Source organism: Lupinus angustifolius, unplaced genomic scaffold (assembly GCF_001865875.1).
Source record: "Lupinus angustifolius cultivar Tanjil unplaced genomic scaffold, LupAngTanjil_v1.0 Scaffold_134_24, whole genome shotgun sequence".
NCBI classification, from domain to species: Eukaryota; Viridiplantae; Streptophyta; class Magnoliopsida; order Fabales; family Fabaceae; genus Lupinus; species Lupinus angustifolius.
In genome coordinates this window covers 1-51,447 of record NW_017725411.1, presented here as the reverse complement: position 1 = coordinate 51,447, position 51,447 = coordinate 1, and the positions used below count along the sequence as shown (strand labels likewise).

Here is a 51,447-nt window from a genome sequence, read left to right as displayed (position 1 = left end):
AAACCTTCAGGTTGTTCCATATAGATTTCTTCTTCCAAATCACCATTTAAAAAGGCAGTCTTAACATCCATTTGATGTGTCGAAGAAATTTACATTTTCTCTTTGCTTGAAACCCTTAGCTACAAGACGCCTTATATTTATCCACTGTGCCATCAGATTTCAGTTTCTTTTTCAATATCCACTTACAACCAATAGGTTTGCAGCGAAGAGGCAAGTCAGCTAAATGCTAGGTTTTGTTAGGCTCTAGAGAATCCATCTCAACATTTATGGCTTCTTGCCACAAATCATCATCTAGAGAAGTCAAAGCTTCTTCAAGTGTTGATGGATCCTCTTCCGATGTATAGACCATATAATCAGGTCCATACTCTCTAGCAGTCCTTGCTCTCATACTTCTTCTAGGTTCTATTTCTAACCCATCGTTATTATCATTATTGCTAATCACATGTATGTACTAATTATTGTGCCCCCACTATTTCCCAATTTTAAAGGGAATTTTATTTCATTGAAGTCAACATCGTTAGACTCAATGATCACTTTTGCATTAAGGTCATAAAACTTGTATGCCTTGTTGTTTACATTATATCCAATGTATACACATTCATAGGCTCTACTTGTGAGTTTAACTCTCTTGGGGTATGGTATCCAAACATATGTCAGACAACCCCAAGTTCTCAAATAAGAAAAGTTTGGTTGTCTATTCTTAATAATTTCATAGGGGGAAATTTTGCTTTTAGCCTTGTCTATTCAGAATGAAGTTCTTACATAAGTAATCACTTTCATTCCAGAAGGCTATTTCAATAGCTAGTTTATCCCTTTCTTCTTTTTTAGCCTCATCCGACACCACTGGGATGTCGGTTTTCAGAATGTTGGCAATCTTTCTCATAGTGAAGAGAAATTCCATCTTATATTGCCAACGTTTGAAATTTGTCCCGTCAAACCGAAATGGCTTGTTCAGGTCATAGCTGTTCGGTCCGGTAATATTATCTACGAATGACATTGCAGTTGAAACGCCTTAAATTGTTGTTTGAGTCACGACCAGATCGCTCTCTTTAAGACGTTTCGTAGTACTGCTAAAATTGTGCAAACAAACTATCAACCACGTCGTCCCTAGGATAAAACAACTCAGTTCTGTGTTATACGATTTCTTATTGCACTGTAAGAATCGTTCTCGAATACACCCACGATACTGACTACCAGTGTCAGTTCTCGAATTCCCACAGTATGGCTACCTGTGTCAATTATTTACCCACAATACTGACTATCGGTGTCAGTTCTCGAAATCTCACTTTGGCTACCTGTGTCAATTCTTAAGTGTCACAAAAAGAATGGGGGAGAAGATTGTCAGAAATGTGTCAAAAAATAAATAAATGTTTATTTAAAAATAATGTTGGGCCCAAGCCCGATCCGACTGGGCGGCGGCGGTGCGCACGTGTGCCATAAAACTTCCCTTGGGGCACACACACACCCTAATGATGAAACTTAAGGCTTATAAAGCCTTCAAACTTCCATCTTCCAAAGAATGTGGGACTAGTGAGTTTTTTCATTTCACAAACTCAAAAGTTATCATAAATGACCTCATTAATGTGCATTAAAACCACTTCAAAAACTTATCATTTTTAACAAATTCCAACAAGGTGTCAATGCTTTATAAGGAAGAAGTGGCACAATTGAAAGCTTTATGGAAGGAGAAAAAAGTTTAAGGGGTTTTCTGTTTTGATTATAGTTTTTTTTTTTGTTGAATGTATTTTTCTTACACATCTTGACGAATTTTGTAGGATCATTGTTTTTTTCTTTTCAAATTACAGTGAGCAAACCCAGCAACATTAATCCATCAATCACATTGTTCTGCATCTCAATATCTCTCAATACCAAAACAGCAACATCATAGAAACAAACAATTAAACCTTAAACTCACTCCAAAAAAAACAGAGAAAATTAAAAACATGAAGTTTCGCTATGCAATGGTGTGTTCATCGAACCAGAATCGAAGCATGGAGGCTCACTTCCTCCTCAAGAAGCAAGGCTTGGATATCTCTTCTTATGGCACAGGTGCACATGTTAAACTCCCTGGTCCTTCTCTCAGAGAACCCAATGTCTACGATTTTGGTACACCCTATAAGCACATGTTTGATGACCTTCGCAGAAAAGACCCTGAACTGTATCCTTTTTTTCCTCACCAGTTTCTTACACCCGTTTTCTCCTTTAGCTCAAAATCAACACCACAAATTGTGGGTTTGCTTCAATTGAAAAAAGTTGTGATCTTTTTCCCGTGTTACTTGGCTGAGATTGATTGATTTTCAGGGAGAGAGTTGTTCGCAGTGCTGCACACACAAGTACTTGGTATTTCATACCTTTAGCTCTTAACTTTATTTATTTTTATCTTTGGCTTAAATGATGGTTTTATTGAACTCCACCGAAGCTGTCAAGTTATTTTCATAGTCCTTCTCTAGATATTGTTGTAAAAATCTATCTAGTCATCTACCAATTAGACACTTTAATATAGATATGTGCAATGAAGATTAAGTTGAGTCCAATGCCTCTTTATTTGAATCTATGTTTGACAGCTATCTAATAACTTCAACAAAATGTAGATCTCCACAACAGAAATCATGTCCTAATGAAAACTGTGCTGATAATCAACTTGGAGGTGAAGGATAACCATGATGAAGCAGCTATAGGAGCAAGGATTACAGCATATCTATGTCAGGAGGTTTGTCTCATGTGTTACATTATTTTGTTGTATTCTAGTATATGGACACTATTTGTTGACTTAGAAGCTTGGCATGACAAAACTCACTACCTTTTTTTTAATGTATCCATGTTTCATAGCTTACTATGAATATATTTTGTGCATAGATTGAAGCTGTTGAATCATGGGAGGAATCAATTGATGACATTGTTGCTGGTTTTGAGAAACAGCATCGGCAGAAACTTTTTGAATGCTGGAGTTGTCTAGTGAATCATTGAAGATAGAGTGCATAAGTGCATTGATGCTCCATAAATTTTGATCATTGAGTTGCTAATAAAATATATCAACTCTTGAGATTAAAACTCATAATTTTAAGCATTTATAGTTTTGTCCTTAACATTCTGCACTCTATCCTCACCATTCACAACCTCCATTCTCACTCAATCAAATGCCACACTTTTTGCATCCATTGTTGTTGCATAATAAACAAGGAATCGTGGTGGTCGAGGTGGGTTTTGTGGTGGAGTGGTGGTTAGGGTACTGATATAGAAGTTCTTTCTTGTCTTCAACTATGATAGTGAGGGTGATGTTTAAGCATAAGAGTTTTGGGGAACTTGAAGGTAGGAATACAAATAAATTAGAAGTTAGGAATGGCTCAAAATTGAAATGGAAACAGGTGTGTTAAATGCATTCATTTAAAAAAGTGATTATAACTATTACTAATAATTCATTTAATTTTTTTAAATTATTAACCTTTTAAAGTTTGAAAAGAAACAAGCAAACATATATTTTGTTTTTCTTTTACATTTTATTCAAACAGAAAACATTTACTCATAAAAATTACAAATAAACACACTCTTATTCAACCTTATTGCTCTATGTAAATTTATCTTTATCTTCTAATATCATACATTTGGACTTCGTACAAAGCAAATAAGAAAATCCTTCAAGCTATGAAGTATTCACTAGCTGTTTATTTTTGGCTATGGAACAATAATGGCAACAACAGAGAACAAAACAATGTATTTTGCTGGTAAGATTTTATCAGTGCTTGAATGAATAACATACATTTCATACATTTATCCATATCACTTACTGTAGCATCTTATCTATATTGGAATCAAATAACTAAATGAAATAATTACATGTTTTTCAAATATATGTAACCAATAGTTATTGTCATTATATAGAGTAATATGAGCTGAATCTCTAGTAAATTCTACTAATAAAATGGAATAACCACATGACATTTCAGAATATATGCACATCTTTTTTTTCTTTGGATAATTAAGGAATAATTATTAAAAGAAGTTTGGCTATATGGCATATGCATCTTTTTCTGGTACATTAAAAAAACAACTCATTTACGATGAATGCAGTCACGATGATGTCAATAATAGCGGAATCACTACCGTCACTTCGTACAGATAGAGTCCACCGTTAAGTAACTCCGTTTACTTTCTCCCAACTGCAGCATCTTTCAACATAACTCAAAACTCATTCGCTTTTAGTTTTATCTCTTTTTCTTATGAAAAGAAAATGAAGAAACCTTTTCACTTTCTCTGATTCTCTCTATCATTCTCACTCTTTTCTTTCCATTTTCTCTCACTTTCCAAACACCCTATTAGCGAAGAAGAAAAAACCTCCAATGGCGTCGGAGTCAACCGAAGAAGAAAAAACCTGGGAGAATATGCTCCGCCGTATGCTTCCCGCCGGAGCTCCATTACCTGACGAAGAGCACCTTGACTATTCCATCGCTGTTGAATATGCTGGGCCTCCGGTAACGTATGATGTTCCTAGGGTTGATCCACTTGAAATCGGTGGCGCCGGTGCTTCGATTCGAACTTCATCGATTGCTTCCTCCGGTGCGATTCCGGTCGCCATGCCGGTTCATAATCGGTTTTCTAGGTTTAGCCGAGTTCGCAATGGCGGTTTCAATCGTGAACCGCGAAGCCCGGTCGAGAGTCAAAGGTCGTCTTCGGTTTCGAGAACGCAGTTCGATTCGCGGAGCGGCGAGGTTGAACGCTCTGATTTCTCTGGTGAAGTGGCTGAAGGCGAAGTGACTGTTGATTTATTGGATTCAGCTGTGCCGGTGCCGAATTCGGCTCCTCTTCGGAGCGGTGGCAGGGTGGAAGGTAAGCGCCCTATTACTGTGACTTTCCATACTCCGAGGGATTCGGAAGATGATCATGATTATGATGGTTCCCTTTCGCCACGGTCGGTGGCAACTGAGCCGGTAGGATCACCGTTTGCTTCGGTGCTTTCACAACCGAAGAAGAGGTGGATTTGCAGCAGGTGTGGGAACGGGAATAGGTTGAAGGAGAAAGAGGCGTGTTTGGTTTGTGATTCAAGGTATTGCAGTAACTGTGTGTTGAAGGCGATGGGGTCAATGCCTGAGGGGAGAAAATGTGTGAGTTGTATTGGAATGCCTATAGATGAGTTAAAGAGGCCAACCTTAGGGAAGTGTTCTAGAATGTTGTCTAGAGTGTGTAGTCCTTTGGAAATTAAGCAGATAATGAGAGCTGAGAAAGAGTGTGCTGCAAATCAGCTTCGGCCGGAGCAGCTCATTGTTAATGGCAGGCAGTTGCGGCAAGAAGAATTGGGTGAGATTCTTGGTTGTCCTATCCCTCCACAGAAGTTGAAGCCCGGGAGGTATTGGTATGACAAGGATTCTGGACTTTGGGGCAAGGTGATTGAAAAATTGTGATTCTGGGGTATAATTTTTGGATTGCTTTGTTGTTTTCTTATATTATATACTTAATTTGAAGTTATGGATTCCAGGAGGGTGAGAAGCCTGATAAGATAATAAGTTCGAAGCTAAATATTGGTGGCAAACTTCAAATGGAAGCAAGCAATGGGAATACAAGAGTTTACATGAATGGCCGTGAAATAACAAAGGTTGAGCTTAGAGTGTTGAAGGTAATCCTGTTTCTGTGAGCTGTAAAACATTTAAATGCACTAGAAGGCTTGATATAATTTGTTTAGTTTCCATGTGTGAATTTTTTTATGCTCCAACTTCTACTATGGTTGTGTAAATTACCATATTATTATGTCTTCTCAAGTTCTCACCTGCTTTATGGTGCAAGAACCCTAGTGGCTGAATATTTCAAGTGGAATTAGTTATAAGCAATTTGTTGTCTAAGGAAAAATGCAAATAATAAACACCCATCTCCTCCTATAGTGAAATATGGCCGTTACTGTTTATAAGCGTAAAAGTTTAGGCTTGTTATAATCAAATTGTTACCAAATACCAAACACCATCAATGTTTTAAGTAGAAGGCATTAAATAAGCTACTATAGATATTGTTAAAGAAATAGATCATGTATGTTAAATCCTGAACAAGCATAATAATATGTTTAGACATATATCTTTCAAACATTTACTACGTGATTGCCAGTAGCTCTAGAAGTCTAGAACTCTATTCATCAAGTTAAATATCTCGTGGGCTTCTACTTGTTGACAATCAAGTTTTTGTCACAAATACATGTGCTGAATGCCTGAATCTCTGAGGTTTCATCTAGCGAATTCCTTCGTGGTTTTATTGCAGTCTATTGAAAATTTGTTGTTATCATTTACATAGAATGTGCATTAAAGTGTGTACTCTGACATAAGTTTTTTTCCTGCTCTTTATTTCTTTGATATCTGTTTCCTTTTTTTGGATTATCAAGTTTCTGTCACAAATTCAACTTCCAAGTCCCTTGGATCTGTTTAACGAATTCCTTCAGGGTTTTATATTATTGAAGTAAATTTTTTTGTTATTGTCTATATAGGATTTGCATTAGAAGTGCCTACTTTGACTTGAGTTTTTTTTCCTGCTCTATATTATTTTTTTAGGGTTTCTTTCCATTTCTAACATCTTTATGTAAAAAGGGCAGCCCAGTGTAGGCTCCCACCTTGTGGGGTCAGGGGTGGATGGATGTATGCAGCCTTACCCTCACAAGCGAAGAGGCTATTTCAAGGATTTGAGCACATGACTTCCGGGATTCTAACATCTTTATATCTTTGAACAAATAATCAACATTGCTTTTTTCCCAAAGCAATGTAAATGTTATATAGCTATATGAAACATGTCTTTGAAGAGAGACACACAGAACCTTTCCATGGTCGGTTCTGCTCCCATCTTTTACATGCCTTCAGATAATCCTAACTCTTAAGTAAAATAATTCTTGAATCTTATCTTTGTTGTTCCTCTAGATGTCATACTGCTCCAATTATATACCGTTAGGCTATTAGGTTCTACTTTTGGTCTTCAGACATCTAACTTCAATGGAAGTATGCAAATTGTGTGTTGTTTATGTTTGTAGTTTATTGTTATTATCATCATCAATTGATTTGTAACTTATTAGCTATCATTTCAGCTAGCAAATGTACAATGTCCACGAGATACCCATTTCTGGGTGAAAGCATTTGTCTTGATTTGGTATTTTTATACAACATGGTTTGGTTTATGGTAGGCAGGCGTCTACTCGTTTGATTTGTTCATTGTTCTCATTGCCTGTACCACCTAATAGTCCTTCCGAGGTCAAAGAAAATGCAACTAACTATTCGACAAGGTCTATGCCTGAGTATTTGGAGCACGGTACACTTCAGAAACTTTTGTTGTTTGGCTTGGAAGGATCTGGAACATCCACTCTCTTTAAACAGGCATGTCTTTCTGATCCTCTCTCACTTCTGCCTTCCCTCTCCCCTTTTTGTCCCAAACTTGCAAGTATGTGTGTCTTTCTGTGGGTGTTAACTTTGATTTGGCTGTTTTTGGATCACTATCTTGTGATTTCCTCTTTTCTGGACAAAGGGCTTCAGTGAATAGTCATATTTTACATGGTTGGTTCTTAGAGATGTGGATGCTGGTAGATGGCTAGTTATAGTAGTTCACTTTATATTGATGCAATAGACTATCTTTGAAGGATTTTAGATGTGTTATTATTGACTACGTTTGTTTATATATGCACACATGTGGATAGACAATCTCACACATTTTGAGTAACTATGTATTTGCTTAGTGATTGACCCCACCTAGTGGGATAAAACCTTGGTTGTTGTTGTTAATGTATTTGCTTAGGGCATAAAGGGTCAGTCTCAGAGTAACATTAAGGTTATTTGTCTTGTGACTTGGAGGTCATGGTTTCAAATCCTAAAAACAATCTCTTCACTTGAGAGAGTAAGGCTGCGTACATCTATCCTACCAAACTTCACTAGGTGGGAGCATCATGCACTAGACAACCTTTTTTTTATATGTTTTCTTAGTGCTTACACATGGATAATATGTATGTGTGCCTTACCTTTTTTACTCTTCTCTTTTGTTTGTTTATACATAATTTGTGAGTACTTGGTACTTAGCCCATTATGGTTGTTTTTCAGTATACATGTGGCAAGAGATTTTTTAGAAAGCTACATACCCACATGATTTCAGTTTACATGATCTTGACAAATGTACCTTTTTCACATATTACCGGGTTTTTTTTTTTCCTTTTTTTTTTTACTTTATGGTGACGCTACAGTACCAAACTACCAATATTTTTCATGGTTCTTATTTTACTTCCATTAATGAGAAAAGTTATTATTCTATCCCTGGAACAGGCCAAGTTTTTATATGGAAACAAGTTTTCTAATGAAGAGATGCAAGACATCAAGCTTGTGATTCAAAGCAATATGTACAAGTATCTCAGTATTCTACTTGAAGGCCGAGAGCAATTTGAAGAGGAAGCAGAGAAAGAATTTACTTTGCTAGATGGTGAAGGATCTGGATCAGGTATAATTTGATTTCTTTTCTTCCCTCCCTATGATGGTATTTCTGCTCCTCAAATTGAAATGTCACTGGTCATTGCTATTTCGTGACATATATTTATCCTCAAATCACTAAATAATGGTTGTTTAGAAGAGGAGAAAAATGAAAAAAATCTTACTGTTCACTTTTGGTTTGTATATTTTTTGAAGTTATACTTAATGGTAACCATTAATACTTTTCCTGATAGAATGGAAAGAAATTAAGTTTATTTTTTAGTGATGCATAATGCGCTGTAAATTCGGTATATTTAGAGGCTGAGCCTCAGCGCAACATTAAAGTTGTTTGTCTTGTGAGCTGGAGGTTATGAGTTCAAATCCTAGACACAGCCTCTTCACTTGCGAGGGTAAGACATCGTACATCTACCCTCCCCATACCCCACTAGGTGGGAGCCTCGTTCACTGGGCCGCCCTGTTATTTGCTATGTACATTCCTTACTCACTGTCTAAATTTGTATATAAATTTTTCTTCATGGCTTATCCCAAATTATTGTTCAATTGGATTTATTGCTGGAGGGGGAGGAAGAAAGGGTCCTACTAATTGTGTTATATGTGGCCATATTTGGCCAATAAAGGTCACTTTGGGATAAGAAACTAATGTCTTGTGTAATGATGTAATAAGTGCCCACCATATAGTCCAATACGAATTAAAAATGTTAAACTTAATCAAAGTTAACTTCAGTTGTCTCATTTTGTCTAACAATATTTAACATTTATGATAATGAAGACAATCTAATTTGATAATAGCTACAACCGCAAGGGTTAGACGCTAGATCACTAGGTGGGTCAACTATATCAATCAACTATGCCATTGTGCTCTATCAAAAACCAAGATTTCAATAAATTAAAGTAGGTTCTTTTTTTATGGTTATTTACTGTATTGGCAAGAGTTCTCTTTTTTGTTGTCCATTATTTTCTACAGGCAATAAACTATGTTATAACTTCTATATGGATCATTTGGCGTTTTAGGTATCAATTTTTGCAGTTTGCAATTATCATACTTATATTTTTCTTCATTGTGGATGGTGCAATTTGCAAACAAACTTTTTCTCAGTGTATTTGGAAAATCTGAGTTTTTTGGGTGAATCTATTTGTGCAATTTAGCAGAAACAGCAGTTGATGAAAACAAGCCAACCATTTACGCAATCAATCCAAGATTCAAGCATTTTTCTAATTGGTTATTGGATATTATGGCTACGGGAGATTTGGAGAATTTTTTTCCTGCTGCTACACGTGAGTATGCTCCTATGGTAGATGAGATCTGGAAAGACCCTGCTGTTCAGGAAGCATACAAGAGAAGAGAGGAATTGCATAATCTTCCTGATGTTGCTAAATATTTCTTAGATCGGGTATGTTATCACTGTTTCTTTTTTCTCATTTTTTGTTGAGAATATCTATTTCTTTTTGCTTAAAATTGGAATAGGTTTTTTAAGTCACCTTTTATCTTTCATGAAGTTTTAGTTTAGGGTTTAAGCTTGTTGAGCATGCGTTGCTACTAAGCTTGTTCTGAATATTCTGACAGCATTTTGTATTTTACTTAGAAGGAAAGTATCATGTGCGTTTCTTATAGATTAAAGTGATTCATTTGACAAGCAGGAGTAGACCACAAAAGGTCCATTTAAGGCTACAAAATGGTTTTTACTTGTATTTGAACTTTTAAGTTTAGTAAATCCACTTTCTTTAAAGAGGTATTCAATAGATATATAATCATGAATATCTATTTAACATTAAACTCCATAGGAAAAAGAAAGGTTGAAAACTATGATAACTTCCATATTAATCCTCAGAAGTTTAAATTATATATTTTGTAGAGATGCAAAAGCAATCATGAGCTTTCATCAAACAACTTTAGCTTTTAGGAGTGCTTGTCTGTGATCAACATGTCAAGTCTTTTTATCCTTGCCCATCCCCATTAAAAAAAGATAAAAATAATTTTTTTTTACCCAAGGTAGAGGGGCTCGTGCATTTTACAACCTTCAAGCCCAAAGGACCTGTGAATAGGCATGTTAGAGATATAAAACCAATCATGAGCCTTCGTCGAACAACTTAAGCTTTTAGGAGTGCTTGTCCTTGATAATATAAGTTGATTACGCTAAGTTATGTAAGATCAATATGAATGGGAATTTGTGTTATGACTTAAGCCAATGGGGACAACCAAGCCTAAAAGTCTTGTCCATTAAGTGGGATTTTCATGGCCAAGGAAGCACAAACACTTCACAATAGTCATCGTGTCTGTGTTGTGTCCATGTTGGATACATATTAGTACTATTATTTTTTGGACACTCCTAATCATATTCTATAAAATTTTATATTAATCGGATCCATGTCGTATTGTATCCGTATCCCGTGTTGTCTTTCTGCTTCCTTGCCATGACTTAAGTATTACATTGGGTTTCTTTGTTACTCAATATGGGACATAACACAATAGGAGTTCGTCCATAAGCTGCTAGTGAACTTTAGAAGGGCTTGTGCAAGTAAATAAGTAGGCAGAGTCAACTTCAATGGGTGCAAGTCTTCATTCCTTTTCTAATGCTCTAAAGAATGGCTTGCTACTCAATAAGAAATGTCTTTAGAATGGCTTGCTACCCTTTTTTGGATAGTAATTATGCATCTTCTTGTAACTTGAGATGAGTTACAAATCTACAATACATATAACAGGTGATTGTTCAAGATGTTTCTAACACATGTTTAAGGGTACTTGGCATGTTTCACCTCAAGGTAGTATTTAATGTTAAGATTCTTAGAGATCCTAAATCACCAGACAGTGGACAGAGCAACTGCAAACGAGATATAATGCGGACCGTAAAAGTTGTTATTTAGAATTGTCATAAACTATTTATGAACTGCTAGCCTAGCATTTCAGTATTTATTTGGCATTTGATTCAATCTCCCAGTCATTGAAATAACAGCCTACTAAAATGTCCAAAAGAAAAAAAGTTGAGTGCATTCCATTACATTATCAACGTGCAGCACATGTGTGTTCTCTAGTCTCTACTATGGCTGCTCTATAATATTGAAATTGCTTCTAAAGGACATGTTTCTGTGTCTAATTAATGCATTCTCAGTACTGCACTCACTAATTATTAGTGCATACTTTAATAAATCTTTCTTTCTTCTGAAAATGTTATTACCATCCTAGAAAGTCTAGAATTGTATATCCATCATTTTTGTGGTGTTTGGTAACTTTTGGGTGGATTGAAGATTAAGAACTTCTTTATCTCTCTAAAAGAATGTGTCAAGCACCTTGTAAGTATTGTAACGATGGTCTGCACAACTCCTACCATGTGGTCTAGCTAACTAAATTTTTGCATGTATGGAGTAATTAATATTTAATTCCTTTTTCTGATATAGTAATATGTGCACCTAGGTTAAATAGAATTGGAATTCTTTTCCGTTGTTTTTCTGTGTTCTGTTATCTCGATTTTAATCATGTCATATGTGATCCTGCACAGGCAATAGAAATATCAAGCAATGAGTATGAACCTTCTGAAAAGGATATATTATATGCTGAAGGAGTCACTCAAAGCAATGGTGTTGCCTTCATGGATTTCTCATTTGATGATAGGAGTCCTATGTCTGAGATATACAACGATAACCCACCTCCCTTAACTAAGTATATGCATTATCTTCTGTCTCCTTTTCTCATATTTTTTGTAGAAGCTTCAGGAAAATGTTATTAACACTTATCCTGTGATTGGCTCAGATATCAACTGATTTGCATAAATTCAAAGGGACTACGCGACGGCTGCAAATGGTTGGAAATGTTTGAGGATGTGAGGGTGGTTATATTTTGTGTTTCCCTGAGTGACTATGATCAGATGTGGCCTACTGGTACTGGTGAGCTTCGTAACAAAATGCTGGCAAGCAGAGATCTTTTCGAGAGTCTAGTGAGGCATCCCTGTTTTAAAAACACCCCTTTTGTGCTTCTGCTAAATAAGTATGATGCCTTTGAAGACAAGATAAACAAAGCTCCTCTGTCAACTTGTGAGTGGTTCGGGGACTTCTGTCCCGTGAGGCCCCATCACAATAATCACGCTCTAGCCCAACAAGCCTATTACTACATAGCTGTGAGATTCAAAGAGCTGTATTATATCATAACTGGCCAGAAGTTGTTTGTGGGGCAAACTCGAGCGAGGGATCGTGCCTCTGTTGATGAGGCATTCAAATACATAAGGGAGATCATTAAATGGGATGATGAGAAGGATGATGATATATATGAAATCAATCAGGAAGACTCATTTTACAGCACAGAAATGAGTTCTCCCTATAACGGACCCGAACAAATTCCAGACTAAACGATCTGATGCGAAATATCCAATGATGAGCACATGAGTGTCTTATTGCTGCAAAATATTTGTAGGAACATTGAATTTATTGAGGACGGAGAGGTCAGTTGGCTGGGCAATGTGAAGTGTGCTGTTTTCTTTCTTCTTGTAGGATCTTACCTGGTCAGTTCAGAATGATTTTTTCCCCATCATGAATAAGTTAATTTGCTTGAGAGGTTGTAAATTTAGAGGTGATTTTTTTATGTACAGCTAATATTGATAATCTTGTTCAGCTTAATTTGAAAAGAAAAAAAGTAAATGATTTTTTTTACTTATTTGAATGAGTCTTTGATTACCGTTTACCATATATAGTTATATGCCAATAATCGAGTACAAGTTTACACTAAGGATGTATCGTTCCTTGTATGAATGGTAGAGAATCTGTATGGCAGCAACCTAGCCCTTTCTTAATGAATGGTTCCAGTTACATTCTTAAGCTAAAACCCAATCTTCAATTAACCCATTTAGTGTAAATCCTTCTAGTCAATTCTTTTGATTGAAGGTTCTATTATGACTTCGTGATCAGACCTTCTATCATTAAAGTAATTATTGAGCTTGCAGATAGCTTATTCTTTTATCATGCATCTGGGAAGATAATTAAAACAGTTTTTCAGGATCAGGCTAATGATTTAAAAAGGACAGTGATAGAATTAACGAGACATAATTATTGAATAGAATACAACTTTTAGTATCGTAGTCAAGTGGCTACTGCTTACAACATGAGACACAAACTGATAAATAATTGGGGTAAAACATGTCACCTCACTCACGTATGTAATTGGCACACATACAAGAGAATCGTTGGATAAGGTGTTATATGTTCTCTTCTTTAACCACACGTCTATTCAGGTATGATAAAATCAACATCGGGGTTTTTTTTAGATTTTGAATTTGATAAGGTTAATAGATCCTACTTATCATTAAGAGGAAGATTAATGTAGTTTTCCAAAACGGGGAGAAAGTTCATAAGTGAATGTATTATCTTAAACGGTTCATTTATATTCTTCCTATTTTGAGAGATTTATCCCTTGTCATGGAAGAACACATCTTAATAGATATAGACTCATTAATTATGTTATGTTATATCATTATCTTTATCTTTTAGGATTATGGATAATTCGGATATGATCAAACAACCTTCCTTCGATAGAAGAGAAAGAAGAGGAGAGAAGTTGAATATAAAGTTTTTATTTCTCTCATTTTGTTAAGGAAAAAGTTTAAAAGAAGAGAAGTTGAATAGAAAGTTTTTCTTTCTCTCATTTGGTTAAGAAAAAAGTTTAAAAGGAGAGAGTAAAAAATAAGGTGGGGTTCATCAATTTTTTTCTTCTCTAAGATGAGGAGAAAATGGGAGAGGAAAAGTGGTGAATAAAATCACGTCTTTTTTTTTTATATACAATCAAACAACACAAACTTTTATTTTATTTCTCTCTTTTTCTCACATATTTCCTTATTCTTACTTTCTTCCTTTCAACCAAATAAAGCATTAATATATTTTGACCTTGGTAAATAAGTTTAACTAGTTTTTTTATCATAAAATGTATTTTGGGATCCTAATTCAAGATCTTTAGTAGATCTTTATATCGGGACTCTCTAGGATCCTAATCTAATTTATGTCTCATTCATTACTAGTCCATATCAATGCCCTATTTTATTCTATATAAAATATGTTAAAATAAAACAAAATAATATTATTTTTGGGTTCACTAGACACTGTTGAGTTGATCATGTCATAGTCATATATGGACAAAGTAAGTATAGTATTGTATAAACAATAATATAAAAACAGTAAAAGTGAACTTACATGATATTTTAACTAAATAATTTAAGATATTTGGTCTGAGTTATTATAAAATTTGCCAATTCTTAAATTCCCAACACTCTTTATTATAGGTAAGGGATTCAAATTCTCTATATTCCCTTAGCTGTCACAAAAAGTCCATAATGTGATCAAGAATCAGGACATTGTATATATTTTTCTCTTATGAACATTGGATTACTTAATTTTGATTTGATATTGTTGCACACGGAGGGAAGTCAAAGCCTTTGGTCTCCAAGAATGAAAAAAAGGTGGCTTATTAATATTAATGAAAAAGGGTATATATGGTTTGCAATGTAATTGCATGGTTTGAAGTTTGAACATGTCAATAAATGAAGCTGAGTCATAGATCATGAGGTACCATGATTAGGTAGCCCTTTGCAATTCAATGCAAGGGAAAGGGTCAAACTCAAAACACACCATTCACTATTGCACAACTTAGATTATGAATCCAGTTAGGGAGAAATTTTATACTTATTAAATTAGTCAATTAACTGAATAATATATATATATACAAGAACTTGTTTTTTTTTTGTGCACAAATATTGTATATAAGACATGCAGTAGAGTATTATATGCATATATAACTACTGGCGTGTAGTATAGTAACATGTTTTGTGTTTGTTTGTCTTTGTTGGATAGTGGAAAGCGTGTGTCAGAGGGTCTAACATGTCAAATCCAAGTAAAAAACACCCCAAACCGTACATGCTTGTGCTCAATTTCTTCAAATATTGTATGGTCAATATTCAAATCATCACTCCTAAACAAAAAAAGAACACATTTATTCAAATATTTCTTATGGGTCTAACCTTTGAACACACTTTGTGTGAAAGCGAAGACCCTGACCTTGTACTTATATTTAGCAGTAATCCTAAACACACATACACAGCACATGTCATATTTATCTATATATACATATGGTTTTATCACTCATTATATATACATGAACCCTTTTGAAAACCCATCAATATTTTCATACAACGTTTTGTACTTGATCAACAAAAAGCACAAGGAAAAAAACAGTATAGCTACCTTTGTTTCTTTTATCAAGTTGCTTGTCTTAGAATCTTTGCAAATGGTGTTAGGCTGGAGGAGAAGGAAGAACAACAACCATAAAGGTGTTAAGCAAAATGTTGAGGTAGTTGTTCCTAACCACTTTATGTGTCCAATTTCATTGGACATGATGAAAGATCCTGTGACATTGTCCACAGGGATAACATATGATAGAGAAAATGTGGAAAAATGGTTTGAAGTTGAGAATTGTACATGTCCTGTTACAGACCAGATTGTGAAGAACTTTGACATGATCCCAAACCATTCTCTTAGAATAATGATCCAAGATTGGTGTGTGGAAAATAAGCAACATGGGGTTGAGAGGATTCCAACACCAAGGATACCAATTAGTCGATTCGATGTCGCCGAGCTTGTAATCCAAGTGAAGGCCTCAGCAAGAGGTTTGGACCAACATGGTTGCCTTGAATTGGTGCATAAAATGAAGAAGTTGTGCAATGAGATGGATAGGAACAAAATGTGCATAGTGGAGAATGGAGCACCAGGTGCATTGGCATCAGCATTTGATACATTTGCTAATGATTCTATTGAGAGGAATGTGAGTGTCCTTGAAGATATTTTATCAGCACTAAATTTGATGTTTCCACTTAAATTGGATGCAAAAATTTTTTTGGGGTCTAAGGCTTCTTTAACTTGCATGGTTTGGTTCTTGAAGCACCAAGATCTCTCAGGGAAAGAGAAATCTGTTGTTACCTTGAAAGAGCTTCTTTCATTTGGTGATGAGAAGCATGTAGAAGCATTGTCAGAAATTGAAGGAGTTTGTGAATTATTGGTAGAGTTCATTAACAAGAGAATTAGTCCAATCATCACAAAGGCTTCAATGAGAGTAGTTTGGTACTTAGTTTCATCCTCATCTCATTGTAGTGATAAAATGAAGTTAACATTTGTTGAATTAGGTTTGGTTTCTTCACTTTTGGACATTCTCATTGAGTCAGAAAAGAGCCTTTGTGAAAAAGCTTTAGCCATTTTTGACACCCTATGTAGTATTGAACAAGGGAGGGAAAAAGGTTATAGTAACTATCTAACAGTTCCTTTGTTGGTTAAGAAAATCTTAAGAGTTTCAGCATTGGCCACAAATCACTCTATCTCTTCAATATGGAAGATGTGCAAATTAGGAGAAAAAGATGATGAAAAAAGAGTTCTTGTTGAAGCACTTGAAGCTGGTGCATTTCAGAAAATATTGTTGGTATTGCAAGTTGGATGTGGTGATGAGATCAAAGAGAAAGCCACCGAGCTTCTCAAATTGATGAATCCTTATAGGGCTGAATTGGTGGAATGCATAGACTCAAATTACAAGAATCTTAAGAGATCATTTTAATATTACAAATTACAAATTCAATCCTGTATGTGATTTTTTTTGTTGACAAAATCATAGATCTCTCTGAAATCTGTGTCTTAGGATTCAAATAATCCATAAGTAGATAGTGAACATACAAAATTGTATTCTTTTTTCTATAGCATAATAATCAGATTTTCATATAAATTATAGCCCTTCCAAAAAAGCAATAGAATTGATATATCATTGGGCAAAACCATAAATACCATGATCAATATTAATATACAGACATCTCCATCAAAGATATTAATTTTTGCCAAGATATTAGTCTTTAATAGGGTGTGTGAATACCTAATAAAACCAATTGGAACAACTTTTTGTTGTTCATTTTGTTTTCGTGTTGAACTTATTGAGTTGCTTATATAGTAAGAAGATGCAAAGTAAAGGAGAAATAAAGACATGCATTTGCTTAGAGATATCAAAATTTTAGTTGTACAAGTAACATTACTAAAAAAAGTTTGTAACCTTATTCTTGCATGAATGCTGACTTTGTTGAATTCGATTGGGAATAATTTAGGTAGCTAGGACCGCCTAAAATTAAGGTAACATAGGAGATTAGGAGTCACACAAAGCAGCATAGTATGACAAATAAAAATGTGGAGAATGATTTTCCATAATAAATTTCTCATATAGTTTTTGAAATGAGCATGTATTGATTAATGTTGGTCGTTAACATGGATAAAAGATGCAAGATTGTGACAGCCATTAAGTTCAACTCTCACAATACACTTTTGAAAATGGTATGAGTGTGAAATCTTAAGTTAGTTAAAGTTCATTTTCATTGCATGTTTTCAATTAATGTTGTGCTTAAAAAGTGAGTCCCCAATATTTCATCTAAGTTCTTCTATTTTTATTTACCAAATCTGAGTCTATTATATTTTTTTGAGCTTATAATTTCGCATTTAAGCTTCGAATTCCTTATGAGTTGTATTTATTCTTCAATATATCCAATATTGCATTCAGCTTATATTTTCTTCCAAACTCGTAGAACATTTCCAATAGTTTTATTTTTCATCTCAAACACCGCTAAACAATTTGTATGGGTTGCGATCAGTCCTTTGCACTAAAAGTCAAATAATTTGTGAAGAAATATGATTTAAAGCCTAAAAATTTGTAATGTAATTTAATCTATTTGAGTTCATATAACATATCAAAAGTTATTTTGTTTTCTATCTCTAATTTCTTTTTTAATTTTTTATCTAGGTTTATTGATTTTTACTTTTTTTTTATTGTTTACTAATGCCCTAAGCGATGGTTAATCCCATTAAAATTTGATATGTAAATTTATCTAAAAATCATAAACAAACATGTCTATACCCGCTTTTAAGGTGGTGTGATGGTGATTAATAAAAGCTTAAAGAATGAACTGAAGAAGGTTGTGGGTTCGAGTCTCACCAACAACAACAAAAGAGAGTTACAAGGTAGTTTGATAATTAGGGTGAAGGGTGCGGGCGAAAAAGGTTGAAGAAAAAACATTAACATACTAACAATTACTGATAAAAAAATTTGTAGGCCTTTTACCGGTGCAAGCTAAATCAATGTTGTGAAACCCGAGTCAGACATCAAATCAGAAGAAATCTCATATTAGGTTTAACTGGTTAAACCGTCCAGTTGGACTAGGTCATTTCATATATAATTTATAACTTTTTTCTATAAATATTTGGTTATGTATAAATACAAAATTTTATATAATTAATAATTATATTAAAATAACATTTTTTTATTTTTTTTGGAGCAGAATAAAACAAAACATTAAAGTAGTGTTCTATTTTTTAAAATTTTTAAGTGAACCGTCTAATTCATTTCACGGGTTATTCCGGTTCAACCGGGTTTAACATGATCGGACCATAATTTCTACGGTTCAATCTCTCAGTCGGTTAAGACTACAAACCAAAGTCGTTTTCAAGTTTAGTCAGCGGTCGAATCAGTCGGACAACATTGAGCTAAGTAGAATGAGTGGCCGGTTCTGTGTATCATGACTCATAATCCCTAAACATAAACGTGTATGCACCAAAAAAAACATAAACGTGCATGACTTAGACAACATAGACGTGTATGACTTAGACAACAAAGCTTCCTTATCAATAGACACACTCTCATTCAAATTACTGCCAAATATGAAATAACATAAATGTGTACTTGTCATAGAACACTCCACCCACCCACCCACTTAAGTGGACCAATTTTCCGAATACTTCTACTATGAATTATACCCTATTCTACAAGTTCATTTACTGGTCTCTGTCAATTCTCTAATTTCAACCAAGTGTGCTTGTTTGATTTTTATGGTTTTATTGGCTAACAATTTAAGGTTTCTAGATAACTATAATTTGATGTCAAATTTTCGGAGAATTACAATTTATACTGTCCAACTAAAACTATAATGTAAAATGAATAGACTAGTTAATTGAAAACTGAAAAGTTAATTACTAAAGCTTATGACTAATAGACTAGCTAATTGAACTAAAAATATTTGATAAAATAATTAATTAACAAATCAATAACCATAAAAGGGTGTAGGAGTTAAACGCTAGGGTGAATCAAAATCCAATTGACTTATCAAAGAGCTTATAAATCATACAATTTTTACAAAAAAAATATCTCTAATAAACCTCACAAAGGTAACAAGTATAGATTTTGTTGCTAAATAAGCTTAATAAAAACTCCTAACCAATAATCTATAGTCTATGGACATTTTTCATCTTCTCTTCTATACCAAAATATGGGAAGTAAAATAGAAGTGAAAAAAGAAAAGCATTTCAACATTATAGAGCTTATTGACATTAAACTGTTGATTAAAGTATTGAGTTACATATTATAAGCTAAAAAAGATAGTATTATAGTAAACAACATAAAATACAAAAAAGAGCTGAATCACATGTAAGTATAGCATAGTATAATTTGGTACAAGACTCAACTAAAAGCTCCAACCATCATTAATATGAGATCACCAAAAGAAACTACTTGGATTTGTGTCTCTTCTCCACTTCCTCCAAAGTCTGAAGATCCTTCTGATACTTGCAAATGCGGGAGATACACCTATCACAAAATCCATATACATTCATTGAGGTAGAGTTACAAAACAAGGAAACACAAATAACTAGGTCCTTTTCATTCCCAAAGTACAAAGAGATTCCAATATAAAATTGTTGGTTTACCAGTAGATGAGAATTGCTGCAACACACAGTATCACATTTCTCTGAGCTTTGTATATCTGAGTAATAACACCAGTTAATGGTCAATGAGTCAACAATGTAAAGCACTTTAAAAAGGAGAGACAATATGACAACTCTTATTTTCAATGAAGTAAACATGAAGGAAGCTCAAACAGAAGTTATGCAGTCTGATACTGTGCCGATAAATAAGCTTAAAAAAAATCTGGTGGAATCGGCATAAATTTTCGACACTCAGAATTTCTAGATATTTGGGAATGGAGAGAGAAGAAAGTCTACATCTAATTACTGCTGGTATGGTAATGTGTGAGGTGATGTTACTGCTGCTATCATGTTCTTCTTGTAACAACTTAGATTTTAACTGAAATGTTATCTATTATTTAGAGTCTGTACTCTGTTGCCATTGGTGATTGCATCATTAATTCTGCGAAAAGCTAATCTCATACATTACATTTGCAATCCCTAAACCATCATTTTACGCATAAACAATGACATCTATTATCCATTTGCATAACAATGAAATATGTTTAATGTTTTTCGATTCAGCCTATGATTTGTACAATTGTACTGCGTTATCTCTATTTATTTGTTTCTTTAACTACATTTCCGATCCCTTTATTTGTTTTCCCCTCCATCCACTCTTCTCTCCAGAAAAATAGGTCAGGTGCATGCATTCACGGCCATACTTCTAGAGGGTAAAGGAAGAACTACCTAAATAATCAATAATACTAACTACAGGAATAACAAAGTAGACATATTATTTTATAACTCTAAATGAAGCCTTATCAAATGATGAGTGTTCAATGATTAAGTTCACCATCAGTGTATATTGATTGCATGATTTAGAATGTATATAAAGTAAGAAAATATTGTGTTAAAGCTATATGGAAAGCCTCAAACTGATTTCAATCACGATATGCTTACATTGCTAGCTGTAGGCCTCCTACTACATGATGCTACTACCAATGAGTATGTTCCTCTATCTCTAACTATAGGGCTATCACACACCAAATCTATTCTTCTTATTGGGCCTTCAAATGGTCTTCTCCACACATGGCCAAATTACCTAAAGCGAACTTCTACAATCTTATCCATGGCATGTGCTACCCTTACTTTTTTCTCAAATTCATTCAATTGTAATCCAATTTTTTTCTTGTATGTCAACTCATCTAATGCAAAACCACCATCTCTGCAAACTATGAATTCTACAATTACACTATTAGATACCAATAACACACTTTAGGGCTATAACTAAACTACATGACAACCAAAACCATATTCTTATTCCACAACTCAAAAAGGGCAGAAGAAAGTAGCAACATCCTATAAGACAGACACTTACAGCTTTCTCATATCGATCTCTCTCTGTAGCAGTACAGACCTCAGAGGTACACGTCAGCCTATGCTCATTCTTCCAGTATAAATCTGAAAACAACCACAAGTCAGAATTCCGGGGGGAAAAGCAACAATAGATCCCCCACACAAGTACTCAATTAATAGATCTCCTCGTAAAATTAGAAACTTGCACACAATCAAGTAAGAATTAAAAAACAATCTCCGTTCTAATCTCTTCACAATTTTTGAATCTAAATGCCAACATAGTCCATCCCAAACATAAAAATCAAAATAAAAAAATAGAAAATTTTCACTGCAAAGTGGACACCCAGTTGAGATAATCATCCATAGGCCTAAAAATTAAACTGAAATAGCAACAATTTGCACCGCCCCAAAAGTGAACTTCAGCTTCTATATATCTAACTACCAACATGATCCATCATTCTATCCCAAACAAAAAAGTTGAAAAATTTCACTACCCAACAGGTACTTGATGATCTAATTATACATAAGCTCCAAAAGCAAACAGAAACTGTAACATTTTGCGACAACCCCAAATCAATTCTGAATCTAACTACCAACATGATCCATCCCAAACACAAAAGTAAGCAAATAAGCAATTGAAAATTTTCACTACCAAAAGGATATCTGATCATCCACAAACCCTATAATTAAAGAGAATTTGCAACAACCCATCAACACAAAAGCAATAAAGGAGAGATTTTTGGGCATACCCAGTTATTGCAAGATGAAATGGAACAACCCCATTTAGATTAAAAGATTAAAATGCATACCTAAGAGTTGGAACCCTGCAAAGGGTATAACGAAGAGTGCAGGTTGTAGAATCAGGGAAACGAGAGAAACAATACGGTTCCTCAAAAGCTTTGGTGAAGGAAGGGTTATAATAACAGCCAAAGCAACCTCAACCGCAACTATATAGGTGAGTATCAACCACTGCAACGCCATGTTATCTTTGCTTCAACGTCGTGTGATACCTTCTTCTGCAAAATGTGGATCTTTCCTTGCTTCTGTTCTGTGGTTTCCTTTATTGGCCCCTCTTTTGTAATTTACAATATTTCTTTGGGTTCATTAATATTTCTACATTTCTACTAGAAGTTTTCTCAAATTTGTTTTTATTCCAGAAATGTTAATTTTAGTTCATGAATGTCTAATTTTAATTTTAGTCAAGGGTATCATGAGCCAAGAGTTTTGCAATTAGGAGCTAGCATAGATCTAAACAGGCCTTCAGATCAATTAATTAATAATTAATAAAAACATTAATTTTCCCATTGATTGGGCTTCAACAAATACTGAGGATATAAAGAGAAACACATAATTACAATTTAAAAAAATAATATTGATAAAAATTATATATTGATTTTATATAAATTTTTACAGGAGAAAATTATAATACGAGTTTAATATCTATGTACTGATAGGTAAAGTTTTTTATATTATCAGCACACCATTCACTATGGATTTGTATTACTTTTGTTTGAAAGCCAATGATGGTTAACAAATCAATAATGAATATTTTGTTAACAATGTAAAAATACTTACATCGTTTGTGTATACTTATTACATCCTTATAATATCTATTTTATACTACTTCCTTGAAGTAGTTTATGTTTATCAATTTCATATTTTATAACTTCTAATTTTATGTTATAGCTTCTACTTTCATCTTTATATATACTTATACTGATAAATAAGTATATATAACACCATGGAGAGGCGGTTATTTTATGTTATGATTAATACTAGAGAATAACTTCTAATTTCTATATTAATACTAATTCCATTTTATGGGACATTGTAGCTACAATATTTACAACTTATGTCTAAAATAAAGAATCATTTCTCAATTTTATGATTCATAACTTATAGAAAATTATTTACTTGGTTATCATATCTATTAATTTGGGCAATCATTAATACACAACTAAGAACGCAGTTGAAAACCATTTTATGATGACCTTCCATATTAAGTTCTAAACATGATAAATTTATTTCAATTATTTCACTCTAATCATATACTTCACCTCAACTAATATATTTGATATTTAAAACACGTAGACCACAAGTTAAAAATAATAGGAAAACGGGTTGACAGACACGATAATGTCTGTCAATAAGCTAGTCTATATAATATCAATACAAAGATTTATATATAGTTAATGTACTTTCGGAAAAAATATGTGACAAAAACTATTATATATCTTCTGTCATACATCTTGTACCACTACTTCATGTATCATGAGTTGTGATTGATTGAAAAATATATATTTAAGTTAAAAAATTAATTATTAACTAATTTTCTTATTAATCATAATTCATGGTAAGTGATATAATGGTGTGGGATAAAGGACGTGGTCCGAAAAAACAACATAAGTCATAAACCCTGGACACTTCTTCTAAGTTCTAACCACGCAACCAACTCATCACAGAGATAAACAGAAGAATCTATTTCTGATTTTTCATTTGAAAGCGCTCTCACTATGAGAAGGGCATCATCAAATCTCGCTTCCTCTCTTCTCTCCAGAACCCTCGCCGCCGCCTCATCACCCGCCCCTAATCGTTTTCTCCACTCCGCTCTGTACCGGAGCACCACCACCGGCGGCTCCTACGACCACCGGAGATGGTTCTCATCCCTCCTCCGCCCATACACTGCCGCGTCTCTTGGCGTTGCCGGAGCTATGTTCACCGCGGTTGCTGCCACCTCGGTTTATCAGGAAGCCCTTGCGAAGGAGCCGCCGCCGCCTGAGGTTATCCCAAAGGATGTCGTGCTTTACCAGTATGAGGCTTGTCCTTTCTGCAACAAAGTTAAAGGTATGACTGTTTTTTCCTTGTGTTGATGGGGATCAGAATTTAGATGCATAGATAAAGTGAAGCAAATTTTGATTTACGTAGTATGCTGTGAATTGCAATTGATAATTATTATTACTTTGTTGAAATTTTCATTTATTTATCACTGCAATATCTTTGATTCAGAGTTTTAAAAACCAGATTTGCTTGCTTTTAGTTTGCTGTGAATTTTGTTTGAGATTAATTTGGATATCTATTATTACTGTAATACTATCAACCAATTATGCACCACTAAGTTAGTTACTATAGGATTCAAATTTTTTGAATGGTATGCCTATGTGTGATTGATTGATAGTGTAGAAAACCTTTGAACTGACAATTCATTGTGACAAAATCTATTTTATTTTATGATTATGTGAAATTCGCTTACGAGGATAAGACAATATACATTTACTCTCCCCGACTCCATTAGGTGGGAGCATTATGCATTGGGCTACCTTTCTATGGGGAACACATCTGTTGTCCCACTTTTTGTACCAATCCATGCACCACCTGATTGGTTGAAAAAAATTATTAAGTTAAAATTGCAATTATTATATATTTTTCTGATCAATCATATTCTCTGACACATTGAGTGGCACAAAAGAGTTAGTGAGACAGCAGATGTAGACCCTTTTCTATGTGATATTTGACAAAAAAAAAATTATGCCCAAAGAAAATGGTTTACACTCGCATTTAATGATTCATATGTTGTTAGATGACTGTCAATACAAGATTGGATAAGTGAATGAAATTTTACACCGACATAGTATCAAAATTGAAATATAATAATCTTAAATGGAAGCATTAAGTCGTGTAAATAGAAAGAAGATTAAAAGTAAACCCTTCTCTATCACTTTCCAGTTTCCACTACAACCCCCTAATTGTAGGAGATATAGCTAATCACTAAAAACAAAAGGTACATTGGTAGTCAATCCGTGATATTGGTGTACTGGATTATTCTGTTGTGCTTTCACAGCCTTTTTGTTGCTGATATTTTACTGCCTCTACCAGCGTTTTTGGACTATCATGATATACCTTACAAAGTTGTGGAGGTCAACCCACTTAGTAAGAAAGAAATCAAATGGTCTGAGTATCAGAAGGTTCCAATATTGGTGGTAGATGGGGATCAACTAAATGACTCATCAGGTTTTTGTCATTCCCCCAAAAATTTATTATTAAGTTTTTTCATGTTCCACTGAATGTCTCTCACTGTAATATTTCTCTTAAGGTTTGTTCCCTTTCATGCAGCTATAATTGACAAGCTAGGACAGAAGATTTTGTCAAAGAAAAAGGCAGATGAGGAAGACGAAGAGACGAAATGGAGGCGGTATGGTTTTCTTTGGTCATATTTTATTTCTCAATCTAGCATGTCTAATAAAAGTAAGAGGGTGAAGTGACTACAATTTCTCAATAGTTTGGTTGAATTTCATTTCCCCTATTTTAGGAAGTTGTTTTCACACTTCATTTGACCCAACTACCAAGGAGATGCTGTGTGTGATTGGAAGCTTTCTTTCTTCCTTTGCTTCTATTACTTTACTTCTTTTACCCCATTTTGTACAGGGTTGAAGACAATATATTTACTAATGACTTTATAAAATTGTCACTTTATTTTACTTTTTACATCATACCAGTCAGAACCTATGTCAATTGTCAAAACAGTGTAAATTAAGTTGCTGCTCTTTTTCTGTGTGGTGCTGTTAATTTTAGCTTTCTATCTATTTATTTGATTTTAGTCATTACTATGGTACAGATATCTTGTTAGAAATATAATTTTCTAAGTTCTTTATGGTTTCTCAGATTTCAGTCAACTTCTAATATGGGGTAATGATTTGTTTACTTTGACTCCCTGGATTTATATAATTGATTCAATATCTCAATTAATGGCATTCTTTTATGTTCGAAAGGCTAGGTATAGACTTTAAACATCAGTCTTGCTTACATGTGTATGGGGAGCAATTTTTTTGAAGATGCTCATTTTAGGATCGATGTTTATACTTAAATTTGTCTTCCCAAACAATTTGCAGTTGGCTTGATTGCAATTTATAGTAATATAGGCAACCTGAGTTGTTCTCAGTGAATCAAACCTATCACATGAAACTAAGACATAATAATACCAGGGGGAAATGATTGAATCCTATTTTAGCGTAGCATATAAATCTAATGATTAATTTTTTATGTTCTTATATAGGTGGGTTGATAATCATTTGGTACATGTTCTGTCACCGAACATATACCGAAATGCTACTGAAGCACTCGAGTCCTTTGACTATATCACCAGCAATGGTAAGTTGTTCTACTTTTGCTATAGGCATCTTTTTTTTATATTATCATTTACATTAAGGTTAGATAAATGTTTTTTATTTATGTTTCTTTCCACTAAGTTTCTTGTTAACCGAAGTTGTCTATTATATCTTCAATAAGCATGGATTTCAAACAAAGTCTATTGCTGCTATATAAGATGCAAACATAATCACGGAGTTCAGTAATCCAGTTTCTAGCATGAGAGTCTTTTACAAGTTGATGACCTATGAATGAATTAAATTTACATGTTGGCTTTTTCGTAATTGAATGTTTTTGAGAAAGTGATACAATAATTGCTATTTATCTTACAAAATGAAAAGAAAAAAATAGAAGTAAAAGGAAAAGAAAATGTCTTGAAAATGTTCTTTATGTTTATGTATCTTTTAGGTCTGGCCACTTTAAACTAAGTTGCTGGCGTCACCCTTGCCCTTTGTGTGTCTTGAGTATAAGGGGTTTATTTCCTTAGGTTTGTTCTCATTAAGTTTTTGACTCATTAAAAGAGTGTTTTGTTAGGTAAAGTAAGAAATTCAAGCACACGAGAGAAGTGATAATAAGTACACACCAATTACATAACTGTGTTTGCCACATGCTCCTTCCCGATAATATTTGCTATTTATTTTGGTTATCTAAGAAAAGACCAGCTTCATACACCTACTCCATTCTTAGTTTTGCAACTTGAAAAATGTGGGCTTGCCGCAGTAGTGGGATCCTTATAAATTTGGTTGCCCCTTTTCCAATTGGAAATTTGAGCTTTAAGAAGACCCAGATGGGCGTATAAAAGGTCCTGATCTGCCAATCAAAGGGATAAGACACTTCAGATTTCTGTCTGTTTTTTGAATTTTGGTATATTTGAAGATATTAGAGACTTGTTCAGATGGGTGTGGAAAGAGGTTCTGGTGGGTAGGGTGTTATTTTTCGTCTTCAATAAGAGACTTAACCCTGTCCCATCTGTTGTGTGTTTGGTCGGTCCGTGTTATTATTTTGGGCCATATCACCATGGCTGAGGCTTCTTTTTTTCCTTATGCACACATTGCAAGTAAATGATTTGCATGCAGATCACTCTATATTGTGCTTTTGTCTGCTTTCAGCCTGTGTTATCATCATGCATGCAAATTCTTAATTTACTTAATTTTAACATCTTTCTTTGGTTGTGCTCTATTTAAACTTCAACTTTGGATAATGTGTGATGGTTTATTTCATTTTATTGATATTGTAGGCAATTTCAGCTATACGGAAAAATTTTCAGTCAAGTATGCTGGAGCTGCAGCTATGTATTTTGTGTCTAAGAAGCTGAAGAAGAAATATAACATCACTGATGAACGTGCTTCTCTGTACGAGGCAGCAGAGACATGGGTAGATGCTCTGAATGGCCGGGAGTTCCTTGGTATGTACTCTACTGTTGTGTTAAGGAGACTATTATCAACGCAAGAGTATGAATACATTATTTCTTTGTATGTGTTAAACTCAAGCCGGAGATTGCTTCCTATCTCAAAAATCAAAATCCATTAATTCTAAATTTTCTTTGTAGTGGTTTTTCTCGAAAGAAATGAGTAGCTTATAACCTTGACAAATCAAAATATTGATCATAAAGTCTCCATTTTTTAATAATTAGTTTTAATTTTTTTAATTCATGGGATCTTCTTACAGTAGTTCCACTAGATTGATTTGGAACCTTGAAAGTTATCAATAATTCAGAACCTGTGTAACCATTCAAAGTCTCCAGCCTTTGCTTCAGTTAATTTCAATAATTTTAGGGTTAATGTGATTAACAGTAATGTTGCATTCCTTAGACATGATACAATGAATGTTTTTCTGTCTTTTCAGGAGGGTCAAAGCCTAACTTAGCTGACCTTGCTGTCTTTGGGGTTTTAAGGCCGATACGCTATCTGAGAGCCGGCAAGGATATGGTGGAGCACACACGTATTGGTGAGTGGTACACAAGAATGGAGAGTGTTGTGGGAGAATCTTCCAGGATTAAAGCATAAACTGGGTTATGCTCTTCGGTTTGGACTCTGCGTGTTGAAAGCAAAGACATTACGATTTCTCAGTAAAGGTACTTAGTATTGATGATATTTATAATGGTAGGCAAAAATTTGCTGAACAATTAATTCTTTAGAAGAAGGGAAATCTTCTGTTATAGCTTGTTGTTTTTTGTCAAGATTAAAGAAATTGAGCTGTATCAAGGAATAAGGAAATGCCTGTTGTGCCTGTGATGTTTAAAACTTTGGGTGCGATCATAATTTATACTACATAAAAGGATTTGATTGAGATCAAGTATAGAGTTTGATGTAATCACTGAATCAACTGATGTATAAATAAATCTGTACCTATTGATTAATTCATTCTATGAAAATCTAATGGTTCACGGGATTTGAATTATAAAAATATCATATTCTTTCATTAATTTGAAATTGTATTATAGACTTCTTGTCTGCAATGTCTAGATTATGAGAAATTATGAGTTGATATATCACCACCACATCTCAGCCAACAGTTGCACAATGTTGTTAAAATACACAATAAAATGGATGAATAATTGTATTTATTTGGAACCACGAATGTATAAACCAACTAATATTTAATATGTATACGTTGATAGTGTAACTGTTTTTTACACTGTTGATATATTATCCACTATTCATATGTTAATTATCATTGACTCTCAAACAAAAGTAATATAAATCGATGGTTGATAGTGTGTTGTGAGTGTAAAAAACTTTCTATTATTAGTGCATACATATTAAACTGATACTTATATTTATTTGTAGCTAGAGTTTAAAATCTACGCATCATCAGTGAATAGTGAATAAGTTACCGACAGTGTAAAAAACAGTTACACGGTCAATATACACGTATCAAATCCATTGGGAAACGATACCTGCTATCCTGTTGTTGACAAACATCCAAGGTCAAGTTGTGATTACAACACCATCGTTCAACATTAGTTTATAACTTCGACATTTGATTCATGTTATGAAATGATTGCTTTGAAAATTTACCCTCATGTTTTCGCTTACAATTTCTCCTCGTGTCTCCCTTTGCCTCACATAAAAAATTACATTTTTGTTTAAAATTTTGTGCTTATAAATGAGGGTCATTTTGAAGTTAGTTCATTAATTTTTTTTTAGTAAATTACACAAATACACTCTAAGTGTTAGTGAAATTACACAAATTACTCTTTCATTTATACAAAAAAAACCATATTCTATATACACACATAATACATTACACTCACTATCTTTGTATAAAATAAGTATGATCTTTTAATAAAAAATGACGATAAATGTAATTAAGTTAAACAAAATATAGTATATTGTCGAAACCAGTGTTGTAAAACTCAGTTTGTGTTGGCATGTTCAACTGGTAAATCGGTCACCCGGTCCTAATACCAATACAGTACAATAATTATACCAGTCATGCAATCATACTGATTAAAATTGGTCAAATCCAATCAAAATTGGCCAAAACTGATCCAAACTGACCAAAATTGATTCAAACTAGCCAAAACCGGTCCAAACTGGTCATACCAGCTAATTTTCAATTGAACGGTATCTGTGATATCAGATTTTTATTTAAAATTAGTTTTGTAATGAAAATAAAAAACTATTGATTTTTTATTAACTTGTCAATATTAATGTTAATATATTAAATATGTACATCTAACTTCGCTGGTATATAATTTAATTAGTAGTGAACCACTAATATACCATTATTCTGATCAGTTTGATGATCGATTCAATATTAATAACACTAATTGAAACAAGTCTAAATAATATAAGAATCAATACATTTTCATTGTTTTTGTTCATTATAATATAGTATAAGTGATTTAAACAATATCTCTTTAAAATTATTGATGTATTTTGTACTAAAAATAATGAAAATGTATTGAATCATATACTATTTATATTTGTCTCCATAATATATAATATTTTGTTTAACTTTATTACATTTGTCATCATTTTTTATTTAAAATATCACACGTATTTCTCATGCTAGAGTAGTCATTATAATATATGTATAATATATAAATTAGGGATTTTTTGTAAATATAAAAAATGAAGGAGTAATTTGTATAATTTACTAAAACTAAAGGATAGTGTAATTTACCCTATTTTTTCAAAGGACCATTATTTGCAAAGAACAAAAACTTTAATAAGTTCAATACAAACGACTTAGATTTCAGACAAGTCCATGTGACATAATAATCAAAAGGCTTAAATATAATTTTTGCCCCAAACATTTATGGGTAATGCTAAATTTAGTTTCTATTTTTAGTCCATTCTATTTTGAATCAGTATTAATTTATACATTGGCTTTAACTTTAGATGAAATATGCAGGCCACACTAGTAGTAACACATGGTATTGTTGACTAAAATAAAAAAATAAATGGACTAAAACCAAAATTCTATTTTTTATAAGGACCAAAAAGGAAATTCACATTTGTAGAAGAAAAAGAATATCACTCTCCTCCATGTTAATCTACTCACCTTTATCATAAAACTTCATTAATGAAGAAACAATTATTTCAAAAAATAAAGAGAAATATAACTTTCAATAATACATCTATCATTTGATTATAATAAATTTATACTTTTGCCATTAAAAATAATGAAGAAAATATGTATGTATCTCTCTATTAATGAAAAAAATCATTGTTCATTTAATTGAATCCATCAAAGCATTCACATGCCAAAGTGTTTTTGCTTCTAATTAAGTGAGTCCTGATGTAGCAAATCTCAGTTTTGCCACTGTTAGACTTAGTCTTAAACGAAAAGTTCCTTCACAATCTGTACGACTACTTGAATTTAACTTTGATAACTTCAACTACTTCATGTTTATATTTTACAGATTCAAACCGGAACCAAGATATGTCACCATAAAAAAGATGGTAGTTTTTCTTTAGAAATAAGAGTTTCATTTTTAATCCATATTAATATTTTCCTTCCGTTATTGAGACATTAATCTTTATTAATATTTTCCTTCCGTTATTGAGGAGTAAATCAACACCGACTAAAACTAAATATTAAAAAGAAAACAGGGTTACTAAAATTAGTATTACCATAAGTGTTATTTAAGGTTTAAGCCCCATCAAAATCAAAATGTATATACATAATAGTAACGATATAATTATTAAAGAATAAATAGAAGAGTATAAAGTTGACATATGATTTTGATTTAGCATTGGGAGGCTTACATAATAGAAGAGGAGTTAATGGGCATTGTTCCAAAGCATTATTATTGTTCCAAAATAACTCTCAAAAGTCAAAACCAACCTTCAGGTTCATTATTACACTTGTTTCCAGAAACATTCAAACAAACTCAATCCTCATTTTCTGGTGGGTCCCTCCAACCCCTCTCATTATCTTCTATTTTTCATCTCATGATACAGAATAAGAAGAAAAACAAAGACAGATTAATATAATTAAATATTATTATTATTATTATTATTATCTAGCATGAATTCTGATTCAGATTGGATGTGTCACAGATATTACTATAAAAGAGAAAAAGAAGAGATGGAACAATATTCATCAAAATCAGAACCACCAAAATCTCTAATGGAGAATCTTCTTGGTCTTCTAAGGGTTCGTGTCAAACGTGGTGTCAACCTTGCTGTTCGTGATGTCCGTAGTAGCGATCCTTATGTTCTTCTTAAGATGGGCAAACAGGTAATTAACTACTCTCTTCTATTCATCACTTTTTTTCTTCAATTGAGATTATAATTTTATCACAATTCAGATTATATGACTCTTTTTATATAGACCCAGGAAAACATTGAATCATGGGGTGTCACCAAATTTTGTAATTTCTTATGGTATCTACTTATGGCCATAAAAAAAATTCTTTCATGCTTCCTTCAATTGATGTTTACTCAATACAAAAAAATCTCAATTTTTTATTTATATTGACACAAAAAAATTTGCATTCATTAGTTGATGTTTACTTAATAATATCATGGGGATATGGGCTGAATTTTAGTCATAGGAGCATTTTAAATTCAACATTCTAATTATAATGCACAATCATGATTTTGGTTTTGGCAGAAACTTAAGACTCGTGTGATTAAAAAGGATGTGAATCCTGAGTGGAATGAAGACATTACCTTCTCTGTTTTAGATCCAAATCTTCCAATATTACTGGTAAGTGAAATTGATCAATACAATGTATTTTCTAGTTTATAAGGATCCTGTCACAGTTTTATTATTTTGGTGTGTGAGTCTGGGAAGAAAAGTCTATTTTCCAGGCAAAGTTATATGAAATTGAAAGTAAGAATGATTTTACAATATGCATAGGAACATAGACGCATCTGAACAATTTAGGACTATCTGTAATTGAATTACTATGACGCAATAAATTTCATAATTTCACAAGTCATGCTTTGGAAAATAATCTGTCTTACTCAGCTATGGTTCCAATGATGCTGGAGATACGAGATTGTTAACTTTGTGTTATTCTTGCATCACTTTGTATGTGGCAATGCTTGTTTGATATAAAATCATATTTGAGTTTTTACCTAATAATAACTGAAGCTTTTAGAAGAATTGTTAATTAAAATGGTTCAAAATTTCTATATGATTGGATTATAAGTTCGATCATCCCCTTCAGAACTAGGTAGAAGGCTAAAAGTATTGTGTGAGGCGAAGTGTAAGATATAAAAATCATTCATAATCCTTTTACAGTTTACTTAATCGATTAAACTTTTAGGGAAATTGCTTGCCATACCAATGCATCAGCAATTTGATGCTATACTTCACTTCTAAGTTCTAACCTTTATCACTTGAAAATGAAAAGTGGACATTCTATCTCTGACAACAAGTAAAGCCACTTTCAAATGTGGAAGTTAGAAAGCTTTGATAAGTATAATGGAGATACTCTTACAATCCAATACTAATGCAGATGATAACACCTCACATAGATAAACTTTTAAAGATCCAGATTTTAAATTATATGTAAATTAAAATAATATTAAAAATAATCACTCATCATTTAACTTATATTCCAGTATTAGGGAGGATTTGAGCCGTCATAAATATGGTTGGTTAGTGAACCAACATTTAATGCTAACGCTTGAGTATTTTTCTAACTTTCTTTTAGGACATCACAATACAAAACATCAAATCCTAAGCCTTGAGTTTATCCACCAATATTTGTACTATCTTCCAAGTGTTTCTTCTATTTTTTATATATAGAGAAGTGTATTCTCCAATATCAAAAGAGAGTATGATTGTTCTCTTATTATATCTTGTATTTAAAAAAAGTTGTAACATTTAACCACTTAGTAAAAATGTTGTGATTATTTCACTCATTATTATTTTGAGAGAGTTTTTTCAAGTTAAATATTTTATGATAGTTCTGAAGTTTTCATATATGATATTATTTAGATGACTCTGTCATCCAACACTTTCTAATGTGTCTAAGTTTCATTGCATCAAAATACAATGAACACATGACACAGTCATTTAATGTGATCTAATATTTATTCATTTTTTTGGTATTTCTGATATCAATTATTAAACACTTTCTTCCCTTACGAAGATAATATCACGTATATCTATTCTTCTCGGACCCTATCCTTTTTATATTTGGACTACTGATTAATTGATGATCCTTCCTGATTGCAGATTGTGTATGACCATGACACTTTTAGCAAAGACGACAAAATGGGAGATGCAGAAATCGAAATCTCGCCATTTATAGAAGCTTTAAGATCGAACGTAACTGGCCTCCCAAGTGGTTATTTAAAACACGTAGACCACAAGTTAAAAATAATAGGAAAACGGGTTGACAGACACGATAATGTCTGTCAATAAGCTAGTCTATATAATATCAATACAAAGATTTATATATAGTTAATGTACTTTCGGAAAAAATATGTGACAAAAACTATTATATATCTTCTGTCATACATCTTGTACCACTACTTCATGTATCATGAGTTGTGATTGATTGAAAAATATATATTTAAGTTAAAAAATTAATTATTAACTAATTTTCTTATTAATCATAATTCATGGTAAGTGATATAATGGTGTGGGATAAAGGACGTGGTCCGAAAAAACAACATAAGTCATAAACCCTGGACACTTCTTCTAAGTTCTAACCACGCAACCAACTCATCACAGAGATAAACAGAAGAATCTATTTCTGATTTTTCATTTGAAAGCGCTCTCACTATGAGAAGGGCATCATCAAATCTCGCTTCCTCTCTTCTCTCCAGAACCCTCGCCGCCGCCTCATCACCCGCCCCTAATCGTTTTCTCCACTCCGCTCTGTACCGGAGCACCACCACCGGCGGCTCCTACGACCACCGGAGATGGTTCTCATCCCTCCTCCGCCCATACACTGCCGCGTCTCTTGGCGTTGCCGGAGCTATGTTCACCGCGGTTGCTGCCACCTCGGTTTATCAGGAAGCCCTTGCGAAGGAGCCGCCGCCGCCTGAGGTTATCCCAAAGGATGTCGTGCTTTACCAGTATGAGGCTTGTCCTTTCTGCAACAAAGTTAAAGGTATGACTGTTTTTTCCTTGTGTTGATGGGGATCAGAATTTAGATGCATAGATAAAGTGAAGCAAATTTTGATTTACGTAGTATGCTGTGAATTGCAATTGATAATTATTATTACTTTGTTGAAATTTTCATTTATTTATCACTGCAATATCTTTGATTCAGAGTTTTAAAAACCAGATTTGCTTGCTTTTAGTTTGCTGTGAATTTTGTTTGAGATTAATTTGGATATCTATTATTACTGTAATACTATCAACCAATTATGCACCACTAAGTTAGTTACTATAGGATTCAAATTTTTTGAATGGTATGCCTATGTGTGATTGATTGATAGTGTAGAAAACCTTTGAACTGACAATTCATTGTGACAAAATCTATTTTATTTTATGATTATGTGAAATTCGCTTACGAGGATAAGACAATATACATTTACTCTCCCCGACTCCATTAGGTGGGAGCATTATGCATTGGGCTACCTTTCTATGGGGAACACATCTGTTGTCCCACTTTTTGTACCAATCCATGCACCACCTGATTGGTTGAAAAAAATTATTAAGTTAAAATTGCAATTATTATATATTTTTCTGATCAATCATATTCTCTGACACATTGAGTGGCACAAAAGAGTTAGTGAGACAGCAGATGTAGACCCTTTTCTATGTGATATTTGACAAAAAAAAAATTATGCCCAAAGAAAATGGTTTACACTCGCATTTAATGATTCATATGTTGTTAGATGACTGTCAATACAAGATTGGATAAGTGAATGAAATTTTACACCGACATAGTATCAAAATTGAAATATAATAATCTTAAATGGAAGCATTAAGTCGTGTAAATAGAAAGAAGATTAAAAGTAAACCCTTCTCTATCACTTTCCAGTTTCCACTACAACCCCCTAATTGTAGGAGATATAGCTAATCACTAAAAACAAAAGGTACATTGGTAGTCAATCCGTGATATTGGTGTACTGGATTATTCTGTTGTGCTTTCACAGCCTTTTTGTTGCTGATATTTTACTGCCTCTACCAGCGTTTTTGGACTATCATGATATACCTTACAAAGTTGTGGAGGTCAACCCACTTAGTAAGAAAGAAATCAAATGGTCTGAGTATCAGAAGGTTCCAATATTGGTGGTAGATGGGGATCAACTAAATGACTCATCAGGTTTTTGTCATTCCCCCAAAAATTTATTATTAAGTTTTTTCATGTTCCACTGAATGTCTCTCACTGTAATATTTCTCTTAAGGTTTGTTCCCTTTCATGCAGCTATAATTGACAAGCTAGGACAGAAGATTTTGTCAAAGAAAAAGGCAGATGAGGAAGACGAAGAGACGAAATGGAGGCGGTATGGTTTTCTTTGGTCATATTTTATTTCTCAATCTAGCATGTCTAATAAAAGTAAGAGGGTGAAGTGACTACAATTTCTCAATAGTTTGGTTGAATTTCATTTCCCCTATTTTAGGAAGTTGTTTTCACACTTCATTTGACCCAACTACCAAGGAGATGCTGTGTGTGATTGGAAGCTTTCTTTCTTCCTTTGCTTCTATTACTTTACTTCTTTTACCCCATTTTGTACAGGGTTGAAGACAATATATTTACTAATGACTTTATAAAATTGTCACTTTATTTTACTTTTTACATCATACCAGTCAGAACCTATGTCAATTGTCAAAACAGTGTAAATTAAGTTGCTGCTCTTTTTCTGTGTGGTGCTGTTAATTTTAGCTTTCTATCTATTTATTTGATTTTAGTCATTACTATGGTACAGATATCTTGTTAGAAATATAATTTTCTAAGTTCTTTATGGTTTCTCAGATTTCAGTCAACTTCTAATATGGGGTAATGATTTGTTTACTTTGACTCCCTGGATTTATATAATTGATTCAATATCTCAATTAATGGCATTCTTTTATGTTCGAAAGGCTAGGTATAGACTTTAAACATCAGTCTTGCTTACATGTGTATGGGGAGCAATTTTTTTGAAGATGCTCATTTTAGGATCGATGTTTATACTTAAATTTGTCTTCCCAAACAATTTGCAGTTGGCTTGATTGCAATTTATAGTAATATAGGCAACCTGAGTTGTTCTCAGTGAATCAAACCTATCACATGAAACTAAGACATAATAATACCAGGGGGAAATGATTGAATCCTATTTTAGCGTAGCATATAAATCTAATGATTAATTTTTTATGTTCTTATATAGGTGGGTTGATAATCATTTGGTACATGTTCTGTCACCGAACATATACCGAAATGCTACTGAAGCACTCGAGTCCTTTGACTATATCACCAGCAATGGTAAGTTGTTCTACTTTTGCTATAGGCATCTTTTTTTTATATTATCATTTACATTAAGGTTAGATAAATGTTTTTTATTTATGTTTCTTTCCACTAAGTTTCTTGTTAACCGAAGTTGTCTATTATATCTTCAATAAGCATGGATTTCAAACAAAGTCTATTGCTGCTATATAAGATGCAAACATAATCACGGAGTTCAGTAATCCAGTTTCTAGCATGAGAGTCTTTTACAAGTTGATGACCTATGAATGAATTAAATTTACATGTTGGCTTTTTCGTAATTGAATGTTTTTGAGAAAGTGATACAATAATTGCTATTTATCTTACAAAATGAAAAGAAAAAAATAGAAGTAAAAGGAAAAGAAAATGTCTTGAAAATGTTCTTTATGTTTATGTATCTTTTAGGTCTGGCCACTTTAAACTAAGTTGCTGGCGTCACCCTTGCCCTTTGTGTGTCTTGAGTATAAGGGGTTTATTTCCTTAGGTTTGTTCTCATTAAGTTTTTGACTCATTAAAAGAGTGTTTTGTTAGGTAAAGTAAGAAATTCAAGCACACGAGAGAAGTGATAATAAGTACACACCAATTACATAACTGTGTTTGCCACATGCTCCTTCCCGATAATATTTGCTATTTATTTTGGTTATCTAAGAAAAGACCAGCTTCATACACCTACTCCATTCTTAGTTTTGCAACTTGAAAAATGTGGGCTTGCCGCAGTAGTGGGATCCTTATAAATTTGGTTGCCCCTTTTCCAATTGGAAATTTGAGCTTTAAGAAGACCCAGATGGGCGTATAAAAGGTCCTGATCTGCCAATCAAAGGGATAAGACACTTCAGATTTCTGTCTGTTTTTTGAATTTTGGTATATTTGAAGATATTAGAGACTTGTTCAGATGGGTGTGGAAAGAGGTTCTGGTGGGTAGGGTGTTATTTTTCGTCTTCAATAAGAGACTTAACCCTGTCCCATCTGTTGTGTGTTTGGTCGGTCCGTGTTATTATTTTGGGCCATATCACCATGGCTGAGGCTTCTTTTTTTCCTTATGCACACATTGCAAGTAAATGATTTGCATGCAGATCACTCTATATTGTGCTTTTGTCTGCTTTCAGCCTGTGTTATCATCATGCATGCAAATTCTTAATTTACTTAATTTTAACATCTTTCTTTGGTTGTGCTCTATTTAAACTTCAACTTTGGATAATGTGTGATGGTTTATTTCATTTTATTGATATTGTAGGCAATTTCAGCTATACGGAAAAATTTTCAGTCAAGTATGCTGGAGCTGCAGCTATGTATTTTGTGTCTAAGAAGCTGAAGAAGAAATATAACATCACTGATGAACGTGCTTCTCTGTACGAGGCAGCAGAGACATGGGTAGATGCTCTGAATGGCCGGGAGTTCCTTGGTATGTACTCTACTGTTGTGTTAAGGAGACTATTATCAACGCAAGAGTATGAATACATTATTTCTTTGTATGTGTTAAACTCAAGCCGGAGATTGCTTCCTATCTCAAAAATCAAAATCCATTAATTCTAAATTTTCTTTGTAGTGGTTTTTCTCGAAAGAAATGAGTAGCTTATAACCTTGACAAATCAAAATATTGATCATAAAGTCTCCATTTTTTAATAATTAGTTTTAATTTTTTTAATTCATGGGATCTTCTTACAGTAGTTCCACTAGATTGATTTGGAACCTTGAAAGTTATCAATAATTCAGAACCTGTGTAACCATTCAAAGTCTCCAGCCTTTGCTTCAGTTAATTTCAATAATTTTAGGGTTAATGTGATTAACAGTAATGTTGCATTCCTTAGACATGATACAATGAATGTTTTTCTGTCTTTTCAGGAGGGTCAAAGCCTAACTTAGCTGACCTTGCTGTCTTTGGGGTTTTAAGGCCGATACGCTATCTGAGAGCCGGCAAGGATATGGTGGAGCACACACGTATTGGTGAGTGGTACACAAGAATGGAGAGTGTTGTGGGAGAATCTTCCAGGATTAAAGCATAAACTGGGTTATGCTCTTCGGTTTGGACTCTGCGTGTTGAAAGCAAAGACATTACGATTTCTCAGTAAAGGTACTTAGTATTGATGATATTTATAATGGTAGGCAAAAATTTGCTGAACAATTAATTCTTTAGAAGAAGGGAAATCTTCTGTTATAGCTTGTTGTTTTTTGTCAAGATTAAAGAAATTGAGCTGTATCAAGGAATAAGGAAATGCCTGTTGTGCCTGTGATGTTTAAAACTTTGGGTGCGATCATAATTTATACTACATAAAAGGATTTGATTGAGATCAAGTATAGAGTTTGATGTAATCACTGAATCAACTGATGTATAAATAAATCTGTACCTATTGATTAATTCATTCTATGAAAATCTAATGGTTCACGGGATTTGAATTATAAAAATATCATATTCTTTCATTAATTTGAAATTGTATTATAGACTTCTTGTCTGCAATGTCTAGATTATGAGAAATTATGAGTTGATATATCACCACCACATCTCAGCCAACAGTTGCACAATGTTGTTAAAATACACAATAAAATGGATGAATAATTGTATTTATTTGGAACCACGAATGTATAAACCAACTAATATTTAATATGTATACGTTGATAGTGTAACTGTTTTTTACACTGTTGATATATTATCCACTATTCATATGTTAATTATCATTGACTCTCAAACAAAAGTAATATAAATCGATGGTTGATAGTGTGTTGTGAGTGTAAAAAACTTTCTATTATTAGTGCATACATATTAAACTGATACTTATATTTATTTGTAGCTAGAGTTTAAAATCTACGCATCATCAGTGAATAGTGAATAAGTTACCGACAGTGTAAAAAACAGTTACACGGTCAATATACACGTATCAAATCCATTGGGAAACGATACCTGCTATCCTGTTGTTGACAAACATCCAAGGTCAAGTTGTGATTACAACACCATCGTTCAACATTAGTTTATAACTTCGACATTTGATTCATGTTATGAAATGATTGCTTTGAAAATTTACCCTCATGTTTTCGCTTACAATTTCTCCTCGTGTCTCCCTTTGCCTCACATAAAAAATTACATTTTTGTTTAAAATTTTGTGCTTATAAATGAGGGTCATTTTGAAGTTAGTTCATTAATTTTTTTTTAGTAAATTACACAAATACACTCTAAGTGTTAGTGAAATTACACAAATTACTCTTTCATTTATACAAAAAAAACCATATTCTATATACACACATAATACATTACACTCACTATCTTTGTATAAAATAAGTATGATCTTTTAATAAAAAATGACGATAAATGTAATTAAGTTAAACAAAATATAGTATATTGTCGAAACCAGTGTTGTAAAACTCAGTTTGTGTTGGCATGTTCAACTGGTAAATCGGTCACCCGGTCCTAATACCAATACAGTACAATAATTATACCAGTCATGCAATCATACTGATTAAAATTGGTCAAATCCAATCAAAATTGGCCAAAACTGATCCAAACTGACCAAAATTGATTCAAACTAGCCAAAACCGGTCCAAACTGGTCATACCAGCTAATTTTCAATTGAACGGTATCTGTGATATCAGATTTTTATTTAAAATTAGTTTTGTAATGAAAATAAAAAACTATTGATTTTTTATTAACTTGTCAATATTAATGTTAATATATTAAATATGTACATCTAACTTCGCTGGTATATAATTTAATTAGTAGTGAACCACTAATATACCATTATTCTGATCAGTTTGATGATCGATTCAATATTAATAACACTAATTGAAACAAGTCTAAATAATATAAGAATCAATACATTTTCATTGTTTTTGTTCATTATAATATAGTATAAGTGATTTAAACAATATCTCTTTAAAATTATTGATGTATTTTGTACTAAAAATAATGAAAATGTATTGAATCATATACTATTTATATTTGTCTCCATAATATATAATATTTTGTTTAACTTTATTACATTTGTCATCATTTTTTATTTAAAATATCACACGTATTTCTCATGCTAGAGTAGTCATTATAATATATGTATAATATATAAATTAGGGATTTTTTGTAAATATAAAAAATGAAGGAGTAATTTGTATAATTTACTAAAACTAAAGGATAGTGTAATTTACCCTATTTTTTCAAAGGACCATTATTTGCAAAGAACAAAAACTTTAATAAGTTCAATACAAACGACTTAGATTTCAGACAAGTCCATGTGACATAATAATCAAAAGGCTTAAATATAATTTTTGCCCCAAACATTTATGGGTAATGCTAAATTTAGTTTCTATTTTTAGTCCATTCTATTTTGAATCAGTATTAATTTATACATTGGCTTTAACTTTAGATGAAATATGCAGGCCACACTAGTAGTAACACATGGTATTGTTGACTAAAATAAAAAAATAAATGGACTAAAACCAAAATTCTATTTTTTATAAGGACCAAAAAGGAAATTCACATTTGTAGAAGAAAAAGAATATCACTCTCCTCCATGTTAATCTACTCACCTTTATCATAAAACTTCATTAATGAAGAAACAATTATTTCAAAAAATAAAGAGAAATATAACTTTCAATAATACATCTATCATTTGATTATAATAAATTTATACTTTTGCCATTAAAAATAATGAAGAAAATATGTATGTATCTCTCTATTAATGAAAAAAATCATTGTTCATTTAATTGAATCCATCAAAGCATTCACATGCCAAAGTGTTTTTGCTTCTAATTAAGTGAGTCCTGATGTAGCAAATCTCAGTTTTGCCACTGTTAGACTTAGTCTTAAACGAAAAGTTCCTTCACAATCTGTACGACTACTTGAATTTAACTTTGATAACTTCAACTACTTCATGTTTATATTTTACAGATTCAAACCGGAACCAAGATATGTCACCATAAAAAAGATGGTAGTTTTTCTTTAGAAATAAGAGTTTCATTTTTAATCCATATTAATATTTTCCTTCCGTTATTGAGACATTAATCTTTATTAATATTTTCCTTCCGTTATTGAGGAGTAAATCAACACCGACTAAAACTAAATATTAAAAAGAAAACAGGGTTACTAAAATTAGTATTACCATAAGTGTTATTTAAGGTTTAAGCCCCATCAAAATCAAAATGTATATACATAATAGTAACGATATAATTATTAAAGAATAAATAGAAGAGTATAAAGTTGACATATGATTTTGATTTAGCATTGGGAGGCTTACATAATAGAAGAGGAGTTAATGGGCATTGTTCCAAAGCATTATTATTGTTCCAAAATAACTCTCAAAAGTCAAAACCAACCTTCAGGTTCATTATTACACTTGTTTCCAGAAACATTCAAACAAACTCAATCCTCATTTTCTGGTGGGTCCCTCCAACCCCTCTCATTATCTTCTATTTTTCATCTCATGATACAGAATAAGAAGAAAAACAAAGACAGATTAATATAATTAAATATTATTATTATTATTATTATTATCTAGCATGAATTCTGATTCAGATTGGATGTGTCACAGATATTACTATAAAAGAGAAAAAGAAGAGATGGAACAATATTCATCAAAATCAGAACCACCAAAATCTCTAATGGAGAATCTTCTTGGTCTTCTAAGGGTTCGTGTCAAACGTGGTGTCAACCTTGCTGTTCGTGATGTCCGTAGTAGCGATCCTTATGTTCTTCTTAAGATGGGCAAACAGGTAATTAACTACTCTCTTCTATTCATCACTTTTTTTCTTCAATTGAGATTATAATTTTATCACAATTCAGATTATATGACTCTTTTTATATAGACCCAGGAAAACATTGAATCATGGGGTGTCACCAAATTTTGTAATTTCTTATGGTATCTACTTATGGCCATAAAAAAAATTCTTTCATGCTTCCTTCAATTGATGTTTACTCAATACAAAAAAATCTCAATTTTTTATTTATATTGACACAAAAAAATTTGCATTCATTAGTTGATGTTTACTTAATAATATCATGGGGATATGGGCTGAATTTTAGTCATAGGAGCATTTTAAATTCAACATTCTAATTATAATGCACAATCATGATTTTGGTTTTGGCAGAAACTTAAGACTCGTGTGATTAAAAAGGATGTGAATCCTGAGTGGAATGAAGACATTACCTTCTCTGTTTTAGATCCAAATCTTCCAATATTACTGGTAAGTGAAATTGATCAATACAATGTATTTTCTAGTTTATAAGGATCCTGTCACAGTTTTATTATTTTGGTGTGTGAGTCTGGGAAGAAAAGTCTATTTTCCAGGCAAAGTTATATGAAATTGAAAGTAAGAATGATTTTACAATATGCATAGGAACATAGACGCATCTGAACAATTTAGGACTATCTGTAATTGAATTACTATGACGCAATAAATTTCATAATTTCACAAGTCATGCTTTGGAAAATAATCTGTCTTACTCAGCTATGGTTCCAATGATGCTGGAGATACGAGATTGTTAACTTTGTGTTATTCTTGCATCACTTTGTATGTGGCAATGCTTGTTTGATATAAAATCATATTTGAGTTTTTACCTAATAATAACTGAAGCTTTTAGAAGAATTGTTAATTAAAATGGTTCAAAATTTCTATATGATTGGATTATAAGTTCGATCATCCCCTTCAGAACTAGGTAGAAGGCTAAAAGTATTGTGTGAGGCGAAGTGTAAGATATAAAAATCATTCATAATCCTTTTACAGTTTACTTAATCGATTAAACTTTTAGGGAAATTGCTTGCCATACCAATGCATCAGCAATTTGATGCTATACTTCACTTCTAAGTTCTAACCTTTATCACTTGAAAATGAAAAGTGGACATTCTATCTCTGACAACAAGTAAAGCCACTTTCAAATGTGGAAGTTAGAAAGCTTTGATAAGTATAATGGAGATACTCTTACAATCCAATACTAATGCAGATGATAACACCTCACATAGATAAACTTTTAAAGATCCAGATTTTAAATTATATGTAAATTAAAATAATATTAAAAATAATCACTCATCATTTAACTTATATTCCAGTATTAGGGAGGATTTGAGCCGTCATAAATATGGTTGGTTAGTGAACCAACATTTAATGCTAACGCTTGAGTATTTTTCTAACTTTCTTTTAGGACATCACAATACAAAACATCAAATCCTAAGCCTTGAGTTTATCCACCAATATTTGTACTATCTTCCAAGTGTTTCTTCTATTTTTTATATATAGAGAAGTGTATTCTCCAATATCAAAAGAGAGTATGATTGTTCTCTTATTATATCTTGTATTTAAAAAAAGTTGTAACATTTAACCACTTAGTAAAAATGTTGTGATTATTTCACTCATTATTATTTTGAGAGAGTTTTTTCAAGTTAAATATTTTATGATAGTTCTGAAGTTTTCATATATGATATTATTTAGATGACTCTGTCATCCAACACTTTCTAATGTGTCTAAGTTTCATTGCATCAAAATACAATGAACACATGACACAGTCATTTAATGTGATCTAATATTTATTCATTTTTTTGGTATTTCTGATATCAATTATTAAACACTTTCTTCCCTTACGAAGATAATATCACGTATATCTATTCTTCTCGGACCCTATCCTTTTTATATTTGGACTACTGATTAATTGATGATCCTTCCTGATTGCAGATTGTGTATGACCATGACACTTTTAGCAAAGACGACAAAATGGGAGATGCAGAAATCGAAATCTCGCCATTTATAGAAGCTTTAAGATCGAACGTAACTGGCCTCCCAAGTGGTACTGTAATATCAAGAATACAACCAAGCAAGCAAAACTGCTTGGCAGATGAAAGCTGCATCACTTACACAAGTGGCAAGGTTATCCAAGATATGATCCTTAGATTGCAAAATGTGGAATGTGGTGAAGTAGAAATCCAATTGCATTGGATTCATCTACCTGGTTGTAAGGGTTTGTGATATTCTTATATGTTTGTTTATTAGCAACTTCATGCATATAACTTCAATAACCTGATTTTTATGTTGTAATGTAAGGTTTATTTATTCAAGTGTGCCTATTTTTATGAAGTTTGTACATTACAGTTGATAAATTTTTCTTAAATCCTTGTTTTAGAATATGCGGTTTGTCACTTTTTTTCCTTCATTTTTTTAGATTCTTTTTAAGATGAAGCTGGTACTGTGTTTTTCTTACTTCATACCATTAAGTATGCACTGCTTTTCAGCTATGTGAATTATAGTTATCTTATGTTTTAGCTTTATTTTTAATGATATACCTAAAGTAAGGGTTCGTTTGTTTAGCCTTTTATCTTTAAAAAAAGTGTTTTATGAGTACTTACTATATTTATATGCTCAATTGATTGGCCTTTCACTAATAGCATTTGTCTAAACAAGAAATGTGGAAACCTTCTAATTTTAGCTTTTCACAACAATTTTTTTTTTGTCAAAATCATATTTGGAGTTTTTGTGTGTGTTAATCATAATCAATTTCAGTGGTGTGTAACTAGACTAACTTCAGCAATTATCTTGTAAAAAAAAGGTGAGAATAATAAATTTGAGTCTTAGATTCATACCTGAATATTTATGATTAAAAGTTAGTTATTAATCACTTGATAATCTTATATATTTAGATTTTATTTTTTAATTCTAACCATAAAAAAGATCCAATAATTTATATTAATTATTTTTATTTCTTACAATAATAATTATTATCAGCTAAGTTCATTTTATACCCATAATCCATATGCTGAAACCTTATCACACTTACTTGACCTTCACTACAAGGGCAATCACTCATAGCTAAAAATGTTAGGGCCTGTTTGGTTTGCACATTTCCTGTTTTCATTTTCATTGAAAATGAAAAATACAACTGAAAATGTGTTTGATAACATCTTTACGTACATTTTCGTTTTCTGGAAATATTTCTTAAAAATGATGAAAATTTGAAAACGTAAAAATCATGTTTCCATTGTTTTCTCTTGAAACATTGGAAACAAGACTCCAATGCCTCTTCAATCCATGTTATCTCTCATCTACTATGAATCATTCATTCAAATCATTGTATTGCTGTTATTACACGTAACCTTGTTGAAGTAGTCAAACTTTCATATATTTTTTAATTCTTTTATTTACAAATAGATACCCACATATGAGTTTTATCTTTTTAATTTCTCTACAGTGTTATGATTATTAATATTTGATATACTTTACTATCTATTCTCTCTCTTTTATGAGTGTAATATATATACACTATTAGTATAAAAATTTATACATAATCATTATATCATTCATTTCATTTTGGATAATTTTTTAAAAAGTCAATGAAGATCAAACACAAATGGTGAATTATGTCGTGGCAATACTATCGGTGTATACATTTTATTATCTTTTTTAATTAAAATTTCAGTTATTTTCCCTTTCCCTAATTCCCATTCTCCTAAAAATCAAATTCTTTTTTTTTATCTTTAAGAAAAGAGACTCTCTTGTTATATTTTAAACTTTTTGGTATTATCGATAAAAAAAGACTTGTTAGTATTTTCTCCACAAATATCTAAATTATAATATAATTCAAGTATGGAATATAATTCAATTATGAAATCAAGTGACTTGGTCTATTTGCTGGTTGCTCTCTTTAGTGTTGTAGTTATGGCCTTTCTTCTTCATTTATTAAAGATATAGTCTTGAGATTAACTTCATATTTGCCACATATATGGATATATTTTGTATTATAGGCAAACATATAGTTCTTTGTATGTTGCCATCATTACTGGATAATGATGAGGAATAATCTAATGTAGAGAGTTACTACTTTATGCAACATATACATAGATAAAGAGAAAAATATGTATAGGCTGAATGTGTAACGATTTTTTACATTGTTATTGTATTATTTATTATTCATTATTCATTTTTAATCATTATTAACTCTGAAATAAAAATAATACAAATAAGTAGTAAATAATATGTTGATTGTATATACTTAAACATACTTCCATCATTTAAAAATAAAAAACAAATTGAAAATATACAAAACAAACAAATTTTTATCTTTTCCATTTTCTAGAAAAATAAAATGTCATATGGAACCAAACATGTTTTCACATTTTCATTTCATGGAATTGAAAACTATTTTCACGAAATAGAAATAGAAAATAAAAACATGAAATATTTTTACAAAACAAACATACCCTTAAGTTGTGGAGGGATACATGTATACTTTCATAGTATAAAAAATTAACATATTTATTTTTGTAAATATGCTAATTACTAAGGCGTGTTATTGATCACTCCACCCTTACAAATTGTAAATTAACTACAAAAATCTAATAATCATAATAATAGTATTGTGTATCACGATAATAACTGTGGGAAAAATTATTATTTTGTAATGAGCTTTATAAATTATATAAATAAAATAAAAAAGTTTATAATATTGTAAATTATGTAAAATTTATAAACAATTTATTGAGAATTTGTGGGGCGAGTGTTAGAAATTCATAATTTCTAATTAAGGTGGACATCATATATTTAAGAGAATAATGTATCTCCTTGTATAAGGAGATAACTTATCTCCTCTAACCAATAAAAATGTGACATGTGTGTTATTTTGTTTATTTTTTAAAATATTTTTATAGAAAATAGTGAAACATGACACGTGTCATGATTTCAATGGCAGGAGGAGATAACTTATCTCCTTATATAAGGAGATACTCCATTCCCTATATTTAATACAATTATATCAACTATTTATTTTTTGTTACAAAACAAGTGATCTAATTAATGACAACCTATAAGACTTCTAAAACTGATAATGTATATATGCTTAATGAGTGGATATACAAACGGTTGACCTATAGGGGATAATGAGAACCCTTATAAGTTAACACATAAGGAACAATTATGATCCTCAATACACCAAATCACAAATAGTTTTCACCTCTCCCCATCAGATAGAAAACGAAGGTCCCAAAATGTATTAATGATTTGGTTGAGGAAAATCATCATACCAAAACTCTCTCAAAAGATATATCAAAGGAGCAGATCAGAGAACATTTATTCAGGAATGCATATAAGACTTTATATCTCTATTTTATAATATGTGTAAGAATCAGGAGATTCAAGATCCTATGATTGATATTTCACCACTCCTCAAGAAATATCTAACAAGTGGTATCAGAGCTTTAGGTTCTAAATTTTATGGTTCTTGATTAAAGATGTTTTCCCCTAATTTTTTTATGAACCATAATGTTTTAAATTTGGGGATTTTTATGCTTCCGCTATTGGTTATGAAAATTGGGTATTTAGGAATAATGATGATAACTTTTATCTGCTTCTGCTGATGTGAATTATGAGTAATTTGTATTATGAATCATTGTAATATGTGTTGAAGTATAATTGTGCATGAACATTAAATTAAATTTTATGACTCTGTTATGTCATATGTATATTATATGTGCACTAATGTCTTACTATTGGACATTGACTTTTATTACTTTCACAGTTTTTGCAATTTGTTAAAGTATATGTATAAAGAATATATATATATATATATATATATATATATATATATATATATATATATATATATATATATATATATATATATATATATATATATATATATATATATATATATATATATATATATTCTTTATACATATACTTTAACAAATTGCAAAAACTGTGAAAGTAATAAAAGTCAATGTCCAATAGTAAGACATTAGTGCACATATAATATACATATGACATAACAGAGTCATAAAATTTAATTTAATGTTCATGCACAATTATACTTCAACACAGTATAAAAGATATGTTCTTGATGTTTTAAAGTTGAGCATGATTATATTCAATTTGGAATTTTTTGATAATGATTTGCATATATATTTTTATGCATTTAACTCTTGATCTATTATGTATTTGATTAAGATTGCATCCATTTTTATGTGTTGATATATATGTAACATATGCTTTTTTTATTTGGAATTATATTGTGGGATTAGATTTGTTAATCATAAAAGATATCAAATCTGAAGGTTTTAATTCCAAGATTATGTTTTTTATAATAGACTCATATTGTTTACTTTTTGTCTAGTAATTAATTTTGAATTAATTGATATAATATGTTGCCAAAGTAACCTCTATTGTGGAAATTGATTAAAATTACACTGATGAGTATGATATTATTTATGCGAATTGTGTTTGGCCCAAATGAAGACACAATTTAGCCAAATAATAACATACTTGTAATGACAAATATGTAACAAATATAAAGTTTTTTTTTCATGTGAATAATAATCGGTCCAAAGAAAGGTTATTGTTTGACAGAACTAATTGTTAATATTTGATCATTAAATTGAGAGTACCACTTACTAATTAATTTCTCTGTCCAATGACTAGAAATTGATGTTGTACTAGGTATCTTGTGATAAGTCTATTATGTGAACATGTCTTGTTTTATGTATATTTACTGACTTGTTTGTTTAAATGGTTGCCACACTTATGGTTTGTTACATTGTTTAGTGGTTGATTGCATTATTAAGTCGTTGCTATTGTTGAAACATTGTTTCTGTTTGGATAGCTTGCTCTGCCGTGTTTAATCATGTATAAATGGTAGTATTTTTTTAATGGAAAATTCAAAGGGACCATCACTGGAATTTGAAATGCAGTCCTTGTGATGAGAATGATGCAATGCTATCAATAGGCTATAATGAATATACGTATTTATATGTCGATATAAATAATATATGTTTTGGATTAAGGTTATGTTGAATCAAAGTCAACTAAATGGTTTTTTTTTGGAAAATAAAATTGTTTGTCATTTTAAGTGAACCTATTAAATATGAAGTCACCAAAGTGACATCTTTTCTATGAATTGTTCATAATAAATATCAAATGCTAGTGCATATATGTATCCATGCGGGTATTAATCGGTCCAAAGGAAGATTATTATTTGGCTGGATTATATACACACATGTGATGGTAAACATATGATTGTTATAAAGTTACATATGTAAATGACAAATCAGTCCAAAGAAGGGTTTATTATTTGACATGCATTATGATCAATTTTTGACCACAAACAAGAGTATCATTAGTGATTGATATGAAATATCAAGCTAATTGTATGTTTGAATTTTATGCGGATAATGACCGGCCCAAAGGAAAATTACTATTTGGCTCAAATTACAAAAATACTTGTAGCAATAAATATGTGATAATCATATAGTTTTCCATGTGAATAGTATGTCGGTCCAAAGAAAGGTTTATTGTTTGACAAGACTGATTATCAATATTTGATTATTACATTGAGTGTACCACTTTCAAGTTAATATTTTTGTCCAAAGACTGAATATTAATGTTGTGCTAGGTAACTCGTGATATGCCCCATTATCATTTGAATTTAAGTATTAAAGTTGAATGTGAGTTTAATTGCAAGAATGATTGCAATTTGTTTTGTTCTTTTACTAGTGTTTTAAATATTTCTGCTCAAATTAAGAACATCCCATTTCTAAATATGATAAACTTTAAGGTCTATAAGGAAGTCGTAGAAATTATTCTCAGCTGTATTGATTTAGATCTGACACTTCAGGTGGAGAAATCCATTTCTAATCTAGAAATCTTCGATGAGGTTAAAATTGAGAAATTGGAACACTTTAACTGAATGTGTGTAATGATCATGAAATGATCTATTATAGAAGCGTTTCAAGGCTCTATTTATGAGGGTCAGAGTGCAAGAAAGTTCCTTGAAGAAATAGAACCATGCTTTGCCAAAAATGAAAAGGCGGAGACGAGTAGCCTTTTGGCTAAACTCATCTCCATGAAGTATAAAGGCAAATGGAACATAAGGGAGTACATTATGGAGATGTCTAATCTCGCATCAAAACTCAAGTCACTTAAGTTAGAGCTTGGTGATAACTTGCTCGTACACTTGGTTTTAATCTCACTTCCTGAACACTTTGGGCAATTCAAAGTGAGTTATAACACTCA

At 32.1% G+C, this 51,447-nt stretch overlaps 6 protein-coding genes and 1 pseudogene across 8 annotated transcripts; 6 read left to right on the top strand and 1 right to left on the bottom strand.

Moving 5' to 3' along the window:
* The first annotated feature begins 4,066 nt into the window (after positions 1–4,066).
* On the top strand, positions 4,067–13,103 carry LOC109340067 (annotated as a pseudogene).
* Positions 13,104–15,366: 2,263 nt separating this feature from the next.
* LOC109340061 (U-box domain-containing protein 21-like) lies at positions 15,367–17,147 on the top strand. Its single transcript, XM_019577630.1, has one exon. The coding sequence runs from the start codon at positions 15,505–15,507 to the stop codon at positions 16,999–17,001; it is 1,497 nt and encodes a 498-aa protein (XP_019433175.1). The 5' UTR covers positions 15,367–15,504; the 3' UTR covers positions 17,002–17,147.
* Positions 17,148–19,754: 2,607 nt separating this feature from the next.
* Positions 19,755–22,589, bottom strand: LOC109340060. Its single transcript, XM_019577629.1, has 4 exons — positions 22,322–22,589; positions 21,535–21,617; positions 20,178–20,233; positions 19,755–20,058 (listed from the first exon to the last, which is right to left on the bottom strand). The coding sequence occupies exons 1-4, from the start codon at positions 22,491–22,493 to the stop codon at positions 19,980–19,982; spliced, it is 390 nt and encodes a 129-aa protein (XP_019433174.1). The 5' UTR covers positions 22,494–22,589; the 3' UTR covers positions 19,755–19,979.
* Positions 22,590–23,932: 1,343 nt separating this feature from the next.
* LOC109340064 (prostaglandin E synthase 2-like) lies at positions 23,933–28,949 on the top strand. The gene is made up of 6 exons (XM_019577633.1): positions 23,933–24,356; positions 25,386–25,520; positions 25,623–25,701; positions 26,563–26,657; positions 27,892–28,059; positions 28,500–28,949. Exons 1-6 carry the CDS (start codon positions 24,026–24,028, stop codon positions 28,658–28,660), a joined length of 969 nt encoding a protein of 322 aa, XP_019433178.1. The 5' UTR covers positions 23,933–24,025; the 3' UTR covers positions 28,661–28,949.
* A 2,925-nt stretch (positions 28,950–31,874) lies between these two features.
* LOC109340062 (protein C2-DOMAIN ABA-RELATED 3-like) lies at positions 31,875–34,490 on the top strand. Its single transcript, XM_019577631.1, has 4 exons — positions 31,875–32,015; positions 32,152–32,348; positions 32,724–32,819; positions 34,302–34,490. The coding sequence occupies exons 1-4, from the start codon at positions 31,892–31,894 to the stop codon at positions 34,488–34,490; spliced, it is 606 nt and encodes a 201-aa protein (XP_019433176.1). The 5' UTR covers positions 31,875–31,891.
* Positions 34,491–34,761: 271 nt separating this feature from the next.
* LOC109340063 (prostaglandin E synthase 2-like) lies at positions 34,762–39,777 on the top strand. Its single transcript, XM_019577632.1, has 6 exons — positions 34,762–35,184; positions 36,214–36,348; positions 36,451–36,529; positions 37,391–37,485; positions 38,720–38,887; positions 39,328–39,777. The coding sequence occupies exons 1-6, from the start codon at positions 34,854–34,856 to the stop codon at positions 39,486–39,488; spliced, it is 969 nt and encodes a 322-aa protein (XP_019433177.1). The 5' UTR covers positions 34,762–34,853; the 3' UTR covers positions 39,489–39,777.
* A 2,929-nt stretch (positions 39,778–42,706) lies between these two features.
* LOC109340065 (protein C2-DOMAIN ABA-RELATED 4-like) lies at positions 42,707–45,571 on the top strand. 3 transcript variants are annotated; one of them, XM_019577635.1, is made up of 5 exons: positions 42,707–42,843; positions 42,980–43,176; positions 43,552–43,647; positions 45,130–45,448; positions 45,490–45,571. In XM_019577635.1, the coding sequence occupies exons 1-4, from the start codon at positions 42,720–42,722 to the stop codon at positions 45,418–45,420; spliced, it is 708 nt and encodes a 235-aa protein (XP_019433180.1). In that variant the 5' UTR covers positions 42,707–42,719; the 3' UTR covers positions 45,421–45,448; positions 45,490–45,571. The 3 variants fall into 3 exon arrangements, with proteins under 3 accessions (XP_019433180.1, XP_019433179.1, XP_019433181.1); XM_019577634.1 differs by having other exon boundaries at positions 45,130–45,569; XM_019577636.1 differs by having other exon boundaries at positions 42,744–42,843; positions 42,996–43,176; positions 45,130–45,566.
* The last annotated feature ends 5,876 nt before the right edge of the window (positions 45,572–51,447 follow it).

Bases quoted from the DNA above. Each gene is read 5' to 3' on its own strand.
- LOC109340061 (XM_019577630.1), top strand. From the start codon at position 15,505: ATGTCATATTTATCTATATATACATATGGTTTTATCACTCATTATATA.
- LOC109340060 (XM_019577629.1), bottom strand. From the start codon at position 22,493: ATGGCGTTGCAGTGGTTGATACTCACCTATATAGTTGCGGTTGAGGTT. The intron at 21,618-22,321 runs GTATGCATTTTA...GGTTGTTTTCAG, and splicing joins TGCAGGGTTCCAACTCTTAG to ATTTATACTGGAAGAATGAG. The intron at 20,059-20,177 runs GTAAACCAACAA...ATTTTGTGATAG, and splicing joins GCAGCAATTCTCATCTACTG to GTGTATCTCCCGCATTTGCA.
- LOC109340064 (XM_019577633.1), top strand. From the start codon at position 24,026: ATGAGAAGGGCATCATCAAATCTCGCTTCCTCTCTTCTCTCCAGAACC. The intron at 25,521-25,622 runs GTTTTTGTCATT...CCTTTCATGCAG, and splicing joins TCAACTAAATGACTCATCAG to CTATAATTGACAAGCTAGGA. The intron at 25,702-26,562 runs GTATGGTTTTCT...GTTCTTATATAG, and splicing joins GAAGAGACGAAATGGAGGCG to GTGGGTTGATAATCATTTGG.
- LOC109340062 (XM_019577631.1), top strand. From the start codon at position 31,892: ATGGGCATTGTTCCAAAGCATTATTATTGTTCCAAAATAACTCTCAAA. The intron at 32,016-32,151 runs GTGGGTCCCTCC...ATTCTGATTCAG, and splicing joins AACTCAATCCTCATTTTCTG to ATTGGATGTGTCACAGATAT. The intron at 32,820-34,301 runs GTAAGTGAAATT...TCCTGATTGCAG, and splicing joins CAAATCTTCCAATATTACTG to ATTGTGTATGACCATGACAC.
- LOC109340063 (XM_019577632.1), top strand. From the start codon at position 34,854: ATGAGAAGGGCATCATCAAATCTCGCTTCCTCTCTTCTCTCCAGAACC. The intron at 35,185-36,213 runs GTATGACTGTTT...TGCCTCTACCAG, and splicing joins TTTCTGCAACAAAGTTAAAG to CGTTTTTGGACTATCATGAT. The intron at 38,888-39,327 runs GTATGTACTCTA...CTGTCTTTTCAG, and splicing joins GAATGGCCGGGAGTTCCTTG to GAGGGTCAAAGCCTAACTTA.
- LOC109340065 (XM_019577635.1), top strand. From the start codon at position 42,720: ATGGGCATTGTTCCAAAGCATTATTATTGTTCCAAAATAACTCTCAAA. The intron at 43,177-43,551 runs GTAATTAACTAC...TGGTTTTGGCAG, and splicing joins TTCTTAAGATGGGCAAACAG to AAACTTAAGACTCGTGTGAT. The intron at 43,648-45,129 runs GTAAGTGAAATT...TCCTGATTGCAG, and splicing joins CAAATCTTCCAATATTACTG to ATTGTGTATGACCATGACAC.